The sequence below is a fragment of the Petromyzon marinus genome, chromosome 62 (genome assembly GCF_048934315.1).
Source record: "Petromyzon marinus isolate PM22_M1 ecotype Great Lakes invasive population chromosome 62, UKy_Petmar_22M1.pri1.0, whole genome shotgun sequence".
In the NCBI taxonomy this organism is placed as follows: domain Eukaryota; kingdom Metazoa; phylum Chordata; class Hyperoartia; order Petromyzontiformes; family Petromyzontidae; genus Petromyzon; species Petromyzon marinus.
In genome coordinates this window covers 4,392,309-4,453,256 of record NC_133728.1, presented here as the reverse complement: position 1 = coordinate 4,453,256, position 60,948 = coordinate 4,392,309, and the positions used below count along the sequence as shown (strand labels likewise).

At 52.7% G+C, this 60,948-nt stretch overlaps 1 protein-coding gene and 1 long non-coding RNA gene across 2 annotated transcripts in view; one reads left to right on the top strand and one right to left on the bottom strand.

The window, feature by feature from the left end:
* Window positions 1-482: 482 nt before the first annotated feature.
* LOC116955851 (uncharacterized) lies at window positions 483-22,425 on the bottom strand. Its single transcript, XM_076053691.1, has 8 exons — window positions 22,373-22,425; window positions 18,660-18,893; window positions 15,312-17,228; window positions 13,826-14,672; window positions 11,829-12,012; window positions 10,975-11,237; window positions 9,756-9,923; window positions 483-743 (listed from the first exon to the last, which is right to left on the bottom strand). The coding sequence occupies exons 2-8, from the start codon at window positions 18,879-18,881 to the stop codon at window positions 511-513; spliced, it is 3,834 nt and encodes a 1,277-aa protein (XP_075909806.1). The 5' UTR covers window positions 18,882-18,893; window positions 22,373-22,425; the 3' UTR covers window positions 483-510.
* Window positions 22,426-58,684: 36,259 nt separating this feature from the next.
* Window positions 58,685-60,948, top strand: part of LOC142906258 (uncharacterized) — a 4,609-nt gene continuing 2,345 nt past the window's right edge. Inside the window, exons 1-2 of the long non-coding RNA XR_012930100.1 lie at window positions 58,685-59,005; window positions 59,132-60,948. The exon at window positions 59,132-60,948 is cut by the window's right edge and continues 2,345 nt beyond it. This is a non-coding gene — a long non-coding RNA (uncharacterized LOC142906258). The remainder of the gene's footprint in view (window positions 59,006-59,131) is intronic.

Sequence of the window (60,948 nt, the reverse complement as noted above, 5' to 3'; positions counted from 1 at the left end):
GTAGTGATGCTCTGGAAGTGATGACACCATACACACACCCCCCTGCCCGCCACCACCATCCAGCAGTCGCTCATCTTGGGGCTCGGGAGTTTTGTGCCATTTTCATCCTGCGTTTCTGGGTTGTTTTTTTTTTTCCCTCTCTTCTGCGTCACAGTCGTCATCGTCGGGAGGTGCTCTCCGCCGAGCATCCCCCGACACCGTCTCTACGGAACCATAACTTAAACAATAAACCATTCGACCGTTTAAAAACATCAACAACAATCGACAACGACGACGACGACGACGACGAGGAGGAGAGGAGGAAACGGGCAAACATCACAAAAACAAAGATGGGTAAAAGAAATTAAAACGGAAAATATTCAGACTTCCCTGCATGCCCCTCCTCATCAATTCTTCTCTTCCCTCCCCACCTCCCCGTACGCACCCCCCCCCCCACTCACCCGCCATATCCCCTCCCTCCCACCCCCTGCCACCTCCCCCCCCCTTCACCGCTCCCACCCGTCCGCGCCATCACATGACGTGGTAGCGGTACAGGTAGGTGTCCTCAATGGTCCAATCGGACGGCAGGTCGGTGGCCGGGTGCGAGGTCATGTGACTCTGCATGGCGGCCATGTTGGGGCAGTAGGCGCGGCAGACGGTGCAGCGGTAGGGCTTGGCGCCGCCGTGCGTCCGCAGGTGCTTGGTCATTGCCGAGTGATCGCGGGAGCGCTGCCCGCACAGCACGCACTCAAACGGCTTCTCGCCTGCAAAGACACAAGAACGATAACGACGATGACGACGATGATGGAGGGGACGAGCCGTCGTGGGGCATCTGTGAAGAAGAGCTTCATGGGCCCTCCGGATTCCTCCAGCCGAAATGATATTCTGAATTGGTCGGTGAGGATTTCAACGCGGAGGTGATCGGTTCGTGAGCACTGAGCAACTGAGGGGAGGCAAAGGGGGAGCGGGGGTCCCAAGAGAGGCGTTGGCCGAATCAACTCCTTCGCGTGCCGTGCCGGCCTTCGTAGGTGCTGCTCGCTAACGCCACTTGCCCCAGACATCCGTTGAAGGTTATATATGGGGGGGGGGGGGGGGATCTTTATTTTTGTAGGGCAAGTGCTGCCGGGTGGATTGTAACGTCGCGTGATCATGAGAGACAGCTGGGGGCCTGCTGGATGACTCCATCCAGCAGTGGATACACCATTGCTCCTGCTGATGACGACGACGACGACGGTGACTATGTGACGGGTCGTAATTGGTCGGTGAGGATTTCAACGTGGAGTGATCGGTTCGCGCGCGCTGAGCCACTATGGGAGACAAAGTGGCGGCCGGGAGTGGTGCACGCAGTGGGCGAGTCTTGCGCCATGTGTGAGCGAGTGGAACACACACCGAGTGTGGTAGGTGAGTGGCACACACACACCGAGTGTGGTAGGTGAGTGGCACACACACACCGAGTGTGGTAGGTGAGTGGCACACACACTGTGAGTGTGGTAGGTGAGTGGCACACACACTGTGAGTGTGGTAGGTGAGTGGCACACACACTGTGAGTGTGGTAGGTGAGTGGCACACACACACCGAGTGTGGTAGGTGAGTGGCACACACACTGTGAGTGTGGTAGGCGAGTGGCACACACACTGTGAGTGTGGTAGGCGAGTGGCACACACACTGTGAGTGTGGTAGGCGAGTGGCACACACACTGTGAGTGTGGTAGGTGAGTGGCACACACACTGTGAGTGTGGTAGGTGAGTGGCACACACACTGTGAGTGTGGTAGGTGAGTGGCACACACACCGAGTGTGGTAGGTGAGTGGCACACACACTGTGAGTGTGGTAGGTGAGTGGCACACACACCGAGTGTGGTAGGTGAGTGGCACACGCACTGTGAGTGTGGTAGGTGAGTGGCACACACACTGTGAGTGTGGTAGGTGAGTGGCACACACACCGAGTGTGGTAGGTGAGTGGCACACACACTGTGAGTGTGGTAGGTGAGTGGCACACACACTGTGAGTGTGGTAGGTAAGTGGCACACACACTGTGAGTGTGGTAGGTGAGTGGCACACACACTGTGAGTTTGGTAGGTGAGTGGCACACACACTTTGAGTGTGGTAGGTGAGTGGCACACACACCGAGTGTGGAAGGTGAGTGGCACACACACTGTGAGTGTGGAAGGTGAGTGGCACACACACTGAGTGTGGTAGGCGAGTGGCACACACACTGTGAGTGTGGTAGGTGAGTGGCACACACACTGTGAGTGTGGTAGGTGAGTGGCACACACACTGTGAGTGTGGTAGTTGAGTGGCACACACACTGTGAGTGTGGTAGGTGAGTGGCACACACACTGTGAGTGTGGTAGGTGAGTGGCACACACACTGTGAGTGTGGTAGGTGAGTGGCACACACACGGTGAGTGTGGTAGGTAAGTGGCACACACACTGTGAGTGTGGTAGGTGAGTGGCACACACACTGTGAGTGTGGTAGGCGAGTGGCACACACACTGTGAGTGTGGTAGGTGAGTGGCACACACACGGTGAGTGTGGTAGGTAAGTGGCACACACACTGTGAGTGTGGTAGGTGAGTGGCACACACACTGTGAGTGTGGAAGGTGAGTGGCACACACACCGAGTGTGGTAGGTGAGTGGCACACACACTGAGTGTGGTAGGTGAGTGGCACACACACTGAGTGTGGTAGGTGAGTGGCACACACACTGTGAGTTGGTAGGTGAGTGGCACACACACTGTGAGTGTGGTAGGTGAGTGGCACACAGACACTGAGTGTGGAAGGTGAGTGGCCTTCCACACTGTGAGTGTGGAAGGTGAGTGGCACACACACTGTGAGTGTGGTAGGTGAGTGGCACACACACACCGAGTGTGGTAGGTGAGTGGCACACACACTGTGAGTGTGGTAGGTGAGTGGCACACACACTGTGAGTGTGGTAGGTGAGTGGCACACACACTGTGAGTGTGGTAGGTGAGTGGCATACACACACCGAGTGTGGTAGGTGAGTGGCACACACACTGTGAGTGTGGTAGGCGAGTGGCACACACACTGTGAGTGTGGTAGGCGAGTGGCACACACACTGTGAGTGTGGTAGGTGAGTGGCACACACACTGTGAGTGTGGTAGGTGAGTGGCACACACACTGTGAGTGTGGTAGGTGAGTGGCACACACACCGAGTGTGGTAGGTGAGTGGCACACACACTGTGAGTGTGGTAGGTGAGTGGCACACACACCGAGTGTGGTAGGTGAGTGGCACACGCACTGTGAGTGTGGTAGGTGAGTGGCACACACACTGTGAGTGTGGTAGGTGAGTGGCACACACACCGAGTGTGGTAGGTGAGTGGCACACACACTGTGAGTGTGGTAGGTGAGTGGCACACACACTGTGAGTGTGGTAGGTAAGTGGCACACACACTGTGAGTGTGGTAGGTGAGTGGCACACACACTGTGAGTTTGGTAGGTGAGTGGCACACACACTTTGAGTGTGGTAGGTGAGTGGCACACACACCGAGTGTGGAAGGTGAGTGGCACACACACTGTGAGTGTGGAAGGTGAGTGGCACACACACTGAGTGTGGTAGGCGAGTGGCACACACACTGTGAGTGTGGTAGGTGAGTGGCACACACACTGTGAGTGTGGTAGGTGAGTGGCACACACACTGTGAGTGTGGTAGTTGAGTGGCACACACACTGTGAGTGTGGTAGGTGAGTGGCACACACACTGTGAGTGTGGTAGGTGAGTGGCACACACACAGTGAGTGTGGTAGGTGAGTGGCACACACATGGTGAGTGTGGTAGGTAAGTGGCACACACACTGTGAGTGTGGTAGGTGAGTGGCACACACACTGTGAGTGTGGTAGGCGAGTGGCACACACACTGTGAGTGTGGTAGGTGAGTGGCACACACACGGTGAGTGTGGTAGGTAAGTGGCACACACACTGTGAGTGTGGTAGGTGAGTGGCACACACACTGAGTGTGGTAGGTGAGTGGCACACACACTGAGTGTGGTAGGTGAGTGGCACACACACTGTGAGTTGGTAGGTGAGTGGCACACACACTGTGAGTGTGGTAGGTGAGTGGCACACAGACACTGAGTGTGGAAGGTGAGTGGCACACACACTGTGAGTGTGGAAGGTGAGTGGCACACACACTGTGAGTGTGGTAGGTGAGTGGCACACACACCGAGTGTGGTAGGTGAGTGGCACACACACCGAGTGTGGTAGGTGAGTGGCACACACACTGTGAGTGTGGTAGGTGAGTGGCACACACACTGAGTGTGGTAGGTGAGTGGCACACACACCGAGTGTGGTAGGTGAGTGGCACACACACTGTGAGTGTGGTAGGTGAGTGGCACACACACTGTGAGTGTGGTAGGTGAGTGGCACACACACCGACTGTGGTAGGTAAGTGGCACACACACTGTGAGTGTGGTAGGTGAGTGGCACACACACACTGTGAGTGTGGAAGGTGAGTGGCACACACACCGAGTGTGGTAGGTAAGTGGCACACACACTGAGTGTGGTAGGCGAGTGGCACACACACTGTGAGTGTGGTAGGTGAGTGGCACACACACCGAGTGTGGTAGGTGAGTAGCACACACACTGTGAGTGTGGTAGGTGAGTGGCACACACACTGTGAGTGTGGTAGGTGAGTGGCACACACACTGTGAGTGTGGTAGGTGAGTGGCACACACACTGTGAGTGTGGTAAGTGAGTGGCACACACACTGTGAGTGTGGTAGGTGAGTGGCACACCCACTGTGAGTGTTGTAGGTGAGTGGCACACACACCGAGTGTGGTAGGTGAGTAGCACACACACTGTGAGTGTGGTAGGTGAGTGGCACACACACTGTGAGTGTGGTAGGTGAGTGGCACACACACCGAGTGTGGTAGGTGAGTAGCACACACACTGTGAGTGTGGTAGGTGAGTGGCACACACACTGTGAGTGTGGTAGGTGAGTGGCACACACACTGAGTGTGGTAGGTGAGTGGCACACACACCGAGTGTGGTAGGAGAGTGGCACACACACTGTGAGTGTGGTAGGTGAGTGGCACACACACTGTGAGTGTGGTAGGTGAGTGGCACACACACTGAGTGTGGTAGGTGAGTGGCACACACACTGTGAGTTGGTAGGTGAGTGGCACACACACTGTGAGTGTGGTAGGTGAGTGGCACACAGACACTGAGTGTGGAAGGTGAGTGGCACACACACTGTGAGTGTGGTAGGTGAGTGGCACACACACTGTGAGTGTGGAAGGTGAGTGGCACACACACTGTGAGTGTGGTAGGTGAGTGGCACACACACCGAGTGTGGTAGGTGAGTGGCACACACACTGTGAGTGTGGTAGGTGAGTGGCACACACACCGAGTGTGGTAGGTGAGTGGCACACACACTGTGAGTGTGGTAGGCGAGTGGCACACACACTGTGAGTGTGGTAGGCGAGTGGCACACACACTGTGAGTGTGGTAGGCGAGTGGCACACACACTGTGAGTGTGGTAGGTGAGTGGCACACACCGAGTGTGGTAGGTGAGTGGCACACACACTGTGAGTTTGGTAGGTGAGTGGCACACACACTGAGTGTGGTAGGTGAGTGGCACACACACTGTGAGCGTGGTAGGCGAGTGGCACACACACTGTGAGTGTGGTAGGTGAGTGGCACACACACTGAGTGTGGTAGGTGAGTGGCACACACACTGTGAGTGTGGTAGTTGAGTGGCACACACACCGAGTGTGGTAGGTGAGTGGCACACACACTGTGAGTGTGGTAGGTGAGTGGCACACACACTGTGAGTGTGGTAGGTGAGTGGCACACACACCGACTGTGGTAGGTAAGTGGCACACACACTGTGAGTGTGGTAGGTGAGTGGCACACACACACTGTGAGTGTGGAAGGTGAGTGGCACACACACCGAGTGTGGTAGGTGAGTGGCACACACACTGAGTGTGGTAGGCGAGTGGCACACACACTGTGAGTGTGGTAGGTGAGTGGCACACACACCGAGTGTGGTAGGTGAGTAGCACACACACTGTGAGTGTGGTAGGTGAGTGGCACACACACTGTGAGTGTGGTAGGTGAGTGGCACACACACTGTGAGTGTGGTAGGTGAGTGGCACACACACTGTGAGTGTGGTAAGTGAGTGGCACACACACTGTGAGTGTGGTAGGTGAGTGGCACACCCACTGTGAGTGTTGTAGGTGAGTGGCACACACACCGAGTGTGGTAGGTGAGTAGCACACACACTGTGAGTGTGGTAGGTGAGTGGCACACACACTGTGAGTGTGGTAGGTGAGTGGCACACACACCGAGTGTGGTAGGTGAGTAGCACACACACTGTGAGTGTGGTAGGTGAGTGGCACACACACTGTGAGTGTGGTAGGTGAGTGGCACACACACTGAGTGTGGTAGGTGAGTGGCACACACACCGAGTGTGGTAGGAAAGTGGCACACACACTGTGAGTGTGGTAGGTGAGTGGCACACACACTGTGAGTGTGGTAGGTGAGTGGCACACACACTGAGTGTGGTAGGTGAGTGGCACACACACTGTGAGTTGGTAGGTGAGTGGCACACACACTGTGAGTGTGGTAGGTGAGTGGCACACAGACACTGAGTGTGGAAGGTGAGTGGCACACACACTGTGAGTGTGGTAGGTGAGTGGCACACACACTGTGAGTGTGGAAGGTGAGTGGCACACACACTGTGAGTGTGGTAGGTGAGTGGCACACACACCGAGTGTGGTAGGTGAGTGGCACACACACTGTGAGTGTGGTAGGTGAGTGGCACACACACCGAGTGTGGTAGGTGAGTGGCACACACACTGTGAGTGTGGTAGGCGAGTGGCACACACACTGTGAGTGTGGTAGGCGAGTGGCACACACACTGTGAGTGTGGTAGGCGAGTGGCACACACACTGTGAGTGTGGTAGGTGAGTGGCACACACCGAGTGTGGTAGGTGAGTGGCACACACACTGTGAGTTTGGTAGGTGAGTGGCACACACACTGAGTGTGGTAGGTGAGTGGCACACACACTGTGAGCGTGGTAGGCGAGTGGCACACACACTGTGAGCGTGGTAGGCGAGTGGCACACACACTGTGAGTGTGGTAGGTGAGTGGCACACACACTGTGAGTGTGGTAGGCGAGTGGCACACACACTGTGAGTGTGGTAGGTGAGTGGCACACACACTGTGAGTGTGGTAGGTGAGTGGCACACACACTGTGAGTGTGGTAGGTGAGTGGCGCACACACACTGTGAGTGTGGAAGGTGAGTGGCACACACACTGTGAGTGTGGTAGGTGAGTGGCACACACACTGAGTGTGGTAGGTGAGTGGCACACACACACACCGAGTGTGGTAGGTGAGTGGCACACACACTGTGAGTGTGGTAGGTGAGTGGCACACACACTGTGAGTGTGGTAGGTGAGTGGCACACACACTGTGAGTGTGGTAGGTGAGTGGCACACACACTGTGAGTGTGGTAGGCGAGTGGCACACACACTGTGAGTGTGGTAGGTGAGTGGCACACACACCGAGTGTGGTAGGTGAGTGGCACACACACTGTGAGTGTGGTAGGCGAGTGGCACACACACTGTGAGTGTGGTAGGCGAGTGGCACACACACTGTGAGTGTGGTAGGCGAGTGGCACACACACTGTGAGTGTGGTAGGTGAGTGGCACACACCGAGTGTGGTAGGTGAGTGGCACACACACTGTGAGTTTGGTAGGTGAGTGGCACACACACTGAGTGTGGTAGGTGAGTGGCACACACACTGTGAGCGTGGTAGGCGAGTGGCACACACACTGTGAGCGTGGTAGGTGAGTGGCACACACACTGTGAGTGTGGTAGGCGAGTGGCACACACACTGTGAGTGTGGTAGGTGAGTGGCACACACACTGTGAGTGTGGTAGGTGAGTGGCACACACACTGTGAGTGTGGTAGGTGAGTGGCACACACACTGTGAGTGTGGAAGGTGAGTGGCACACACACTGTGAGTGTGGTAGGTGAGTGGCACACACACTGTGAGTGTGGTAGGTGAGTGGCACACACACACACCGAGTGTGGTAGGTGAGTGGCACACACACTGTGAGTGTGGTAGGTGAGTGGCACACACACTGTGAGTGTGGTAGGTGAGTGGCACACACACTGTGAGTGTGGTAGGTGAGTGGCACACACACTGTGAGTGTGGTAGGTGAGTGGCACACACACTGTGAGTGTGGTAGGCGAGTGGCACACACACTGTGAGTGTGGTAGGTGAGTGGCACACACACTGTAAGTGTGGAAGGTGAGTGGCACACACACTGTGAGTGTGGTAGGTGAGTGGCACACACACTGTGAGTGTGGTAGGTGAGTGGCACACACACTGAGTGTGGTAGGTGAGTGGCACACACACTGTGAGTGTGGTAGGCGAGTGGCACACACACTGTGAGTGTGGTAGGTGAGTGGCACACACACTGTGAGTGTGGTAGGTGAGTGGCACACACACTGTGAGTGTGGTAGGTGAGTGGCACACACACTGTGAGTGTGGAAGGTGAGTGGCACACACACTGTGAGTGTGGTAGGTGAGTGGCACACACACTGTGAGTGTGGTAGGTGAGTGGCACACACACTGTGAGTGTGGTAGGTGAGTGGCACACACACACACCGAGTGTGGTAGGTGAGTGGCACACACTGTGAGTGTGGTAGGTGAGTGGCACAGGCACTGTGAGTGTGGTAGGTGAGTAACACACACTGTGAGTGTGGTAGGTGAGTGGCACACACACTGTGAGTGTGGTAGGTGAGTGGCACACACACTGTGAGTGTGGTAGGTGAGTGGCACACACACTGTGAGTGTGGTAGGTGAGTGGCACACACACACACCGAGTGTGGTAGGTGAGTGGCACACACACTGTGAGTGTGGTAGGTGAGTGGCACACACACTGTGAGTGTGGTAGGTGAGTGACACACACACTGTGAGTGTGGTAGATACGTGGCACACACACTGCGAGTGTGGTAGGTGAGTAACACACACTGTGAGTGTGGTAGGTGAGTAACACACACGGCGAGTGTGGTTAGTGAGTGCCACACCGACTGCGGGAGTTGTCACACGCTGAGCATTGGCGAGTGGCACGCACGGAGCGCCGAGCGCGCGTTACCCGTGAGCATGCCGTGGCGAGTCTTGAGCTGTGAGTGTGGTAGGCGAGTGTCACACACACTGTGAGTGTGGTAGGTGAGTGTCACACACACTGTGAGTGTGGTAGGTGAGTGTCACACACACTGTGAGTGTGGTAGGTGAGTGTCACACACACCGAGCGTGGTGGTAGGTGAGTGTCACACACACCGAGCGTGGTGGTAGGTGAGTGTCACACACACCGAGCGTGGTGGTAGGTGAGTGTCACACACACCGAGCGTGGTGGTAGGCGAGTCACACACACACCGAGAGTGGTGGTAGGTGTGTGACACACACACCGAGCGTGGTGGTAGGTGAGTGACACACACACCGAGCGTGGTGGTAGGCGAGTGACACACACACCGAGAGCGGTGGTAGGCGAGTGACACACATAACGAGCGTGGTGGTAGGTGAGTGTCACACACACCGAGCGTGGTGGTAGGCGAGTGTCACACACACCGAGAGCGGTGGTAGGCGAGTGACACACACACACACACACTGCGAGCGTGGTGGTAGGCGAGTGACACACACACACACACACTGCGAGCGTGGTGGTAGGCGAGTGACACACACACACACACTGCGAGCGTGGGTAACAGGCGAGTGGCACGCACGGAGCTCCGAGCGCGCGTTTTACCCGTGTGGACGCGGTGGTGAGTCTTGAGCTGGTGCCGAAGCGTGAAGGTCTTGCCGCACACCTCGCAGGCGTGCGGACGCTCGCGCAGGTGGCTCTTGCTGTGCGTGCGCAGCGCCGCCTCGTCGCGGAAGCGCACCCCGCACAGCTCGCACGCCAAGCGTGCCTCCGCTGCAGGGGACACGTGAACACGTGAACACGTGAACACGTGAACACGTGAACACGCGTGTCGCACGGCGGGGGGGGGGGGGGGGGGGAGACACGTGGGGGAGACACGTGGGGGACAGAGAGATACGGGGGAGAGACACGAGGACAGATGGGGCGAGAGACGTGGGAGACATGGTGACAATCGGGGGAGACGCAGGGACACGGGAGAGACGGGGGGAAGACGGAGGGAAGACGCGGAGGGACACGGGAGAGACAAGAGGGACACGGGAGAGACAGGGAGGAGACAGGGGGAAGACAGAGGGAAGATGGAGGGACACGGGGAAAAACAGAGGGACACGGGAGAGACAAGAGGGACACAGGAGAGACAGGGAGGAGACAGGGGGAAGACGGAGGGACATGGGAGAGACAAGAGGGACACGGGAGAGACAGGGAGGAGACGGAGGGAAGACAGAGGGACACGGGAGAGACAAGAGGGACACGGGAGAGACAGGAGGGACACGGGAGAGACAAGAGGGACACGGGAGAGACAGGAGGGACACGGGAGAGACAGGAGGGACACGGGAGAGACAAGAGGGACACGGGAGAGACGGGGGGAAGAGAGAGGGACACGGGAGAGACAGGAGGGACACGGGAGAGACAGGAGGGACACGGGAGAGACAAGAGGGACACGGGAGAGACAAGAGGGACACGGGAGAGACAAGAGGGACACGGGAGAGACAAGAGGGACACGGGAGAGACAGGAGGGACACGGGAGAGACAGGAGGGACACGGGAGAGACAAGAGGGACACGGGAGAGACAAGAGGGACACGGGAGAGACAGGAGGGACACGGGAGAGACAAGAGGGACACGGGAGAGACAAGAGGGACACGGGAGAGACAAGAGGGACACGGGAGAGACAAGAGGGACACGGGAGAGACAAGAGGGACACGGGAGAGACAAGAGGGACACGGGAGAGACAGGAGGGACACGGGAGAGACAGGCGAACAGCCATCGCCGGTGCTACCCCCTCACCCCCCCCCACCGCGATGGCACCGTGGTTGCGTCCCCGCTCACCCTGCACCACGGCGAGTGCTCTCTCCGTGCACTCCGTGCCCGCGCCGCGGGAGCCGTCGCTCGAGTTCACGCCGTCGTCCTCCTCCTCAGAGTTGTCGCCGGCCGCCCCCGGCGCCCCCGGCGCCCCCGGCGCCGCCGCCGCCGCCGGCGCCGCCCCCCCCGCCGCGTCGTCGTCGTCGTCGTCGTGGCGCTCCCTCTTCACCACGGCGCCGCCGAGCGACGCCAGGCTCACGCCGCCGCTGCCGCGGTGGTGGTGGCCGTGGCTGGGGAAGGAGGAAGGGGGGGGTTAGGGGGGGGAGGGTGCCGCTCCTCACCGACAGCGCTCGCCCCACAAGTCCCATTGAGGCTATGCGGGGGTGGAGTGGGGATCTTTGTCTTTGGAGTTCACCACCACGGGGTCACACCGGGCACCACGATCGGCGACCGCCGGCGCCATCACCGTCGCCACTGCCATCATCACTACCGCCACCACCACCGTCACCGTCACATCCACCACCACGAGCACCACCACCGCTGTACCCCTGCCATCATCACTACCACCACCACCACCGTCACATCCACCACCACGAGCGCCACCACCGCTGTACCACTGCCATCATCACTACCGCCACCACCACCACCGTCACATCCACCACCACGAGCACCACCACCGCTGTACCACTGCCATCATCACACCATCGCCGCTCCGTATCCCTGTACCCCCGTGTCACCCCTGCGGATGCCCCTGTCCCCATATCGCCGTGGCCCTCTACCCCCGTGTCCCATTCAGCAGACTCCCATGTCCCGTTCCGCAAATCCCCTCGTCCCGGTGTCCGTGTACCCCCGCGCACCGCCGCGGTGGTGGAAGGGGGCACCTGGCCGTCGAGCGGAAGGAGACCCCCCCAGTGGGGACCCCCCCCGTGGTGTCCAGGCCGTCCAGGCCGCCGCCCGAGCTGGCCGGGGAGCCGCCATGCGAGCCGCAGAACGTCTCGTGATTGGCCACGTCAAGCGACGCACCGTCCAGGGACGCGTCCGAGGCCTCCACGCCCAACTCCAGCCCTGGTAGGTGGGCGGACACACGCACGCGTGAGGGGAGACACGCGGGGGGAGACACACAAACCGTGAGGGGAGACACGCGGGGGGAGACACACAAACCGTGAGGGGAGACACGGGGGGCGTGAGGGGAGACACACAAACCGTGAGGGGAGACACGGGGGGCGTGAGGGGAGACACGTGGGGCGTGAGGGGAGACACGGGGGGCGTGAGGGGAGACACGGGGGGCGTGAGGGGAGACACGGGGGGCGTGAGGGGAGACACGGGGGGCGTGAGGGGAGACACGTGGGGCGTGAGGGGAGACACGCGGGGCGTGAGGGGAGACACGGGGGGCGTGAGGGGAGACACGGGGGGCGTGAGGGGAGACACGGGGGCGTGAGGGGAGACACGGGGACATGAGGGGAGACACGTGGGACGTGAGGGGAGACAAGGGGGCGTGAGGGGAGACACGGGGGCGTGAGGGGAGACGCGGGGGCGTGAGGGGAGACACGTGGGGCGTGAGGGGAGACACAGGGGCGTGAGGGGAGACACGCGGGGGAGACACACAAACGTGAGGGGAGACACGTGGGACGTGAGGGGAGACACGGGGGCGAGAGGGGAGACACGGGGACGTGAGGAGAGACACGTGGGGCGTGAGGGGAGACGCGGGGGCGAGAGGGGAGACACGTGGAGCGTGAGGGGAGACACGTGGGGGGCGAGGGGAGACACGGGGGGGCGAGAGGGGAGACACGTGGAGCGTGAGGGGAGACACGTGGGGCGTGAGGGGAGACACGTGGGGCGTGAGGGGAGACACGTGGAGCGTGAGGGGAGACACGTGGGGCGTGAGGGGAGACACGTGGGGGGCGAGGGGAGACACGGGGGGGCGAGAGGGGAGACACGTGGAGCGTGAGGGGAGACACGTGGAGCGTGAGGGGAGACACGTGGGGCGTGAGGGGAGACACGTGGAGCGTGAGGGGAGACACGTGGGGCGTGAGGGGAGACACGTGGAGCGTGAGGGGAGACACGTGGGGCATGAGGGGAGACGCGGGGGCGTGAGGGGAGACACGGGGGGCGTGAGGGGAGACACGTGGGGCGTGAGGGGAGACACGTGGGGACGTGAGGGGAGACACGGTAACTTGAGTAGACAACACCAAGCATAACGATGACCGAGAGCCCAGAGGAAACCCAGGCGGAAGCGCAGGGGAGAACACACAAACCACGCAGAAAGACGCCCGCGTCGGGAGCCGAACCCAGGCCCCCCTTTGGCTGAGGCACGCTCGTTACTACTGCGCTGCCGCCCATTCAACCGTAAGCAACCCATTCTCACAACGCACACGCACCTAACGATCGATGTCACGCAACCGGACTGCAACCGGACTGCGAGCGGTTGACCGCGACCCCGGGTCGCCGCTCGCGCCGGAGGCCGAACTCGACTCCCCGAGCGTCTCTCCGCTCGGCGTTTTAATCGCCTCGCGCGACACGTGTCGCGCGCTGCCATTGGCCGATGCAATCCTCACGTGGGGGTGGAGCTGACAGGAAAAGGGGGGGGCCGCAGGGCCGCGCTGCGGAGAGGCGTGGCTAGACGCTGTGAGCACGCCCCCAGGCATCCCTGCCGCTCAAACGCTCGCCAAGGTGTGGAGAAAGCAGCCGTCAGAGGAGATTCTAGCTGATCGCGGGCAGTCACCGTCCTGACCCCGTGCCCTTGCTGTGACGTCCCCGGGAAAGAGCTTCATGGCTCATCGGATTCCCCCAATATAAATTAACATTCAGATTAAGATCTGACCGATCCTGCCACCCACCCCCACCAGCCCCAGCGTGACCCCGCGACCCCACCACCTGCCTGCATCCGTCGTATTCATCCGCTGCGAGCACGGCGGCGCCACCACCGTCGCCCCCGAGCACCCCTCCACCTTCGGCAAAAGTAGTCCCCCGTACTCCGCCGCCCTGGCAGCCGCCGCGTCCCGCCCTGCCGGAAAGTAGTCCCCGGCCGAACCGGCCGCGGCTGCGGCCGCCGCGGCCGCCGCGGCCGAAGCCGCCGCGGCGGCGGCGGCGGCGGCGCCGGCGCCGGCCGACTGCCCCGACGAAACCAGCGGCACGTCAGGCCGCGAGTCCAACAGCTGGCAGGGCTTGGCGCCGTTACTCTCCTGCTTGATGGTGCCGTACTGCTGCGTCTGGGCCTCCGCGTGCACCAGCAGGTACTCGTGAGCCCTCGAAGCCATCAGGTTGGCACCGCCGCCGTGATGGAGGTGCTGCTGCTGCTGCTGCTGCTGCGCTTGCTCGAGCTGCTGCTGATGCTGCTGCTGCTGCTGCTGGTGCTGCTGATGCTGCTGCTGCTGCTGGTGATGTTGCTGCTGCTGCTGCTGGTGCTGGTGATGCTGGTGGTGGGTGCTGGCGCTGACGATCTTGGACGCGATGCGGCGTGACACCAGCGTGGAGAAGTCGGGCAGCGGCGTGGAGCTGCCCGTGCTCTTGATGGTGGAGGCGGTGACGTGGGGCGGTGCTCCGGATGGCTTCGACGACGACGACGAGGGGGAGGAGGAGGAGGACGACGCCGACGAGAAGCATGAGGTGGCGCTCAGCACCGAGGCGGCGCTGGGAGCCCCGGGGGGAGGGGGAGGGGCCGCGGGGGGGTCCCGGTGGGGGTCCACGCGGGCTGCTAGCAGCGCTCGCGCTTCCAACTCAGCCGCCTGGCGGGCGGGGGGGGGTTAGAGGGATGGGACAGGGTGATGGTGGTACTGATGGATGACGAGTGCATTGGGAGGTTCATAATGGCTGTGGTGGGATTGGCTGTAACCCTTATCACCCCCGCCTCCCACTTCCACTACCCTCACCACACTCCACCACTATCCACACCATACCGTAGCGCTAGCCACACCATCCCTCTACTCTTCTACTACCCTCACCATTGGCCAGCACAACCCACACCACCCCCTACCACTACCCTCACCACCCCCTACTACTACCCACACCATCCCACTCACCACTCACCTACCACTTTTCCTCACCATCCCATACCACAACCCACACCATCCCTCTCACCACCCTCCACTTCCACTAACCTCATCACTGCATAGCACTACCCACACCACCACGTTCAACTACCCACACCGCCCCCCCCCCCACCTTCTAACAATGCACGCCACCCCCTTCCACGACCCCCACCATCCCCTAGCACTAACCACACAATCTGTCACCTCCCCACCGCCTTCCAACTCTCCCCTCACCATCTTCCCGCGCCCCTCCCACCCCGCCAACCACCGCCACCCCCCTCAGCGCCCCACCATCAACACACGACCCCTTCCCTTCCCACCGCCACAGGCGCTCACCTCGGCGGGCGACGCCGTCTTGAGGAGGCCCCCGTGGTTAATGAACGTGTAGCGCCCGTCCGCTCCGATGCTCTTGCTCGCCGAGTACGCAGCCGCCAGCGCCGGCTGCTGTTGCTGCTGCTGCTGCTGCTGCACCATGGTGGCCTTCTCCAGCACCGACTGGTAGTACTGCCCGCACGCCGCCTCGAACTTCACCTCCGCCGGCGCTACCAGGTGGGGACCGGCGGAGGCGGCGGTCGCCCCGGCCGCCTTCCCTCCAAAGTGCCAACCGCCGCCGGCGGGACCGGCGGCCTTGTCGTACTCTCCCGACGGCGCCGCGTAGCGCTCGTCCAGCCGCGGCCGCTTCTCCGGCCACTCCTTCCCGCCGCCGGCATCGACAAGGTGCGCGTGCTCGTGCGCCGTGAGCACCGTCACGGCCACCGCCTCGTGCTGCACACTTGCGCCGCCGTTCGGCACCACCTTCTCAATCGTGTACTGCAGCAGCTGCTGCTGCTGCTGCTGCTGCTGCTGAGACAGCTGCTGCTGCTGCTGCTGGTGCGGCAGCGGTGCCGGCGCCGGCGGGGGCAGCGGAGGAGGGGGCGCCGCCGGCCTGGTCGTCGCGGCCAGCACCGGCTGTTTCTCCGGTTCGTCCACGGGGCTCCTGCCGGTCGCGGCGTAGGCCCGCCCGGCGAGCTGGTACCCGCTGGTGCCGGCCGCCGCCGCCGCCGCCGCCGCCGCCGCGTTTGTGGCGGCGGCGACGTCGGTGCCGATGTACATGACCCGCACCTCCGGCTCGCCGCCGCCTTGCCCGTCCCCCTCGCTCGCCCCCACCAGCAGCGCCGTCTCGGCCGCCTCCGCCGCCGCCTGGTGCAGCTTGAGGCACTGCTCGGCCAGCATCACCTCCGACTCGCTGTACTTCTTCCTGGCCGCAACCACCGCCACCGCGTCGGCCGGGTCCTCGTCTCCTCCGTCGGCGCCGCCACCGCCGCCGCCGTCGTCGCCGACGCCGCCGCCGCCGTCGCCGACGCCGCCGTCGCCGCGGTCGTCGCCGGCGACGTCGTTGCTCTCCGTCCGCCCGGCGCCGGCGTCGTCCTCGTCTTCGACGTCGTCGGTCGCCGACAGCAGCCGGCGCACGCACTGCTCGGCGAGGATGACGCGCTGCGTGTCGTCGTAGCGGACTATCACCTCCTCGCGCACCGCCTCCTCGTCGTCCTCATCCTCCTCGCAGAGCCGCGCCGCCGCCGCCGACGCGCCCGCCACGCCGGCGGCGACCGCGGCGCCGGCGACGTCGTCGTCGTCCTCCTCCTCGTCGTCGAACTCGGCCACGAACTGCTGCTGCTGCTGCTGCTGCTGGTGGTGGTGGTGTAGCTGCTGCTGGTGGTGCTGCTGGTGGTGGTGGTGCTGGTGGTGGTGGTGCTGGTGGTGGTGGTGGTGTAACGTCGTGGTGGTCGTCACCGCCTCCTCCTCGTGCGCCACCACCACCAGCTGCTGCCGCCGCTGCGCGTCCACCTCGTCGTCGTCGTCGTCGGCGGCGGCGACGATGTCGTTGCTGTGGAGCCGGGAGCCTCCGTCGTCGTCCTCCTCCTCCTCCTCCATGTTGACGTCCACTCCGCCGTTGTTGCTGCTGTTGGCGGCCGTGGCTGTGGCCACGATGGTGGTGGTGGCGGCGGCGCCGTTGTTGTTGGGGTTGTTGCAGCCGGCGCCGCCGCCGCCGCCGTCGTCGTCCTCATCGTCCTCCTCGTCGGCGGGGGCCACCGCGGAGGGGCCCCTCTCGATGACGAGGCGGGCCTCGGGGGAGAGGCCCTGCACGGTGGCGTGGTGCAGGCCCAGGCACAGCTCCACCAGGCAGTCGATCTGCAGGAGCTGAGATGCGTGCAGCAGGCGCGGCACCTGGTCCGGCTGCACCTCCACCGAGCCGGAGTACGCGTACTCCATGATCTGGGATGACGACATCCGGGGGAGAGACACGGGGGTAGGTACGGGTGGGGGGGGGGAGGGGAGACACAGCCGGGGAGTGACGTGGCCGGAGATAGAGATGAAGGGGAGACACGAGGGGAGAGCCGCAGGAAGAGAAGCGCGCGGGGAGACACGCGGGGAGACACGCGGGGAGACACGCGGGGAGACACGGGGAAAGACACGCGGGGAGACACGGGGAAAGACACGCGGGGAGACACGGGGAAAGACACGCGGGGAGACACGGGGAAAGACACGCGGGGAGACACGGGGAAAGACACGCGGGGAGACACGCGGGGAGACACGCGGGGAGACACGCGGGGAGACACGCGGGGAGACACGCGGGGAGACACGCGGGGAGACACGCGGGGAGACACGCGGGGAGACACGCGGGGAGACACGGGGAAAGACACGTGGGGAGACACGCGGGGAGACACGCGGGGAGACACGCGGGGAGACACGCGGGGAGACACGCGGGGAGACACGCGGGGAGACACGCGGGGAGACACGCGGGGAGACACGCGGGGAGACACGGGGAAAGACACGTGGGGAGACACGCGGGGAGACACGCGGGGAGACACGTGGGGAGACACGGGGAAAGACACGTGGGAAGACACGGGGAAAGACACGCGGGGAGACAAGCAGGGAGACACGCGGGGAGACACGCCATGACGTGGGGGACACACAAGAGGAGACAAGTGGGTGGGGAGACAAATGGAGAGAGACACGGGGAGATCGGGAGATGGATGAGGCAACGGACACACAACGACACGGGGAAGGGAGAGGAAACACGTGGAGAGAGACACGTTATTATTCGAGAGCCAGAGACTCATACAGACCGAGTCTTAAAACCCAGTGAGGCTTACCTGGGTAACCAAGCGTAATAAGAACACTAGTAATAGTTATATTACTAGTGTTCTTTACCGAAAGAACCAAGAATATGAATCCCTGCAGTCACGAAAGCTTTAAATCACTAGTAATAGTTACTAACCCAGGGTCCCAGTCTGGGTCTCAACGAGTGGGGTGAGGCAGTTGAGCGTCAACAGCACCTTCACTCGACCCACAAACACACCCCACGCACACACAACCTACACCCACACCCCACTCACACACCCCACACACACAATGCACACACACGCACTCATCCCACACCGAGGCTCACCTGCTCAAAGGTGAGCGGGGTGAGGAAGTCGAGCGTGTAGCGCAGGCTCGGCTGCTTGAACAGCGCCTTCACTCGCCCGACACACTCGACCCCACTCGCGCACCCCACTCGCACACCCCGCTCGCACACCCCGCTCGCACACCCCGCTCGCACACCCCGCTCGCACACCCCGCTCGCACACCCCGCTCGCACACCCCGCTCGCGCCTCAGTCACGCAACGCGCACACGCGCACCCTTCCCACGCCGACGCTCACCTGCTCGAAGGTGAGCGGGGTGAGGAAGTCGAGCGTGTAGCGCAGGCTCGGCTGCTTGAACAGCGCCTCGAGCGTCTTGCTGACGCAGGCGAGCACCAGCTTGTGGGCGTAGAAGCGGCGGGAGCCCACCGCAATCACCACGTCGCACAGCGCGCCCGTGCGCCGCATGCGGTTCGCCTCCGCCAGGAAGCGCACCTGGTGCTCCGGGTTTTCAATCCACATCCCGGCACCGGCCTGCAACGGCGACGCGGGGGCAAGTCAGGGGAGGGAAGGCCGGGGGAGGGGTGGGGTGTACGTGGTGGTTGTGAGGAGAGACACAAGGTGAGGCGAGGTTAAGTGAGACAGGGTTGCGGTAAAGGCAGGTGAAGAAAGGTTAAGAGGTCATGGAGCATGAAGGGAGGCGAGGGCAAGGCACAGGGGTGAGAGGTCGTTACGGGAGGCGAGAAGAGGTAATGGGAGGTGATGAGCGGTTACGGGAGGTAAGGAGAGGTGACATGAGGTAAGGAGAGGTGACATGAGGTAAGGAGAGGTGACATGAGGTAAGGAGAGGTGACATGAGGTAAGGAGAGGTGACATGAGGTAAGGAGAGGTGACATGAGGTAAGGAGAGGTAACATGAGGTAAGGACAGGTGACATTAGGTAAGGAGAGGTGACATGAGGTAAGGAGAAGTGACATGAGGTAAGGAGAGGTGACATGAGGTAAGGAGAGGTGACATGAGGTAAGGAGAGGTGATGGGAGTTAAGGAGAGGTGACATGAGGTAAGGAGAGGTGACATGAGGTAAGGAGAGGTGATGGAAGGTAAGGAGAGGTGACATGAGGTAAGGAGAGGTGATATGAGGTAAGGAGAGGTGACATGAGGTAAGGACAGGTGACATGAGGTAAGGAGAGGTGACATGAGGTAAGGAGAGGTGACATGAGGTAAGGAGACGTGATGGGAGGTAAGGAGAGGTGAAAGGAAGTGAAGAGTGATAAGGGGAGGGGTGAGGGGAGACAAGGTTTGGGGAGACACAGGGAGATGACGTGAGGTGCGAGGAGGTGAGGAAAAGTGAAGGCACAGTGAGATGAACACAAGGTAAGGTGTGGGGGGGGTTGGTTAGATGAGCGCAGATGAGTGGAGACATGGCGAGTTGATGGGGAGGGGAAGACGCAGAGAGGTGAGGAGTGAACAGGTGAGAGTAGGTAAGGAGAGGTACAGGGGGAAAGATGTAGGGGAGGTGAGGGATAGTTAGGGGAGAGAGAGAGGTTGCGGGGGGAGAGGTCAGCGGAAGTTAGGGGATGAGATACGACGGGAGGGAATTTTGAGTTGAGAAGAATACACGGGGAGGTTATTGGAGGGAAAGAGAGACAAAACACAGACACGGGGACACACAGACAGACACACAAGCAGACATAAGGGGGGGAAGACGCGAGTGAGAGGTATGTGGAGATGAGGGAAGGCGAGGGGGAGTTGATGAGAGATGGAGGTAGACACGGAGTGGTGGTGCAGGGAGCCATGGGGTTGCGGAAACAGGAGATGAACGCCGGCTTAAACTTCTGCCACATTGGCAGCGGTGGGAAGCTACCATAGAGTACATGCAAACACGCGCAGGCTTAGTTGTTGCACGGTCAGGTAACGTGTTAACGCAATACTCTACTGATATAGACGTGTGGACACAGGCTCGTTCATGTAAAAAGCACTCCAGACTGCATTGGCAAGTGTGTGTAGACTCCATGACATGTGTATGCACGTATACAAGTCGAGTAATCTTAAGTGTGTATAGATGTGCCTATGTGTGTTATGCATCTCCGTGTTTATATAGCCGTGCGTATGTTTATGCGTGCATACAATGCATGTTTACTGTATTCGACCGTGTGTTTATGTGCATGTTTATTTTTGTTAGTCTCCGTGTATATGCTTGTGCATTACGCGCGTGCACGCAAGTACTGTATAGTGTACACGCTTATACACAAGACACACACGAACAACACTGTACAACACTCCACGTTGCTACTTACTGCACGGTACAATCACAACACACGCTACGGGCTACACAATTACACAATCGCACGCTAACACCGCGGCCAATAGTGCAAACGCAGCAGGCTACACAATCCCATCACTCGCAGAATTTACAAACAACTCCAATTGTATTATTACTCTGAGATTATAGACACATTATCGTCTCAATGTTGACCCTGGGCCGCCCGCCCCCCGCTGCTACCACAAAGTTAGAACGGACGATTACTTTAAAAAGAAAATACGGAGACTTCAACCCAGACGTCTAACAAAAATAAAAACGGCAACGCTTTTCAAGCAACTAGCTCATAAAACACGCATCATACAACCAATTATCGTTTGTCGGCGCAAGTCTAATCTATGCATATTCGTCATCAGCATCGTATTGCTTCGTTACGAATTAAGCTTTCTCGCAGTGCCGAGCTAAACGTAAACGATTTACTTCTTTTAAATCGCTAAAGACAAAACGAAATCTCGCCACTGCCGCTCTTAAGCTACGAGTCACACAGTCGACGCGCGAACACCACCTTACCGCAAAATAACGCAGCGCCGCGCTGTCGTGTCTATTTAATCGTCGTCCTCGACATTATCAACGACAGTAACAATTTGCGAATGGTATTTGAACCGTAAATTTTGTTTGTGTTAAAAAAAATTTAAAAGCCGTGAAGTTTTGAGGACGGTCGCGCGTCGGCGTCGTCGTCGGCGGCGTCGTCGTCGTCGTCGGCGGCGGCCTGCGCTAGGCGAGCCGCAGGCTCCGCGCCCGAGCGGGGCCCCCCGCTAGGCCGCGCCCCGTTTCGCCCTCGAAGCGAGAATTATAAAATAACAACGGAGGCCCGGGGAGGGGGTAATTAAAGGTTGTTTTCTCTCTCTCTCTTCGTTTACACGATAAGCACCGACGAGCGCTTTCGATTAAAAATAAAACACAGATGCCAGGCGAGACGAATGGGCATCGACTGTAAATTACAAAGGGGTTGGTTGGGGGGGGGGGAGGTGTGGGCTGGAATTTATCAAGGCCTGGCGCTAGGCAAGGGCCAGGCTTTCACCACCCCGCCACGCCAGGCCAGGCCCCGGCGGGTTGATGTTGACGATGTTGACGATGTTGAAGTTGTTCGCTGACGCTGATGTCAAGCGGTTGACGATGTCGATGTTACGGAGGCGTTTGATGGCGACGAGATCGGATAAAGACGACGGCGTTCGCGGTGTGTTTTGATTGTCGAGCCAACGCCGTCGCCTGCTAATGTGTAAGCGGTGTTTATGTTGATGTCACTGTTGCTGATGATGATGGTGGTGGTGGTGCTGCTCATGATGATGGTGCTGCTGCTGCTGCTCATGATGATGTTGTTGTCGATGTTAACGATGTTAATGATGATGTCGATGGCACCGCCATCCCTTCTTACCCGGGCCCGGCAGCGGGCAAAAAAAAAGCGCTTAGGCGACGAGTCCGGAACGATATGCGGGGCGGTCACACACAGACACACACAGAGAGAGAGACACACACACACAGACACACACACAGACACACATAGACACCACACACACACACGCGCGCAGGGGGTTTGAAGGTAAACCAGGTAGAGAATCACAACGGGAGTGTGTAGAGGGGGGGGGGGTTATTCACTTGACACGATGTAGTGGAGGGGGTGGGGGGGAGAGACGCAACACACACACACACGGAGACACACGGAGCAGGAGGAGGGGGGGTAGGGGCCCCCTCACCGTGCACCACAAACCCCAGGGACCCGGCACCCGCGGGGGGTGCGGCCGAGGGGGGGGGGGCCGTGGGGGGGGGGGACAAGGGGGCGGGGTCAGTTGGGGGGGGAGGGATACAGCGACCCCAAGTGGTAGAGAGGCGGCATTTTATAAACATCCATATTATATTTTTTTTTATTCACTTTATTTTTTATTATTATTTTTCTATCTACGCGACTTCACCGAAAGAACCAAAAATAATATACGCGAGGTGTTTTTTTTTTTGGGGGGGGGGCTTATTTCGCGTAAATATACAATTGTGTCGTTCAACCCTCCACCACCCGACACGGCCAACCAGTCACGTTTAGTGTTACACAAAACAGAACGGGCCCAATTCGTTACGAGTCCAGCACGAGTGTGGAGTGTAGTGAAAAGTGGTAGTGCCGGATTAAGCTAGTGCAGGGCCTGGGGCATACTATGTTCTAAAGGGGCCCTAAATTAAAAAGTAAATAAACACGTAAATATTAAAACACATTTAAAAAAAATTGACAGTACTTTCGTGACTGTAGGAATTGATATTCTTTGGTTATTTCGGTAAAGTCACGTAGAAAGAGAAAATAATAAATTGAATAATTGCATACGGCGTTTCGATTGCAACACAAGCAATCATCATCGGCTAACACAACAGTCAACACCCTACCTGGTTCATTAACGTTCTTCCAAAGATTGCTAAATTTGAGAGAGAGACAAAACACAGACACGGAGACACACAGACAGACACACAAGCAGAGAGAGACAACACAGAGACACACACAGAGAGAGACAACACAGAGACACAGAGAGAGACACACAACATAGACACACAGAGAGAGACAACATAGACACAGAGAGAGACATACACATAGACACACAGACAGACACACAACATAGACACAGATAGACACACAAGCAGAGAGAGGCACACAGAGGCACACAGAGAAACAGAGAGAGATAACAGAGACACACAGAGAGAGGCAACGCAGACACACAACAGACACACAGACAGACACAAGCAGAGAGAGACAAGCAGAGAGAGACACACAACATAGACACACAGACACAAGCAGAGAGACACAACATAGACACACAGAGAGATACACACACAGACACACAAATAGACACACGGACAGACACACAAGCAGAGAGAGACACACAACACAGACACACAGAGAGACACACAACATAGACACACAGAGAGTGACACACAAGCATAGAGAGACAACACAGAGACAGACAGAGACACAACAGACACACAGAGAGAGACACACAAGCAGAGAGAGACTCGCACAGAGACACAGAGAGACAGACAACATAGACACACAGACACACAAGCAGAGAGATACCACACAGAGACACACAGAGAGACACAACAGACACAGAGAGAGAGACACAGACAGACACAAGCAGAGAGATACACAGAGAGAGACACACAACATAGACACACACAGAGAGAGACTACACAACATAGACGCACAGACAGACACACAAGCAGAGAGAGACAGAGAGAGACACACAACATAGACACATAGACAGACACACAAGCAGAGAGAGACACACAGAGAGACACAGAGACACACACAGAGAGACACAGAGACACACAAGCAGAGAGAGACACACAGAGACACAACAGACACACAAAGCAGAGATAGACAACAGAGACACAACATAGACACATAGACACACAAGCAGACAGAGACACACAGAGAGACACACAAAATAGACACAGAGAAACACAACACAGACACACAAGCAGAGAGAGACACACATAGGCATGTAGACAAAAAATACATATTAAAAAGTTATTGAACATTATTTATTTCATTTTAATTTTCTATCTACGTGACTTTACCGAAAGAACCAAAGAAAACATTTATAACTTGCATAGTAAAGTCATTTCATTTTTTCATTTGCTATACAGCCAGACAATACGACAAATTGCTAACCTTAAACACCCGCTCGTTCATAAAGGTTGAAGGCGGTATAGTACTATAGTAATAGAGCAAGTGCAGAATCACTGAACCGGAATTGACAGCTTGAAAGCGTTTAGCGCGGGGGCCCCCTTGAAAGTGCGGGGCCCTGTAGCTAGCTACCTTTGCTACTAGGATAATCCGGCACTGGTTGTGTTAGTGTAGCAGTACTGGTACAGCAACACCGGTTGTTGTTGTTGTTTTGGAGCGCAAAGCCACAACATTTGCAATCTGAGTTCCGTGACGTTTCGCCGGTGATTGCAACTCGCTTCATCAGGCCGACGGCCAGATGTGTGGAGAAATCCTGCAGTTCCGTTCCGAATTGGCCACGTTCTGTTGACGCGACGCAAAGCTTACTAATTGGCGGTGTCGGGCGGTGGCGGGCTTAACGACACACATTTATGTACAGGCATACCTCGGCATACGACCGCGCTTTGGAATAAGTCGAATTCGGTATACGACGTCTTGCTTGCTAGGACTTGTATGGGTCGGGATGAGTCAACGCGTACCCGCGTAGACCCCCGTTCACGACTGAAACAAAGCGCCCGCTACTCAGTCTGCCTGTAGATCTCGTTCAGTGCACAACCCCCTTGCTACAACTCTCCGTGAATTTTCACGCGTTTCAACTCATCTCACAGCAAGGTGAAGTGATGTTAAAAAAGAAATGTAATTTCAATTTATTTATGCATTTTCATTTATTTGTGCATTTACTTTAATGTATGTATGCATTTTAGTACTAAGTAGTGTCTAAATTATGTTATACAACCACATTAATGTATAATATGCCATATAAAATATCATTTCTTATACTCTGGAACGGATTATTTCCTTTCTCTTTACTTCTTATGGAAAAAATTCGTTTGGCAGACGTCATTTTCGGAATAAGTCCTCCTACCTTGTGGAACGAATTACCGACATATACCGAGGTACCACTGTATGTATACACGATTTAACCCAAAAAAACCCCTTTATTATGGATATTGGTCGCGAAAGGCTACGTGTTAAACTAATCTTGTAAACACGCGCACTCAAACATACACTCGCAAATATCATCAGAATATGTATTTTATTATGGAGGAATCCGATGAGCTATAAAGCTCTTCCCCCCCCCACAGATCTCCAATCGGGGCAGGTTTTATAATCGCGTTTATTAAACATCCACTCCCAAGTATCAACAGAATCAGAATCTTAACTTAAACTATAGGAATCAGATGAGCTATAAAGCTCTTTCCCCCCACGTATCTCCAGCAGGGGCGCATCTTATAATCACGTTTATTAAACATCCACTCCCAAGCATCAACAGAATGTGTATTTACACTGGAGGAATCCGATGAGCTATAAAGCTCCCCCCCCCCTCCCCCAACAGATGTTCCAGGAGGGGCAGGTCATAAAGTTACAACGACAAACAGTACAACCACGCAACAGGATTGCAAAGTAGAGAACTGGGGAGTTGTGTGTTAGTTTGTTCACCTTGCCCCACACACCATACGTAGCCAACACAGTTGGCTACGTATGGTGTGAAAGAAGTTCAACATACTGTACATACACTACACAAGACAACCATACAGTGCACTACTATACACTACACTATTCCCCAACACGATACACTATACTACTATACCCCACACTATACACTACTTTACACTACACTATACAACTATACTATACATTACACAACTATACTATACACTACACAACTACACACTTATACACTACACTATACAAGACAACGATACACTACACTATTATACCCCACACTATACACTACACTACTATACCCTACACTATACACTACACTATGATACACTGCACTATACACTACACTACTATACACTATGATACACTGCACTATACACACTACACAACTATACACTATGACACACTGCCATACACTATGATACACTGCCATACACTACACAACTATACACTATGATACACTACACTACTATACACTATGATACACTGCACTACTATACACTATGATACACTGCACTATACACACTACACTACTATACACTATGAAACACACTGCACTATACACTACACTACTATACACTATGATACACTGCACTATACACTACACTACTATACACTATGATACACTGCACTATACACTACACTACTATACACTATGATACACTGCACTATACACTACTATACACTATGATACACTGCACTAAACACTACACTACTATACTCTATGATACACTGCACTATACACTACACTACTATACACCATGATACACTGCACTATACACTACACTACTATACACTATGATACACACTGCACTATACACTGCACTACTATACACTATGATACACTGCACTATACACACTACACTACTATACACTATGATACACACTGCACTATACACACTACTATACACTATGATACACACTGCACTATACACACTACACTACTATACACTATGATACACTGCACTAAACACTACACTACTATACACTATGATACACTGCACTATACACTATGATACACTGCACTATACACTACACTACTATACACTATGATACACAGCACTACTATACACTATGATACACTACACTACTATACACTGCACTATACAGTACACTACTATACACTATGATACACTGCACTATACACTATGATACACTGCACTATACACTATGATACACTGCACTATACACTACACTACTATACACTATGATACACAGCACTACTATACACTATGATACACTACACTACTATACACTGCACTATACAGTACACTACTATACACTATGATACACTGCACTATACACTATGATACACTGCACTATACACTACACAACTATACACTATGATACACTGCACTATACACTACGATACACTGCACTATACACTACACTACTATACACTATGATACACTGCACTATACACTATGATACACTGCACTATACACTATGATACACTGCACTATACACTACACTACTATACACTATGATACACTGCACTATACACACTACACAACTATACACTATGACACACTGCCATACACTATGATACACTGCCATACACTACACAACTATACACTATGATACACTACACTACTATACACTATGATACACTGCACTACTATACACTATGATACACTGCACTATACACACTACACTACTATACACTATGAAACACACTGCACTATACACTACACTACTATACACTATGATACACTGCACTATACACTACACTACTATACACTATGATACACTGCACTATACACTACACTACTATACACTATGATACACTGCACTATACACTACTATACACTATGATACACTGCACTAAACACTACACTACTATACTCTATGATACACTGCACTATACACTACACTACTATACACCATGATACACTGCACTATACACTACACTACTATACACTATGATACACACTGCACTATACACTGCACTACTATACACTATGATACACTGCACTATACACACTACACTACTATACACTATGATACACACTGCACTATACACACTACTATACACTATGATACACACTGCACTATACACACTACACTACTATACACTATGATACACTGCACTAAACACTACACTACTATACACTATGATACACTGCACTATACACTATGATACACTGCACTATACACTACACTACTATACACTATGATACACAGCACTACTATACACTATGATACACTACACTACTATACACTGCACTATACAGTACACTACTATACACTATGATACACTGCACTATACACTATGATACACTGCACTATACACTATGATACACTGCACTATACACTACACTACTATACACTATGATACACAGCACTACTATACACTATGATACACTACACTACTATACACTGCACTATACAGTACACTACTATACACTATGATACACTGCACTATACACTATGATACACTGCACTATACACTACACAACTATACACTATGATACACTGCACTATACACTACGATACACTGCACTATACACTACACTACTATACACTATGATACACTGCACTATACACTATGATACACTGCACTATACACTATGATACACTGCACTATACACTACACTACTATACACTATGATACACTGCACTATACACTACACTACTATACACTATGATACACTGCACTATACACTACACTACTATACAATGCACTATACACTACACTACTATACACTATGATACACTGCACTATACACTATGATACACTGCACTATACACTACACTACTATACACTATGATACACTGCACTATACACTATGATACACTGCACTACACACTACACTACTATACACTATGCTACACTGCACTGTACACTATGATACACTGCACTATACACTACACTACTATACACTATGCTACAGTGCACTATACACTACACTACTATACACTATGATACACTGCACTATACACTATGACACACTGCACTATACACTACACTACTATACACTATGATACACTGCACTATACACTACACTACTATACACTATGATACACTGCACTATATACTACACTACTATACACTATGATACACTGCACTATACACTACTATACACTATGATACACACTGCACTATACACTACACTACTATACACTATGATACACTGCACTATACACTATGATACACTGCACTTTACACTACACTACTATACACTATGGTACACTGCACTATACACTACACTACTATACACTATGATACACTGCACTATACACTACCATACACTATGATACACTGCACTATACACTACACTACTATACACTATGATACACTGCACTATACACTACACTACTATACACTATGATACACTGCACTATACACTACACTACTATACACTATGATACACTGCACTATACACCACACTACTATACACCATGATACACTGCACTATACACTACACTACTATACACTACGATACACTGCACTATACACTACACTACTATACACTATGATACACTGCACTATACACTACACTACTATACACTATGATACACTGCACTATACACTACTATACACTATGATACACACTGCACTATACACTACACTACTATACACTATGATACACTGCACTATACACTACACATCTATACACTATGATACACTGCACTATACACTACACTACTATACACTATGATACACTACACTACTATACACTATGATACACTGCACTATACACTGCACGACTATACACTATTATACACTGCACTATACACTATGATACACTGCACTATACACTATGATACACTGCACTATACACTACTATACACTATGATACACACTGCACTAAACACTACACTACTATACACTATGATACACTGCACTATACACTACACTACTATACACTATGATACACTGCACTATACACTACACTACTATACACTATGATACACTGCACTATACACTACACTACTATACACTATGATGCACTGCACTATACACTACACTACTATACACTATGATACACTGCACTGTACACTACACTACTATACACTGCACTATACACTACACTACTATACACAATGATACACTGCACTGTACACTACACTACTATACACTGCACTACTAAACACTATGATACACTGCACTATACACTACACTACTATACACTATGATACACTGCACTATACACTACACTACTATACACTATGATACACTGCACTATACACTACACTACTATGCACTATGATACACTGCACTATACACTATACACTATGATACACTGCACTATACACTACACTACTATACACTATGATACACTGCACTATACACTACACTACTATACACTGCACTATACACTATGATACACTGCACTATACACTACTATACACTATGATACACTGCACTATACACTACACTACTATGCACTATGATACACTGCACTATACACTACACTACTATACACTATGATACACTGCACTATACACTACACTACTATACACTGCACTATACACTACACTACTATGCACTATGATACACTGCACTATACACTACACTACTATGCACTATGATACACTGCACTATACACTACACTACTATGCACTATGATACACTGCACTATACACTACACTACTATGCACTATGATACACTGCACTATACACTATGATACACTGCACTATACACTACACTACTATACACTATGATACACTGCCATAAACCACTACACTACTATACACTATGATACACTACACTATACACTACACTACTATGCACTATGATACACTGCACTATACACTACACTACTATACACTATGATACACTACACTACTATACACTATGATACACTGCACTATACACTACACTACTATACACTATGATACACTGCACTATACACTACACTACTATACACTATGATACACTGCACTATACACTACACTACTATACACTATGATACACTGCACTATACACTATGATACACTACACTACTATACACTGCACTATACACTATGATACACTGCACTATACACTACTATACACTATGATACACTGCACTATACACTACACTACTATACACTATGATACACTGCACTATACACTACACTACTATACACTATGATACACTGCACTATACACTACACTACTATACACTATGATACACTGCACTATACACTACACTACTATACACTATGATACACTGCACTATACACTACACTACTATACACTATGATACACTGCCATAAACCACTACACTACTATACACTGCACTATACACTACACTACTATGCACTATGATACACTGCACTATACACTACACTACTATACACTATGATACACTGCACTATACACTACACTACTATACACTATGATACACTGCACTAAACACTACACTACTATACTCTATGATACACTGCACTATACACTACACTACTATACACCATGATACACTGCACTATACACTACACTACTATACACTATGATACACACTGCACTATACACTACACTACTATACACTATGAAACACTGCACTATACACACTACTATACACTATGATACACACTGCACTATACACACTACTATACACTATGATACACACTGCACTATACACACTACACTACTATACACTATGATACACTGCACTAAACACTACACTACTATACACTATGATACACTGCACTATACACTACACTACTATACACTATGATACACTGCACTATACACTACACTACTATACACTATGATACACTGCACTATACACTACACTACTATACACTATGATACACTGCACTATACACTATGATACTCTGCACTATACACTACACTACTATACACTATGATACACAGCACTACTATACACTATGATACACTGCACTATACACTACAATACTATACACTATGATACACTGCACTATACACTACGATACACTGCACTATACACTACACTACACTATGATACACTGCACTATACACTACACTACTATACACTATGATACACTGCACTATACACTACACTACTATACACTATGATACACTGCACTATACACTACACTACTATACAATGCACTATACACTACACTACTATACACTATGATACACTGCACTATACACTATGATACACTGCACTATACACTATGATACACTGCACTATACACTACACTACTATACACTATGATACACTGCACTATACACTATGATACACTGCACTACACACTACACGACTATACACTATGATATACTGCACTATACACTATGATACACTGCACTATACACTACACTACTATACACTATGATACACTGCACTGTACACTATGATACACTGCACTATACACTACACGACTATACACTATGATACACTGCACTATACACTATGATACACTGCACTATACACTACACTACTATACACTATGATACACTGCACTATACACTATGATACACTGCACTATACACTACACTACTATACACTATGATACACTGCACTATACACTACACTACTATACACTACACTACTATACACTACTATGCACTATGATACACTACACTACTATGCACTATGATACACTGCACTATACACTACACTACTATGCACTATGATACACTGCACTATACACTACACTACTATGCACTATGATACACTGCACTATACACTACTATACACTATGATACACTGCACTATACACTACACTACTATACACTATGATACACTGCACTATACACTACACTACTATACACTATGATACACTGCACTATACACTGCACTATACACTATAATACACTACACTACTATACACTGCACTATACACTATGATACACTGCACTATACACTACACTACTATGCACTATGATACACTGCACTATACACTACACTACTATACACTATGATACACTGCACTATACACTACACTACTATACACTATGATACACTGCACTATACACTACACTACTATGCACTATGATACACTGCACTATACACTACACTACTATACACTATGATACACTGCACTATACACTACACTACTATACACTATGATACACTGCACTATACACTACACTACTATGCACTATGATACACTGCACTATACACTACACTACTATACACTATAATACACTGCACTATACACTACACTACTATACACTGCACTATACACTACACTACTAAACACTATGATACACTGCACTATACACTACTAAACACTATGATACACTGCACTATACACTACACTACTATACACTATGATACACTGCACTATACACTACACTACTATACACTATGATACACTGCACTATACACTGCACTATACACTATGATACACTACACTACTATACACTGCACTATACACTATGATACACTGCACTATACACTACACTACTATGCACTATGATACACTGCACTATATACTACACTACTATACACTATGATACACTGCACTATACACTACACTACTATACACTATGATACACTGCACTATACACTACACTACTATGCACTATGATACACTGCACTATACACTACACTACTATACACTATGATACACTGCACTATACACTACACTACTATACACTATGATACACTGCACTATACACTACACTACTATGCACTATGATACACTGCACTATACACTACACTACTATACACTATGATACACTGCACTATACACTACACTACTATACACTATGATACACTGCACTATACACTACACTACTAAACACTATGATACACTGCACTATACACTACTAAACACTATGATACACTGCACTATACACTACACTACTATACACTATGATACACTGCACTATACACTACACTACTATACACTATGATACACTGCACTATACACTGCACTATACACTATGATACACTACACTACTATACACTGCACTATACACTATGATACACTGCACTATACACTACACTACTATGCACTATGATACACTGCACTATACACTACACTACTATACACTATGATACACTGCACTATACACTACACTACTATACACTATGATACACTGCACTATACACTACACTACTATGCACTATGATACACTGCACTATACACTACACTACTATACACTATGATACACTGCACTATACACTACACTACTATACACTATGATACACTGCACTATACACTACACTACTATGCACTATGATACACTGCACTATACACTACTATACACTATGATACACTGCACTATACACTACACTACTATACACTATGATACACTGCACTATACACTACACTACTAAACACTATGATACACTGCACTATACACTACTAAACACTATGATACACTGCACTATACACTACACTACTATACACTATGATACACTGCACTATACACTACACTACTATACACTATGATACACTGCACTATACACTATGATACACTGCACTATACATTACTACACACTATGATACACTACACTATACACTACACTACTATACACTATGATACACTGCACTATACACTATGATACACTGCACTATACACTACACTACTATACACTATGACACACTGCACTATACACTACACTACTATGCACTATGATACACTGCACTATACACTACACTATGATACACTGCCATAAACCACTACAACTCCACGTGGGGCTCCTGTTGCCCCCTGCGGTTGCGTCACCGTTGTCTGTGGCGGTGCCCTGAGTGACGTCACAACCCCCCTCCTTCCTTCCCTCCCTTCCGCCCCCTCCCCTCGCCCCACGCAAAGACAAAGGTCCTCCTGTATATAGCCTCGACAGACTGTTGGGGCAAGTGCCGTTAGCGAGCAGCAGGCTGACGAGAGAGGCGGGGAGGGGCAACACCACCACCACCACGCCCGGCCGCCTTTGTCTCTCCAGTGTCGACGTTTACACACAGGCACCAGGGATTCATTCTTAGGCCGAGTCGACGTAGACGAGGCCCAGGACCGCTTCGGAGATTCGTCACCGATGTTGGCTGCGAGCGGGAATCGAACTCGGATCGTCGGGTTTGTCGTGCGGCGCTAACCGCTGTCCCACCCCTCCCTCCCCTCCTTCCACCCCCCATGCACCCCTCCCTTCCCCCCCTCCCTTCCACCCCCCCTCCCTGCCTCCCTGCACCTCTCCCTCCCCCGCTCCCCCCCCCCACGCTCTCCAATCCCTCCCCCACTCCCATTCCCCATCCTCCCTTTCCCCTTCCTTCCCCCCCCACCCTCACCCACTCCCCCCCTCCCTCCCCCCTCCCCCACCATCCCTCCCTCCCCCACCATCCCTCCCTCCCCCACCATCCCTCCCTCCCTCCCCCACCCTTCCCCACTCCCCCCTCCCTCCCCCACCATCCCTCCCTCCCCCACCATCCCTCCCTCCCCCCTCCCTCCCCCACCATCCCTCCCTCCCCCACCATCCCTCCCTCCCCCACCATCCCTCCCTCCCCCACCCTCCCCCTCCCTCCCCCACCCTCCCCCTCCCTCCCTCCCCCACCCTCCCCCTCCCTCCCTCCCCCACCCTCCCCCTCCCTCCCCCACCCTCCCCCTCCCTCCCCCACCCTCCCCCTCCCTCCCCCACCCTCCCCCTCCCTCCCACACCATCCCGCCTCCCTCCCCTTCCCACTCCCTCTATCCCCCCTCCCTCCCCCACTCCCTCCCTCCCCCCTCCCCCACCATCCCTCCCCTCCCTCCCACCCTTCCCCACTCCCTCTCTCCCCCCTCCCACACCATCCCCCCCCCCACACCATCCCCCCCCTGACCATCCCGCCTCCACCCCTCCCCCCCTTCCTCTCCCCCTCCCCCCACCCTCCCTCCCCCCACCCTCTCCCCCTCCCCCCTCCCTCCCTCCCACACCTGCGTTTGTTTTCCCGCTTCTCCTGTCTCTCGGCAGCCCCCCCCCCACGCCCCGCCAACACAAAAGACAAAGGTGCCCCGTATAGGCTGCACGCGGCATTGAGGCAAGTGTCTGTTGTCGAGTCGCAACCTACGAAGGCCGGCACCGACACAGGTGCGGAGGTGGTCACACATCGTACCAGGTACTCGTTTGAGGCCGAGTCGACCTAGGGGAAACGGTTCAAATCGTTGGCGTGAGCGGGGCAATCGAATGCGCGCGCGCGCACAAGGAGAGGGGGGCGTGCGGTCGTCACCACGCCCGGCCGCCTTTGTCTTCCCCCCCCCCCCACCCAAGTGGCGATAGCGTTTATCGTTTACACGCCACTCCGTAGAGTCTCAAACAGACGAGATCAGTGTGTCTGTGTGTGTCAGTCTCTCCACGTGTCAGTGTGTCTGTGTGTCAGTGTGTCAGTGTGTCCGCGTGTCAGTCTCTCCACGTGTCAGTGTGTCTGTGTGTCAGTGTGTCAGTGTGTCTGCGTGTCAGTGTGTCTGCGTGTCAGTGTGTCTGCGTGTCAGTGTGTCTGCGTGTCAGTGTGTCTGCGTGTCTGTGTGTCTGTGTGTCTGTGTGTCAGTGTGTCAGTGTGTGTGTCAGTGTGTCTGTGTGTCAGTGTGTCAGTGTGTCCGCGTGTCAGTCTCTCCACGTGTCAGTGTGTCAGTGTGTCTGCGTGTCAGTGTGTCTGCGTGTGTCAGTGTGTCAGTGTGTCCGCGTGTCAGTCTCTCCACGTGTCGGTGTGTCTGCGTGTCAGTGTGTCTGCGTGTGTCAGTGTGTCTGCCTGTCAGTGTCTCTGTGTGTCAGTGTGTCCGCGTGTCAGTCTCTCCACGTGTCGGTGTGTCTGCGTGTCAGTGTGTCTGTGTGTCAGTGTGTCAGTGTGTCTGCGTGTCAGTGTGTCTGCGTGTCTGTGTGTCTGTGTGTGTCAGTGTGTCAGTGTGTCTGCGTGTGTCAGTGTGTCAGTGTGTCTGCGTGTGTCAGTGTGTCAGTGTGTCTGCGTGTCAGTGTGTCTGCGTGTGTCAGTGTGTCAGTGTGTGTCAGTGTGTCTGCGTGTCAGTGTGTCTGCGTGTCAGTGTGTCAGTGTGTCTGCGTGTCAGTGTGTCTGCGTGTGTCAGTGTGTCAGTGTGTGTCAGTGTGTCAGTGTGTCTGCGTGTCAGTGTGTCTGCGTGTGTCAGTGTGTCTGCGTGTGTCAGTGTGTCAGTGTGTGTCAGTGTGTCAGTGTGTCTGCGTGTCAGTGTGTCTGCGTGTGTCAGTGTGTCAGTGTGTGTCAGTGTGTCTGCGTGTGTCAGTGTGTCTGCGTGTCAGTGTGTCTGCGTGTGTCAGTGTGTCTGCGTGTCAGTGTGTCTGCGTGTGTCAGTGTGTCTGCGTGTGTCAGTGTGTCAGTGTGTGTCAGTGTGTCAGTGTGTCTGTGTGTCTGTGTGTCAGTCTCTCCACGTGTCAGTGTGTCTGTGTGTCAGTGTGTCTGCGTGTGTCAGTGTGTCTGCGTGTCTGTGTGTCTGTGTGTGTCTGTGTGTCAGTGTGTCTGTGTGTCAGTGTGTCTGCACGTGTGTCAGTGTGTCTCTGCGTGTGTCTACCGTGTCAGTGTGTCTCTGCGTGTGTCTACCGTGTCAGTGTGTCTGCACGTGTGTCAGTGTGTCTCTGCGTGTGTCTGTGTCTGCACGTGTGTCAGTGTGTCTGCGTGTCTACCAATGTGTCAGTGTGTCTGCGTGTGTGTCTGTGTGTCTGCGTGTCAGTGTGTCTCTGCGTGTGTCTGTGGGGTAGCTGACCTATACACGACAGGACGGACCGGTTTTGTTGCCTGGCCTGCATGGCCAGAGGGGGGGGGGGGGGCATCAGAACAAAGGCAAAGATCCCCCGTATAACCTTTAACAGACTTGTTAGGGGCAAGTGCTGTCAGCGAGCAGCACCTATGAAGGCCGGAACGGCACACGAGGGGGTGGGTGGCCAGCACCACGCCCGGCCGCCTTTGTCTCCCCAGCCGCCGATGCTTTCACGCATCGCGCCAGGTACTCATTTGAGGCCGAGTCGACCTAGGGGGAGGCCCAGGACCAGTTCAGACAATCGTCACCGGTGCTGGTGGCCGTGAGCGGGAATCGAACTTGGGTCGCCGGGTTCATAGCGCAGTGCGCTAACCACTACAATACCGCTCCCCATGCACACACACAGAATAACACACACACACACCTGTACACACCCGCATGCACAGGCAATATACGCGTACATACACGGGTTCAAGTTAGGTGACAATGGGAGTAATGTATGTGGCTGTGTTTGTGGGTTTATGTGTGGGTGTGTTTGTCGGTGTGTGTGTGTGGCTGTGTTTGTGGGTGTATGTGTGGGTGTGGCTGTGGGTGTGTTTGTGGGTGTACGTGTGGCTGTGTTAGTGGGTGGACGTGTGGCTGTGTTTGTGGGTGTACGTGTGGGTATACGTGTGGGTGTGTTTGTGGGTGTGTGTGGATGTGTTTGTGGGTGTATGTGTGGGTGTGTGTGTGTGTGGCTGTGTTTGTGGGTGTATGTGTGTGGGAAAGGTCCTGGCAAGGATTATTCAACATCGCCTTGCCAGGCACGCTGAGGAGGGGCTTGCGGAGCCCCAATGCGGTTTCAGGAAAGGGCGGTCCTGCACAGATGCCATATTTTCTGTCCGTCTGCTACAGCAGAGGTGTAGGGCCTATGATACCATCAGTAGGCCTGGGCTCTGGGTTGCCCTTCGTGCTTTTGGAGTCCCTGACCCTATGCTCACGATCATTAAGGACCTTCATGATGGTGAGCGGGCCCGTATAAAACTACGTGGCCGGGAGTCCGAGCCATTCCCTGTATACCTTGGGGTGCGACAGGGATGTCCTCTGGCTCCCACATTATTTAACATCTATTTTGACCACGTAGTTCGTGAAGCCTTCAATAGCTGTACTGGGGGAATCCCCATATGGTACAGATATAATGGGAGGCTGATCGATGCCTGGGTGCGGTCAAGGGATGGCTCCCTATTGCTCAACCACCTTATATATGCCGATGATTTGGTAATAGCTGCTCATTCAGAAGAGGAGTTGGAGACGCTGCTATTGAGACTGGAGCGTGCCACTAAGAGATGGGGCCTTACCATCAGCCCCACCAAAACTAAGCACCTGCCTGGGTATTTTGTACCATCGGACACTCCACCTCCACAACTCCCAATCGGTGATGGGGCAGTTGTGGAGAGAGTGGAGAGTTTCCCATACCTGGGCAGTGTGCTAATGACCGGCTCCAGTTTAACAGCAGAGGTCTCACTCCGAATCAGTCGAGCGGCAATATCTTTTCATCGGTTGCGTAACGCTGTGTGGAAGCTACCTGGTCTGTCGCTCCGCACTAAGCTTCAGGTCTTCTCGGCCACAGTCATTCCCTCCCTTCTCTACGCTTGCGAAACGTGGACCCCCCTAATGGAACATCTTCGCCGGTTAGAAACATTTAGGCTGGCCTGCCTACGATCCATCCTGGGTTTAACCAGACTGGATTGTGTGAGGAGCACACAAATCCTTGAAAGATCTGGGCAAGGTCCCATCGGTGAGCTCCTCCGGCGGGCAAGGCTGCGATGGCTGGGTCATGTAGCCCGCATGCCCAGCCACCGCATGCCGAAACAGCTTTTGTTCGGCCGGATCGAGGGGGCTAAACGGGCGCAGCATGGGCTAGAGAAGAGATGGAGTGATGTGGTACAGGAAGACGTGGAGCTGAGTGGACTTGCCAATGACTGGTACCAGCGCTGTCAAGATCGGCCTCTGTGGAGGAGGCTCGTGAAGGACGCTACTGGGCAGTTGGAGGTAGTCGCCCTCCAACAACAACGGAGGGCGGAGGAGCGACGCTCACAACAACGAGCGGAGTGCCGGGTGGCTAGGGCACAGCAGGTTGGCACAGTAGGGGGCACAGGTGGTGCATCAGCCAGTCATCTCAGTCATCTCAGTCAGTCAACCCGTGGCACCTGGGTCTGCCCCGTGACCTCCTGCCAGCGGGCGTTCGACACTTCACGTGGCCTCAAGGTGCACATGGCCTGGCACAAGCGTCGTGGTGACGTCACCACCACTTAGTGGCGCATGGCGGTTGTTGTTGTGGCTGTGTTTGTGGGTGTATGTGTGGCAGTGATTGTGGGTGTGTGTGTGTGGCTGTGTTTGTGGGTGTACGTGTGGCTGTGTTTGTGGGTGTGTTTGTGGGTGTGTGTGGCTGTGTTTGTGGGTGTGTTTGTGGCTGTGTTTGTGGGTGTATGTGTGGCTGTGTTTGTGGGTGTGTGTGTGGCTGTGTTTGCGGGTGTGTCTGTGGCTGTGTTTGTGGGTCTATGTGTGGGTGTATTTGTGGGTGTGTGTGGCTGTGTTTGTGGGTGTATGTGTGGCTGTGTTTGTGGGTGTGTGTGTGGCTGTGTTTGTGGGTGTGTGTGTGGCTGTGTTTGTGGGTGTGTGTGTGGCTGTGTTTGTGGCTGTGTTTGTGGGTGTATGTGTGGCTGTGTTTGTGGGTGTGTGTGTGGCTGTGTTTGTGGGTGTACGTGTGGCTGCGTTTGTGGGTGTACGTGTGGCTGTGTTTGTGGGTGTACGTGTGGCTGTGTTTGTGGGTATACGTGTGGCTGTGTTTGTGGGTGTACGTGTGGCTGTGTTTGTGGGTGTACGTGTGGCTGTGTTTGTCGGTGTGTGTGGCTGTGTTTGTGGGTGTATGTGTGGGTGTATGTGTGGCTGTGTTTGTGGGTGTATGTGTGGCTGTGTTTGTGGGTGTGTGTGGCTGTGTTTGTGGGTGTGTGTGTGGCTGTGTTTGTGGGTGTGCGTGTGGCTGTGTTTGTGGGTGTGCGTGTGGCTGTGTTTGTGGGTGTATGTGGCTTCCACATTATTTAACATCTATTTTGACCACGTAGTTCGTGAAGCCCTCAATGGCTGTACCGGGCCTCCCCTGGGTCGACTCGGCCTCAAAATAAGTACCTGGTGCAGTGTGTAGTAAACATTGGCACTAGGGAGACAAAGGCGGCCGGGCGTGGTGCTGGCCACCCACCCCGTGCGCCGTGCTGGCCTTCATAGGCGCTCGCTAACGGCACTTGCCCCAACATTCTGTTCAGGCCATCCGGGGGATCTCTGTCTTTGCGGGTGCGTGTTCATATAAACGAAACTATTTTTATTTTTTTACCAGCTAAGGGCCCAAGCTGAGCTTCCGTAGCCACCTGCCTATCACAAATGATAGCCCGACCGAGTTGGATTATCCCGCGGAAACGTACAGTGGCAGTCAAGCACTCCGAAACAAGCGTGGCGATGTCCATTCTAAATGCGGACAGAGAAATACCGGAGGACCCGGAGAAAAAATCCACGCGACCACGGGGAGAGGAACAGCGTTTGAGTGCGTGTGGATGGCTTCAGCATTTCGGTGTGAAAGTGCACGTGTGCACGAATGTTAGGGCCCTATGATAACCATCAACGAGTGGTATCGAATGGGCGGGTATTGGCACTGGATACGTTTGTTAGTGCGAGTATGCGAGTGTGGGTTAGTGTGGGTGTGGATACGTGTGTGGGTGTTTCAGGGGGCACAGGTGGTGCAACGGCCAGTCATCTCGGTCATCCCAGTCAGTCGACCCGTGGCACCTGGGTCTGCCCCGTGACCTCCTGCCAGCGGGCGTTCGACGCTTCACGTGGCCTCAAGGTGCACATGGCCTGGCACAAGCGTTGTGGTGACGTCACCGCCACTTAGTGGCGAATGGCGGTTGTTGTTGTTGTTGGTGTTTGAATGTGGGTGTGTGTAATTGTGGTTGTGTGTTTATGAATGCGTGCTAGTCTGTAAGTTGAACTTCTTTCACGCCGTACGTGTTTGTGCGTGTATGTATGCGTGCGGGCTTGTGGTGGCATATGAGTGTCTATGTGTGTTGTCTGTGCGTGTGAGAGCAGGGAGCGGTAGTGCAGCGGTTAGCGCTACGCTGCGCTAACAGCTCACGGCCACCACCAACACCAGTGACCTGGTCCTGGGCACCCCTAGGTCGACTCAGCCTCAAATGAGTACCTGCTGTGGTGTGTCCACGTGGCCTCGAGGGAGACAAAGACGGCCGGGCGTGGTACTGCCCACCCGCCCGCCCTTTCGTGTGCCATGCCGGCCTTCGTAGGTGCCTTGCTAACAGCACTTGCCCCAACAGCCTGCTGAAGGCTATGTCGGAGAACGTTTTTTTGTCAGTGTGGTGGCGAGATTGTGCGCGTGTGGTCTGGGTCTATCCTGCGGCAACAAGACAAAAGCCTTCACCATTTACATCTCCCCGCTTATCCACATTCATTCTACAACCCACTAAGGGTCCACTCATGCAGTCAACCACTCACTCACTCACCCACCCATCCATCCACTTACGAATCCTCTCAATTTATCCACCCAACCTCGTGCCCACTCGTGCTCCGAGCCATCGCCAAACCCAGCCACTCTATCATCCACCCACTCATTTACCCACGCAACTACTCGCCCACTCATTCTCTTACCCAGCCAGTCAACTCACTCACCCACCCATTCACTCACTTACTCACCCACTCACTCACACATCTAGCCATCTATTCACTCACCCACCCAACCGCCCATTCACCCACCCAGCCACTCATTCACTCACTCACCAACTCACCCACCCAGCCACTCATTCACTCACCCACCCATTCACTCACTCGCCAACACACTCGTCTTACAACCCACTCATCCAGACAGTTTATTCTTCATGTGTAAATCATTGTATATTTACCTGTAGGTTAATTTTAGATCGGTGTTTTACTCTAACCTTACTAATCGATTACCCTTAATCTTGTATTCGTGTAACTTTTGAAAGTGCTATGGGATGGTAATTTCTCATCAACATAAGGCTATGCAACTGAATTTAACAATTCCATTCACTCACCCAACCACTAACCCACCCCTTCAGTCATCCACCCACCTACGACTCATCCACCCACTCATTCAATCACCCGCCCACTAATTTACTCACATGCTCATTCACCCATCTACGCATTAACTCAATTCCTCACTAATTCGTTTAGCCGGTCTTCAACCGAGTTGCTCACCCACTCGGTCAACCACTAACCAACCCACTCACCCACCCATTCAATCACCCACCTACTCAATCATTCACCCAGTATGTAATCCACCCACTATGTCATCTACCGAGCAATGCTCACTCACCCGCACTCATTCACCCAATCAATCGTCCGCTCGCACAATCATTCAATGGATTCTTCGCTAAATCACTCATCTGATCGACAACCCGACTGCTCACCCACTCACCAGCTCGACCACTAACGCCCCCACTCACCCACCCGCTCACCCACCTGCTCACCCACCCGCTCACCCACTAACACACCCACTCACCCGCCCAATCACTCAACCGCCAATCACTCAACCGCCAATCACTGACTCACTTGCCCAATCACTGACTCACCCACCCAATCACTCACCCGCCCAATCACTCACTCGCCAATCTATCACTCGCTCAATCACTCACTCGCCTAATCACTCACCTGCCCAATCACTCACCCGCCCAATCACTCACCCGCCAATCACTCACTCGTCAATCAATCACTCACCCGCCCAATCACTCACTCACCCACCCAATCACTCACTCACCTGCCAATCACTCACTCACCCGCCCAATCACTCACTCACCCACCCAATCACTCACTCACCCACCCAATCACTCACTCACCTGCCAATCACTCACTCACCCGCCCAATCACTCACTCACCCACCGAATCACTTACTAACCCGCCCAATCACTCACTGACCAGCCCAAACACTCACTAACCCGCCCAATCACTCACTCACCCAATCACTCACCCGCCCAGTCACTCACTCACCCGCCCAATCACTCACTCACCCGCTCACCAACTAGATCACCAACTAGGTCACCAACTAACGCATCCACTCACCCACCAAATAACTCGCCCAACTCATTCGCTCAACCACATAGGGGGCAATGTGCTCAGGTGCGATATGGGGCGAGGGGAGGGGGTGAGAGGGTGAGCAAGGTGTGATGGTGATGATGGGTGATGGGTGGGGCTGAATGGGGGGCCCAGGTGTTCCGTTACGGGCGATGTCTGGCCCCCCAGGGAATCTCATTGGTTAGGGACTGTGGTGAACATGGTCGTAGCCATCACCCCCCCCCCCCTGCCCACCATGCTCCACCGTGATTCAGGGGTCCGCCTCAATTTGCAAACACGTTCTCCGTTAGTCCTTGCGACGCCTGTGTGATCTCCAGTGGAGTTAATCCGCACACAGCATCTAGTGAATCTGTCCAATCTACAGGGGAGTGAAGATGTCGATTCGACAGTGGAGTGAATCCATAGTGGAGTGAATACACAGGAGAGTGAATCTAGAAACCACGGCGGAGTGAATCCACAGCGGAGTGAATCCACAGTGGAGTGAATCCAGACACCACAGCGGAGTCAATACACAACAGAGTGAATATAGAATCCACAGCGGAGTGAATCCACAGCGGAGTGAATCTAGACACCACGGTGGAGTGAATCCACAGTGGAGTGAAACCACGGTGGAGTGAATCTAGACACCACGGTGGAGTGAATCCACAACGGAGTGAATCAATACACCACGGTGGAGTGAATCCACAGTGGAGTGAATCCAGACACCACAGCGGAGTGAATCCACAGCGGAGTGAATCCAGACACCACAGCGGAGTGAATCCACAGCGGAGTGAATCTAGAAACCACGGTGGAGTGAATCCACAGCAGAGTGAAACCACGGTGGAGTGAATCCACAGCGGAGTGAATCTAGAATCCAAAGCGGAGTGAATCCACAGCGGAGTGAATCTAGACACCACGGTGGAGTGAATCCACAGTGGAGTGAAACCACGGTGGAGTGAATCTAGACACCACGGTGGAGTGAATCCACAGCGGAGTGAATCTATACACCACGGTGGAGTGAATCCACAGTGGAGTGAATCCAGACACCACAGCGGAGTGAATCCACAGCGGAGTGAATCCAGACACCACAGCGGAGTGAATCCACAGCGGAGTGAATCTAGAAACCACGGTGGAGTGAATCCACAGCAGAGTGAAACCACGGTGGAGTGAATCCACAGTGGAGTGAATCTAGAATACAAAGCGGAGTGAATCTAGAAACCACGGTGGAGTTCAAGTGTATTTCGTTTAACCGGATGAGACAAAAGAACGAGTCACGTGTACGAGTGGGTGGGTGGGTTGGTCAAGAGAACGAGCGAGTGAATGGGATGGTGGGTGGGTTGAGTGGGGCAATCAATTGGGGGTGATGAGCGCGTGAGCGAGTTCACATTCATTTTGTCTAACCAGGATGGGAACTCAAGAGACCTGGATAGAGGAGGCTCATTTGCAAGAGTGACCTGCGGTTTTAGTCTGTTGCCAGTGGTAGGGGGGGGGGGTATTGCTGCTCTGTGGTCTAGCCTCGGGGCACCCTCAGTGGCAGCTGTCCCTGTGCATCAGTCTGCCAGTAGGGGGCAATGGTTGCTGCTGCTGCTTTGTGGTCCAGCCTAAGGGCACCCCCAGTGGCAGCTGTCCCTGTGCATCAGTCTGCCAGTAGGGGGCAATGGTTGCTGCTGCTGTGTGGTCCAGCCTAAGGGCACCCCCAGTGGCAGCTGTCCCTGTGCATCAGTCTGCCAGTAGGGGGCAATGGTTGCTGCTGCTGCTGTGTGGTCCAGCCTAAGGGCACCCCCAGTGGCAGCTGTCCCTGTGCATCAGTCTGCCAGTAGGGGGCAATGGTTGCTGCTGCTGCTGTGTGGTCCGGCCTAGGGGCACCCCCAGTGGCAGCTGTCCCTGTGCATCAGTCTGCCAGTAGGGGGCAATGCTTGCTGCTGCTGCTGCTGTATGGTCCAGCCTAAGGGCACCCCCAGTGGCAGCTGTCTCTGTGCATCAGTCTGCCAGTAGGGGGCAATGGTTGCTGCTGCTGTGTGGTCCAGCCTAAGGGCACCCCCAGTGGCAGCTGTCTCTGTGCATCAGTCTGCCAGTAGGGGGCAATGGTTGCTGCTGCTGTGTGGTCCAGCCTAAGGGCACCCCCAGTGGCAGCTGTCCCTGTGCATCAGTCTGCCAGTAGGGGGCAATGGTTGCTGCTGCTGCTGTGTGGTCCAGCCTAAGGGCACCCCCAGTGGCAGCTGTCCCTGTGCATCAGTCTGCCAGTAGGGGGCAATGCTTGCTGCTGCTGTGTGGTCCAGCCTAAGGGCACCCCCAATGGCAGCTGTCCCTGTGCATCAGTCTGCCAGTAGGGGGGAATGGTTGCTGCTGCTGCTGCTGTGTGGTCCGGCCTAGGGGCACCCCCAATGGCAGCTGTCCCTGTGCATCAGTCTGCCAGTAGGGGGCGATGATGATTGCTGCTGCTGTGTATCGTCCTGAGTCACGTCGCGAATACAACGAGCTCACCAACTGGCTCAGCCACTGGCTCACCAACTGGCTCAGCCACTGGCTCAGCCACTGGCTCACCCACTGGTTCACCAACTCATTCGCTCAACCACAAAGCGGGCAATGTGCTCAGGTGTGATATGGGGCGAGAAAGGGTGAGAGGATGAGACAGGTGTGATGGTGATGATGGGTGATGGGTGGGGCTGAATGGGGGACCCAGGTGTTCCGTTAAGTCTGTAAACTCGATTCATCTTCCGTTGTCTCAGTACAAGATTAATCTTTTTTCATATTTATTTTAACACAACTCCTAAACGCGCCGCCCCAAAGCCAAAAAAACGGCCAGCGACAAACAGCACCTTTCTCACAGCTGTCATACATAAGAGTGCAACCACCTTTCTTGAATTGAGTTATATTATTATTTTAAGAGCTGCGGGGGGGTGGGGATGAGACGATGGGAGGAGAGAATTCAAGAGTGGAGCCGTGGGATGGAAGAAGCAGAGAGAGAGAGAGAGAAGTGGGGTGACCCTGCAGTGTGAGTGAGTGGGTGAGTGAGTAGGTGAGCGTGTGAGTTAGTGTGTTGTTGTGACCTGCAGTGTGGTGGCTGGGTGAGTGGGTGAGTGACCGGGTGAGTGGGCGAGTGAGTGGGTGAGTGGGTGAGCGTGTGAGTTAGTGTGTTGTTGTGACCTGCAGCGTGGTGGCTGGGTGAGTGGGTGAGTGACCGGGTGAATGGACGAGTGGGTAGTTTAAGCGAGTGGGTGAGCGGATGGCCGAGTGAGTGGCCAATTGAGTGGGCGAGTGAGTGGGCAAGTGCATGGCTGAGAGAGTGGGTGAGTGGGCAGATAAATGAGTGGGTGAGTGGGCAGGTAAATGAGTGGGTGAGTGGGCAGGTAAATGAGTGGGTGAGTGGGCAGGTAAATGAGTGGGTGAGTGGGCAGGTAAATGAGTGGGTGAGTGGGCAGGTAAATGAGTGGGTGAGTGGGCAGGTAAATGAGTGGGTGAGTGGGCAGGTAAATGAGTGGGTGAGTGGGCAGGTAAATGAGTGGGTGAGTGGGCAGGTAAATGAGTGGGTGAGTGGGCAGGTAAATGAGTGGGTGAGTGGGCAGGTAAATGAGTGGGTGAGTGGGCAGGTAAATGAGTGGGTGAGTGGGCAGGTAAATGAGTGGCTGAGTGGGCAGGTAAATGAGTGGCTGAGTGGGCAGGTAAATGAGTGGGTGAGTGGGCAGGTAAATGAGTGGCTGAGTGGGCAGGTAAATGAGTGGCTGAGTGGGCAGGTAAATGAGTGGCTGAGTGGGCAGGTAAATGAGTGGGTGAGTGGGCAGGTAAATGAGTGGCTGAGTGGGCGGGTAAATGAGTGGGTGAGTGGGCAGGTAAATGAGTGGGTGAGTGGGCAGGTAAATGAGTGGCTGAGTGGGCAGGTAAATGAGTGGGTGAGTGGGCAGGTAAATGAGTGGCTGAGTGGGCAGGTAAATGAGTGGGTGAGCGGGCGAGCGAGTTGTCGTGACGCCGTCGAACGCAAGCAGGTGGCCGAGTGAGTGAAGAGCACGGGAACGGTAACCATGGCAGCAGGCAGCAGGCAGCAGCAGCAGCAGGCAGCCAGCAGCAGCGACAGAAGAGCGACAGGGAGGCGGGCGACCGTGTCCGTAACGCGACTAATAGCGCCGAGTGCGTCGTCAGGGCTGGGCGGTTGCCGGGGGTAACCGTTGACACAGCGTCATGTGCACATCTCCCAGAGAGCCGCATCTCACATCCACACCCACTCCCGGCCGCCGCTCCCCCAGGGGGTCATTACCGCTGCTACCCCCGCACAGCGAGTTAATTGTGCTCCACCGCCTTGCCCGCCCGCGCCTGCCGCGGATCCACAGTCTGCCTCTGTGAGTCTCAGTCTTGTCTATGAGCCCTGATTGTCAGTACAACACCTAGCGGGTGCCTTAGTCTGCCTCTATGAGTCTCAGTCTTGTCTATGAACCCTGATTGTCAGTACAACACCTAGGGAGTGCCTTAGTCTGACTCTATGAGTCTCAGTCTTGTCTATGAACCCTGACTGTCAGTACAACACCTAGCGGGTGCCTTAGTCTGCCTCTGTGAGTCTCAGTCTTGTCTATGAACCCTGATTGTCAGTACAACACCTAGCGGGTGCCTTAGTCTGACTCTGTGAGTCTCAGCCTTGTCTATGAACCCTGACAGTACAACACCTAGGGAGTGCCTTAGTCTGCCTCTATGAGTCTCAGTCTTGTCTATGAACCCTGTCAGTACAACACTTAGCGGGTGCCTTAGTCTGCCTCTATGAGTCTCAGTCTTGTCTATGAACCCTGTCAGTACAAAACCTATGGAGTGCCTTAGTCTGCCTCTATGAGTCTCAGTCTTGTCTATGAACCCTGTCAGTACAACACCTAGCAGGTGCCTTACTCTGCCTCTATGAGTCTCAGTCTTGTCTATGAACCCTGACAGTACAACACCTAGGGAGTGCCTTAGTCTGCCTCTATGAGTCTCAGTCTTGTCTATGAACCCTGACTGTCAGTACAACACCTAGGGAGTGCCTTAGTCTGCCTCTATGAGTCTCAGTCTTGTCTATGAACCCTGTCAGTACAACACTTAGCGGGTGCCTTAGTCTGCCTCTATGAGTCTCAGTCTTGTCTATGAACCCTGTCAGTACAACACCTAGCGGGTGCCTTAGTCTGCCTCTATGAGTCTCAGTCTTGTCTATGGCCCCTGACTGTCAGTACAACACCTAGGGAGTGCCTTAGTCTGCCTCTATGAGTCTCAGTCTTGTCTATGGCCCCTGACTGTCAGTACAACACCTAGGGAGTGCCTTAGTCTGCCTCTATGAGTCTCAGTCTTGTCTATGAACCCTGTCAGTACAACACCTAGGGGGTGCCTTAGTCTGCCTCTATGAGTCTCAGTCTTGTCTATGAACCCTGTCAGTACAACACCTAGTGGGTGCCTTAGTCTGCCTCTATGAGTCTCAGTCTTGTCTATGGCCCCTGACTGTCAGTACAACACCTAGGGAGTGCCTTAGTCTGCCTCTATGAGTCTCAGTCTTGTCTATGGCCCCTGACTGTCAGTACAACACCTAGGGAGTGCCTTAGTCTGCCTCTATGAGTCTCAGTCTTGTCTATGGCCCCTGTCAGTACAACACCAAGGGAGTGCCTTAGTCTGCCTCTATGAGTCTCAGTCTTGTCTATGGCCCCTGTCAGTACAACACCAAGGGAGTGCCTTAGTCTGCCTCTATGAGTCTCAGTCTTGTCTATGAACCCTGTCAGTAGAACACCTAGGGAGTGCCTTAGTCTGCCTCTATGAGTCTCAGTCTTGTCTATGAACCCTGACTGTCAGTACAATACTTAGGGGTACCTTAGCCTGGCTCTGTGAGCCTCAGACCAGCACTCTTGACTATGCCGTCAGAGGAAACCCAACAACCTGTACCACTAGTGCGGTGAAACTGTCAAGGTCAAGAGGTCAATGTGGCCACTGCCTTCGCAGCCTCCCCATCTCGCCATCACTTCCTTCCTGCTCCCAGACCCCAGGGCTGTTGAAAATGTCGACGCATGACCTTCACCGAATACACCGCCACCACCACGTGGTTTTAGGTCTTCTCTTCCCCTCGACACGCAGTTGACGCATCCTTCAAGGCCCTCCCTTTTTACAGTCTCATCATCACCGCCACCACCGCCGCCATCATCACCACCACCGGCCGTCTGGCTCGAGGTTTTCTCTTCCCAGAGGTCACCAATCTCTGGGTGCCGTTGCAATGCCGGTCTCAGTGCCCTGACATCCTCCTCCACCCTGCACACCACGTGTCTCCCACACGTCACAACGTCCTCGTCATCCCAATATAATATCCTGCGATATCCCTTCTCCTCCAAACGACGCTCTGGTACACACAGAACGGCCCGCGGAAATGGACATCACAGAGCTACCTGTGAGATTCTCTCTTCTTCAAGTGACGCTCTGGTACACACAGAACGGCCCGCGGAAGTGGATATCACAGTGCTACCTGTGAAATAGCACGTTGGGCCATGTTAGTTGGTATATATTGGTCCATGTTGGGCCATGTTAGTTGGTCTATATTGGACCATGTTAGGCCATGTTAGTTGGTCTATATTGATGCATGTTGGGCCATGTTAGTTGGTCTATATTGGTCCATGTTGGGCCATGTTAGCTGGTCTATATTGATGCATGTTGGGCCATGTTAGTTGGTCTATATTGGTCCATGTTGGGCCATGTTAGTTGGTCTATATTGGTCCATGTTGGGCCATGTTAGTTGGTCTATATTGGACCATGTTGGGCCATGTTAGTTGGTCTATACTGGTCCATGTTGGGCCATGTTAGTTGGTCTATATTGGTCCATGTTGGGCCATGTTAGTTGGTCTATATTGGTCCATGTTGGGCCATGTTAGTTGGTCTATATTGATGCATGTTGGGCCATGTTAGTTGGTCTATATTGGTCCATGTTGGGCCATGTTAGTTGGTCTATATTGGTCCATGTTGGGCCATGTTAGCTGGTCTATATTGATGCATGTTGGGCCATGTTAGTTGGTCTATATTGGTCCATGTTGGGCCATGTTAGTTGGTCTATATTGGTCCATGTTGGGCCATGTTAGTTGGTCTATATTGGTCCATGTTGGGCCATGTTAGTTGGTCTATATTGGACCATGTTGGGGCATGTTAGTTGGTCTATATTGGTCCATGTTGGGCCATGTTAGTTGGTCTATATTGGTCCATGTTAGGCCATGTTAGTTGGTCTATATTGGACCATGTTGGGCCATGTTAGTTGGTCTATATTGGTCCATGTTGGGCCATGTTAGTTGGTCTATATTGGTCCATGTTAGTTGGTCTATATTGGTCCATGTTGGTCCATGTTAGTTGGTCTATATTGGTCCATGTTAGGCCATGTTAGTTGGTCTATATTGGACCATGTTGGGCCATGTTAGTTGGTCTATATTGGTCCATGTTGGGCCATGTTAGTTGGTCTATATTGGACCATGTTAGGCCATGTTAGTTGGTCTATATTGGTCCATGTTGGGCCATGTTAGTTGGTCTATATTGGTCCATGTTGGGCCATGTTAGTTGGTCTATATTGGTCCATGTTGGTCCATGTTAGTTGGTCTATATTGGACCATGTTGGGCCATGTTAGTTAATCTATATTGGTCCATGTTGGGCCATGTTAGTTGGTCTATATTGGTCCATGTTGGGCCATGTTAGTTGGTCTATATTGGACCATGTTGGGCCATGTTAGTTAATCTATATTGGACCATGTTGGGCCATGTTAGTTGGTCTATATTGGTCCATGTTAGGCCATGTTAGTTGGTCTATATTGGACCATGTTGGGCCATGTTAGTTGGTCTATATTGGTCCATGTTGGGCCATGTTAGTTGGTCTATATTGGTCCATGTTAGTTGGTCTATATTGGTCCATGTTGGTCCATGTTAGTTGGTCTATATTGGTCCATGTTAGGCCATGTTAGTTGGTCTATATTGGACCATGTTGGGCCATGTTAGTTGGTCTATATTGGTCCATGTTGGGCCATGTTAGCTGGTCTATATTGGTCCATGTTAGGCCATGTTAGTTGGTCTATATTGGACCATGTTGGGCCATGTTAGTTGGTCTATATTGGTCCATGTTGGGCCATGTTAGTTGGTCTATATTGGTCCATGTTGGGCCATGTTAGTTGGTCTATATTGGTCCATGTTGGTCCATGTTAGTTGGTCTATATTGGTCCATGTTGGGCCATGTTAGTTGGTCTATATTGGTCCATGTTGGGCCATGTTAGTTGGTCTATATTGGACCATGTTGGGGCATGTTAGTTGGTCTATATTGGACCATGTTGGGCCATGTTAGTTGGTCTATATTGGTCCATGTTAGGCCATGTTAGTTGGTCTATATTGGACCATGTTGGGCCATGTTAGTTGGTCTATATTGGTCCATGTTGGGCCATGTTAGTTGGTCTATATTGGTCCATGTGGGGCCATGTTAGTTGGTCTATATTGGTCCATGTTGGGCCATGTTAGTTGGTCTATATTGGTCCATGTTGGGCCATGTTAGTTGGTCTATATTGGTCCATGTTGGGCCATGTTAGTTGGTCTATATTGGTCCATGCTGGGCCATGTTAGTTGGTATATATTGGTCCATGTTGGGCCATGTTAGTTGGTCTATATTGGTCCATGTTGGGCCATGTTAGTTGGTCTATATTGGTCTATGTTGGGCCATGTTAGTTGGTCTATATTGGTCCATGCTGGGCCATGTTAGTTGGTCTATATTGGACCATGTTGGGCCATGTTAGTTGGTCTATATTGGACCATGTTGGGCCATGTTAGTTGGTCTATATTGGACCATGTTGGGCCATGTTAGTTAGTCTATATTGGTCCATGTTGGGCCATGTTAGTTGGTCTATATTGGTCCATGTTGGGGCATGTTAGTTGGTCTATATTGATGCATGTTGGGCCATGTTAGTTGGTCTATATTGGTCCATGTTGGGCCATGTTAGTTGGTCTATATTGGTCCATGTGGGGCCATGTTAGTTGGTCTATATTGGTCCATGTTAGGCCATGTTAGTTGGTCTATATTGGTCCATGCTGGGCCATGTTAGTTGGTCTATATTGGACCATGTTGGGCCATGTTAGTTGGTCTATATTGGACAATGTTGGGCCATGTTAGTTGGTCTATATTGGTCCATGTTGGGCCATGTTAGTTGGTCTATATTGGACCATGTTGGGCCATGTTAGTTGGTCTATATTGGCCCATGTTGGGCCATGTAGAACCATGTTGCACCATGTTGGGCCGTGCTGGACCATGTTGGACCATTTTGCAGTTTTCAATCTAGATTTACAAGTGCATAGCTCCAGTGGCTTCCTAACACAATAATCATCATTGCCACCATCACCAGAACCACTCGACAGTCTCATCACGACTGCCACCGTTTGGAGTTACGTCTTCCACTTGTGAAGAAAAAGTTCTAGGGAAGTAAAAACTATTAAACTAAAACTAGTTTTTTATTGTTACCAGGCAAGGCCCACAAAGCTACGTGGCTCTTTTTTCCAGAAGCGACCAGGCCATCACAAATGATTGCTCAACCAAGTGGCTTACCGCGTAGAAATTTACAGCAACCAAATAATCTAAACGCACGTTGATTCTAAATACCGGAGGGGGAAAAAGCAGAGCAAAATCCACTCGACCACGCGGAGACGCGAACATTCGAAATATACAGGCACCATCGGGGTTGGGATCGAACGCACGACCTCCTGTATACCGGGCGAGGTAGCTAACATCTCGCTCAATGAGCATTGACGAATTGGTGCTCATCGCCTGTCTAACAGCCCTTAAGAACCAGCGGTGAAAATTCCCCTACTCCCGCGTACGGGGGGCGCCGAGTCTGTCCAAAGGACAAACCGCCGTTAACCTCCCCAGCCACAGTGGCGCTCATTTTATCGACCCCCCCCCCCCCCCTGGAGGGGAGGGTTGATGATTGGCCGAGTCGACCATCCCAACGGGGAGTTGAGAAGCCACGCGGCTGGGTGGCCCTCATCGCTGTACCCGTGACAGGAAACTCTTTGCGCTGTTTGCTGCAATGCTTATTCTTTGGGTCTTTAGGTGACGTCACGTAGATAGAACAATAAAATAATAAAGTGAATAAAAAATAATACAAATAATATTCACTTTATTTTCATTTTTATTATTTTATTGTGACTTTACCGAAAGACCCAAAGAATATGAATGCCTGCAGTCACGACAGCTTTAAGTGAATGCTGCAACGCTGTCAGTTTAATACGTAGGCTTTCGCGACCAATATTATCCATCATAAGAGGTTTTTAGGTTAGGTCGTGTAAATATAATTGCGTCGCTAAACCCGCCGCCACCCGGCACAGTCAATTAAGTAAGGTTTGTCACGCAAACAAAACGTGACAATTCGTTACTGGTTCAGCACACCGGTGTGTTGGACAGTAATAAGTAATATTTTTTAAAAACTTTTTTTAAAACACGCTTTAATGAAATGTACCGTACTCATAATGGCAAAACTCCACGACTCCAGGAAGTGGCCCCGAAGCTTGCCATAACGTAAGGGGCCGTGGTGATTTACAGCCAACGTCAGTTGAGCGTGGACAATTAGACCCAAGCCGAAACATAAAATATAAAAATAAAAAAATGTTTTAAAAATATTTTGTTATTTTTAATGATAGAATATAGTATTGTCATCAGTATGACATAAGTATACCAAGTTTGCAGTCGATACCACATTAGGAAGTGGGTTACAATTGAGTTACAAGATTTGAGCATACAACAACAGAGTGAGTTCAATAACAGCGTTTAAACAAAACTAAAAACCCACAACATTTACAACCCGAATAAATGCTGTGGGTTTTTATGTGACAGACCTGGCTGTGTCAGGTGGTGCCGGGTTTGACGGCACATTTATATTTACGCGATCTAACCCAAAAAAAAAACCTCTATTATGGATTAATTCTTGAATTGGAGCTTTGGTGACTGCAGGAATTCATATTCTTTGGGTCTTTCGGTAAAGTCACGTAAATATGTTCAAAGAAAGTGTAATTTTTCTTATTTTCTTTGAACCTATCTACGGGACTTTACCGCAAGACCCAAAGAATATGGATTCATTGCTGTGCTTTGCTTGAGGCTGTTATAGCATTGCCTTTGTCAGTTTGTTGAGCCCTGGACACTCTTGCAAAACGAGAACCCATCCTGGTCTCTTGACTTCTCACCTGGGGTTAAACTAAATCAACTTGAACTCTTGAACGTGCCCTCTTTTCTCACCTGCAGTTTCATCATCACCCACAAGACGAACACAAAACCATGGACACCAATGCATGGATCATAAGAACTTCGCCCAAAATATAACTTTGAAGGTGGTGGTGGTTGCGTGAGTGGGGGGGGGGTGTGGGTTTGGTGAGTGTGGGGATGAGTGCGTGGATAATTGATCGTGTGAAATCGATCATTCACCAACTCTCTAAATCACTTAGAATCGATTATATAATGGCTGCTCTACATTGGCCATACGAAATCGTCATCATCACCATAACCATCATCACATCCATGTGACGTTGAGTCTTCCCCACTGTTCCACAATTAAAACCATCTAAGAAACGACTAAACTATTTATTTTATTTTACCAGGTAAGGCCGACTGACCTATATAGATATTTTTTTCAGAAGTGACCTGGCCACAAATAACAGCTCAACAAAGTGCCTTATCACCATGTGGAAATTTATTGCAGCCAAAATCCTCGAAACGCGTGGTGATGTGGATTTTAAACGTGGAAGGAAAAACCGGAGGACTCGGAGAAGAATCCACGTGACCACGGGGAGAGAGAGAGAGAGACACGCAGACTCCAAATATACAGCAGCAGGCGTCAGGGTCGTGATCGAACCCACGAACCTCCTGTACACCAGGCGAGGTAGTTAACATCTCACCACCATGATGATGATGATGGAGAGAGACACTGCAAACTCCAAACACACAGCAGCAGGCGTCAAGGTCGGGATCGAAATCACAACCGCCTGTCTACCAGGCGAGGGAGTTAACATCTCGCCGCGATATCATTCTTCACACTAAGCACGCGTACCAACGCAAACATTCACACGCGCTCACAACGGCCAAGGCGATGTGGAGTACTCGACAACTCTGTAGATGGTTCTCAGTCCCAACGTGACCATCACTGCACCAACATTACCAAAACTAAATTTTGATTTAAAGCTTTCGTGACTGCAGTAATTCACATTCTTAGCACTTTCGGTAAAGTCACGTTGAAGGGAAACAATAAAATAAAAAAAATATATATAAAACAATAAAAATTCTCACGACCTTTCGACCATAACACAAACGGTCGTCATCAGGTGTGTCGGTTTGCATTAATTTAACCGACACACCTGATGACGACCGTTTGTGTTATGGTCGAAACGTCGTGAGAATTTTTATTGTTTTATATATATTTTATTGTTTCCCTTCAACGTGACTTCACCGAAAGAGCTAAGAATATGAATTACCCAAAACTGTATGGAAAAATAATAGGTTCTCCCCTTTCTGGCAATAAAACGGCAGGAGTTGTGTGAAGATGTTTCAAACGCCAAATGAAAACCTTCTGCAAGGTACCAAGTTACTGCATTAACCACACACGGCGCTCGTGTGGTGAACATGCAAATAAACACGGCTCTGATAATAAGTAAAGACGCATTGTCTTTGAAACTGATTGGCCTACACCAGAGACGGCAGCCTTCTTCAGGGCCTGGTCTCACCACCGGTGTCAGACCAGAGGACACCGCCAAACAGGCGAACAGGACAAGGACAATGCCACTGCCGGGGGCATTTTATAGCTCGGGGTGAGCGGCAGCTACAAAACGGGAACTTTTTTTTGCCAGTATCAAAGTTATCACAAAAATAAAAAATAAAAAAATGGGTGTTGTTGTAATCCTTTTCTGGCTAAATAAAATGGAAGTTGTGTTAAGATGTTCAAACGCCAAATAGATGAAAACCTTTTGCAAGGCATCAAGTTCATAATAAAGGTTTTTGGGTTAGATCGCGTTTATTTATAAATGTGTCGTAACCCTCCACCACCCGACACGGCCAATCAGCAAAAAAGTGTCACGTTGACAAAAGACAAATAATTCACTACTTCAGCCCACCGGTGTGTTGAAGAGTTAATCCACATTTACAGTTTGAGTACGACGTTTCGCTGGTAAATACATCCAGCATCATCGGGCAATTCGCCAGAATGGTAAAGCCCTCGCTTGCTGGATGTATTTACCAGCGAAACGTCGTACTCAAACTGTAAATGTGGATTAACTCTTCAACACACCGGTGGGCTGAAGTAGTGAATTATTTGTCTTTTGTCAACGTGACACTTTTTTTTTTGCTGATTGGCCGTGTCGGGTGGTGGAGGGTTACGACACATTTATAAATAAACGCGATCTAACCCAAAAACCTTTATTATGAATAATATTGGTCGCGAAAGCCTTCTACGTGTTAAAAGGCATCAAGTTATTGCGTTCACCGTCGGAATCATGGTCATCAGCCGCCACCGCCGCTGCTGTCAGTCGGGTCCATCACATTTGCTCGAAGTTATTCTGATGGCGAGCGAAGAAGAAGAAGAATAAGACACGACATATTCTTCAAGAGGTGCTGATGTTTTTACACGCTTTTATTTCACTCACTGTCTGTTGTTGTTGTATCCTCAAATCTTGTAACGCAATTTTAACCCCACTTCCCAATGTGGTATCGACTGCAAACTTAGTATACTTATGTCTTACTGATGACAATACTATATTCTATCATAAAATATATATATATATTTTTTTAAACAATCTTTTTATGACACGCTTTTTATTAACTCACTCTGTCTGTGGTATCCTCAAATCTTGTAACTCAATTTTAACCCCACTTCCCAATGTGGTATCGACTGCAAACTTAGTATACTTATGTCTTACTGATGACAATACTATATTCTATCATAAAATATATATTTTTAAACAATCTTTTTATTACACGCTTTTTATTGACTCACTCTGTTGTATCCTCAAATCTTGTAACTCAATTTTAACCCCACTTCCCAATGTGGTATCGACTGCAAACTTGCTATACTTACGTCTTACTGATGACAATACTGTATTCTATCATTAAAAATAAAATATATATTTTTAAACATTATTTTTTACATGTTATGTTTCGGCTTGGGTCTAACTGTCCACGCTCAACTGACGTTGGCTGTGATTGGCCACGGTCCCCTTATGTTGTGGCAAGTTTCGGGGCCACTTCCTGGAGTCGCGGTACATTTCATTAAAGCGTGTTTTTTTAAAGTGTTTTTTTTTCTAAATATTACTTATTACTTGCTGCTGTTATTGTTGCATAATGCACAGAGGCTATCTGCTTTTTTATGTATGTGTATACAATGTTTGTCCTATTGTTGTTGTTGAGAACCAAAGACAAAGATCCCCCGTGTAGCCTTGACAGACTGTAGGGGCAAGTGCTGTTAGCGAGTAGCAGCACCACCTACGAAGGCCGGCACGGCACACGAGGGGGTGGGTGGCCAGCACCACGCCCGGCCGCCTTTGTCTCCCCCAGTGGCGAATGTTTACGACACACCGCTACACCAGGCTTACTCATTTGAGGCTGAGTCGACCTAGGCGAGGCCCAGGGACCGGTTCGGATAATCGTCACCGGTGTTGGCTGTGAGCGGGGTTCCTAGCGCAGCGTAGTGCTAACCACAACACCACCGCTCCCCACCCCCCACACACACACACACAGGCGGTGTACAAACAATACACACACAAACACACACAACAGCCGCCGTCATCCACCAGCACGTGACAGTAACGTCACCCACAGCGCTGGTGCCAAGCTAGGTTCACAAACACGCAAGGCTCCGCCTCCCCCCGCCCATCCTTCCAGCGGGGCCCCCTTCGCGGGACAAGTTCGGTCAGCGCAGCGAGCGGCGGCGCCTACGAAGGCCGGCAACGGCGCGCGATAGGCGGTCTGGTTCGTCGGCCAACACCGCGCCCGGCCGCCTTTGTCTTCCCGCGCACCGGACGAGCCGAGTTTGGACCACGCCACACACGAGGGGGGGAGGAGGAGAGGGGACGGGCTTCCAGATTCCGTAGCCCGGATAAGCGACCCGCGACCGAGCCCGCCCTCGCTATTGGCTCGCGCGCGGTCACGTGCGGCGCCGCGGGCCAATGGCGAGCGCGTAAACAGCCGGCGACGCCTATCCGCGCTGGGGATTGTGGAGAGTCGCTTCCGCTACCGCCGCCGCCGCCACTTACTTGGGGGGGTCCGTGGGGTGTCGCTGAGGCGGCGGCGGCGGCGGCCGTCGTCGGGTTGAGTCGGCGGGGTCGGCGGGGTCAGCGGGGCGACGTCTCTGCGTGGCGGGCCGAGGCGCCTCGCCCGCGGCTCATTTAACAGAAGGCGCCCGCCCGCCCGCCTGCCGCGATGGAAGTTTCGCGGTTGTGGTGGCGTGGTGGTGGCGCCGCAGCGGCGGGGGGTGGCGGTCAGCGCTCGTCAGTTTTAGCGGTGGGGGTTTTGTATTTTTGAGGAGAAAGAGGTGGGGATGGACTTACGCCACAACAACAACAACACTCGCCACAACAACAACACGCACCACCACCACCCCCCCCCCCCCCCGGAGAGAAACTAAATTATGTCCCCCCCTACCCACCCTACCCACAAGGATCCGTCACCATCCACCCCGCTCGCCTCTGCGCGACACGACGGGGGACGCCGCGGGGGACGTTCGCGGAGTTGCAGCCGGACGCGCGTCACCCCCCCCACCACCACCCTACCCTCACACGCGGGAAGACGCGGCGTCGTGACGTCACCGCGTAGGTAACGTGGTGACGTCACCCAACGTCGTCGTGAACGGCCGTCGCGGCGGATAATCCCGCCGTGACGGCGACGCGCGCGTGCGCGCCGACGGCCGGCGTGGTGAGGTCACAGCGTGGGTGGGTAACGTGGTGACGTCACCCAACGTCGTCGTGACGTCACCGAGGCGGGTAACGTGGTGACGATCGCCAAACGTCGTCGTGAACGCTGGCGGCGGATATCCCGCCGTGACGGCGACGCGCGCGCGCGCCGACGGCCGTCGTCGTGACGTCACCGAGGCGGGTAACGTGGGTGATGTCATGAAACGTCGCGGGGGGGCGGATATCCTGCCGTGACGTCACTGCGCACGCACGATGACGAACCCTACGTCGTGACGTCACCACGCAGGCGGGCTTCGCGAAACGTGGTGACGTTGCACGCGCGAGCTGAAGCAAAAACGCGGTGACATCACCACGTTCTTTTGGGGGTGGGCTGGCATTTACGTGGTTGACATCACCACGTTTACGGAGCTGGATACACGTGGTGACGTTCCAAAGTGTGCCGTTGAGAGGCTACTGCCCGAAACGTCGCCTCATTTTCAGGCCACAGTGTTGCTCACGACTGTGTCCGGGGTTTTAGCGTGATGTGCGTCTGGGTAGATGATGTCACCAACATTATCATGAGCCGTGATCGATCCGCTGCTGGATGAAGCCGAATTTCTGTCGCCCAATCCGTCTATCCACGTCATCACGTCAAACGCGTGACGTCACGCCTCTGCTTATATTTCAAAATCGACGTCGTCTCGTTGTCCAATACGTCATCGCGCATCCCCTTTTGGCATGCGTCTGACGTCATCGCGTCGGCACGGTGACGTTTAGCCACGCGGCGCGCGTCACGCCTGATCGTGCACGGAGATTCGTCACAACCACGGGCGACGCCCACGACGTCATCACGTCGGCGCGATGACGTCAGATACAGCGGGGGAATATTTAAAGTCTGAAATTCTGCATGGCTGTGGGCATTCCTGTTTGTCAGTGCTCTACGTTATTACAAACCGATTCACATCTTATTGGTAACCCCGTGCCCCTGATAAATCTCAACGCTCATTCTACAAAAACCCATCGCAAGGGAGAAACACAGATAGACAATCCTCACTACTACACTCACAACAACAACCGAGATTCGCTGGCAGGAGGTGCCAAGCTATGTGCACCTTGAGGCCACGTGAAGTGTCGAATGCCCGCTGGCAGGTCACGGGGCAGACCCAGCAGGTGCCACAGGTCGACTGAGATGACTGAGATGACCGGCTGATGCACCACCTGTGCCCCCTACTGTGCCAACTTGCTGTGCTTTAGCCACCCGGCGCTCCGCTCGTTGTTGTGAGCGTCGCTCCTCCGCCCTCCGTTGTTGTTGGAGGGCGACTGCCTCCAACTGCCCAGTAGCGTCCTTCACGAGCCTCCTCCACAGAGGCCGATCTTGACACCGCTGGTACCAGTCATCGGCAAGTCCACTCAGCTCCACGTCCTCCTGTACCACATCACTCCATCTCTTCTCTAGCCCGTGCAGCGCCCGTTTAGCCCCCTCGATCCGGCCGAACAAAAGCTGTTTCGGCATGCGGTGGCTGGGCATGCGGGCGACATGACCCAGCCAACGCAGCCTTGCCTGCCGGAGGAGCTCACCGATGGG

What these genes read in the sequence shown, in the direction of transcription:
- LOC116955851 (XM_076053691.1), bottom strand. Translation starts at nt 18,881, where the DNA reads ATGTGGATTGAAAACCCGGAGCACCAGGTGCGCTTCCTGGCGGAGGCG. An exon ending in TCCTTCCGCTCGACGGCCAG is followed by an intron (nt 11,238 to 11,828) that starts GTGCCCCCTTCC and finishes CTCCTTCCCCAG; the next exon opens with CCACGGCCACCACCACCGCG. An exon ending in AGCACTCGCCGTGGTGCAGG is followed by an intron (nt 9,924 to 10,974) that starts GTGAGCGGGGAC and finishes TGTCCCCTGCAG; the next exon opens with CGGAGGCACGCTTGGCGTGC.